Raw genomic sequence first — 71,718 nt, forward strand, 5'->3', positions numbered from 1 at the left:
GCTTGGCTCGTGACTGGTTTCCGGTTTATTTTTTTGTCAGATGTATTTATAATCTGAAGCCTGTCAAACATTGAGCCCTGTATCGGAGTACCATTACGATTCGGAAGCTGACATTTCCTTTTTCTTTATCCACGCAGAATCTAAGTGTGGAACTCTACGGAGCGCGCGCAGCCAGGCACACTTTGGCATGACGTCTCTGCAAAGGGAGCGCGAGTGTATCGGAGTAGGTCTCGCGGGTTAGAGAGGAGAGGAGAGGAGGAGAGACGGAGAGGAGCTGCGGCGCGCTATAAACTACTCCACCAGCCGGCTGTGTCTTCATTCCTCTGTCCCTTTGTCCGCAGACAGCAGCGCGCGCCATGGCGCCCCGCCGGTACGCGCCGAGCGGCTCGGCCGCCGTTCAGAGCGAGACGGACGCTGGAGCTGCACTGCCGGGTCCCTACTACGGTGAGTACCCGGATTATAATGAGTAGTTTAATTAAGCAAATAGGTGGACATTATTGTCTGCATTAGCTGACTAAATGAAAACATATCAGAAACCACAACCTTATGGTAATGTAGGCTATTGAGATGGGTTAGGGTTACCTGGTTTTATACTTTTGTTGTTTCTTTGACTAAACTAGATTCATAACGTTACCTATAACTACCCGGATCTTGCAGCGATCTTCTGCATCCATTGTGCCCAAAGAGCAAGGACAATAACTCTGGATTCAAACTGTTGGACACTTTGCTTTAACTAAGAGTTATTCAAGGATTCGTACTGGGAAGTTGATTTACCTCAAAATAAATCATCTGCTGAGTTACAGACGTCTCTTTCCAAATGTATACGTCTAAGGGAAAAAGTCTTTTTGGGACCAATGGCATCACGTGATGGACCTGGAAGTTATAATTCCTCCGCTTGGTCACTACGTCAATTTTTCTATTCTAGATGAAATAGTAGGAATATTGATTTTGCATTCATCAAAACAATATAGACAGATTCATAATAGGTAGGTCTATTACAAAATAAATACAATCTTTTTGGACAATTATTAAAATTCATTAAAGGTTTAAAACATCCAATTAATATGCTCTCCTCAAAGCTACCAGACTCCATTGATAGAAACAGTCATTTTATCTCGCCGACTGTAAAACACACTTCATTCAAACTTGACAGGAACAAAAGAAAAGGCATCAAAACTGTGGTGTTGGTGCTTTGTACTGAGCAGACTGTGGCTATTTCGGTCAGCAGCGGATAAAGATTAGCCGAGTATTACTGTGCACTAATGCCATCAGCTGACCTCAGGTATGTTTATTTCAACCAGGATGTTTCTTACTCATCCTGTCCTGTCTTGTTGTGCATTAACTGCCTACTGTACACTGGTTTATAAAAAATGATTTCAAAAGATGTTGAGCAATAGAATAGATCCTTGTGTGTGTGTGTGTGTGTGTGTGTGTGTGTGTGTGTGTGTGTGTGTGTGTGTGTGTGTGTGTGTGTGTATGTGTGTGTGTTGGTGGGAGGATCTATAAGAGCGTAACAGATAAGTCCTTTATGATGAGACCAGGCTAAACTAACACTGTCAATTAGGTGTCTGTGTGTGTGTGTGTGTGTGTGTGTGTGTGTGTGTGTGTGCATTCAGATGAACTCAATGCACTTGATGTTTGTGTAATTATACAAAGAAACTATAGAGCTACTCACAGCTTGAAAAATGTGCGCTCAGTGGTGAAACAACTCCACATAATGTACGTTGAGATTTATTTATAGAGAAATTATGGAAAAAACCTGTCAGTTTTCATAGCTTTTTTGATCAGTATATTCACAAACAGTAAGATAAAAATGTTCTGACAGATTTGATGAACGGCTGCTTTATGCCATAACATTCATTTGATAGGCATATTCTAGCCTATCTGGATGGACAATATGGTCAACATCTTCTATCACCTCTAAGGATAAGTGGTAATAGATAATGATACATGGATGGACTGATGGATGGATGAATGCATGGATGGATGGATGGATGGACTGATGGATGGATGGACAGATGAATGGATGGATGGACTGATGGATGGACGGATGAATGGATGGATGGACTGATGGATGGACTGATGGATGGACTGATGGATGGACTGATGGATGGACGGATGAATGGATGGATGGACTGATGGATGATAGATAGATAGATGGATGGATGGTTGGATTGATGGATGAATGCATAGATGGCTGGATGGATGGATGGACGAATGGATAGATGGATGAATGAATGGATGGATGGACTGATGGATGGATGGATGCATGGATGGATAGATGAATGGATGGATGGATAGATGGATGGATGGACGGATGGATGAATGGATGGATAGATAAATGGATGGATAGATGAATGGATGGATAGATGGATGGACTGATGGATGGATGCATGGATGGATAGATGAATGGATGGATCGATGGATTGACTGATGGATGGATAGATATATTGATGGATGGCTGGACAAATGAATGAATGCATGGATGGATGGATGGATGAATGAATGCAATGATGGATGGATGGACAAATGAATGCATGGATGGATGGATGGACGGATGAATGCATGGATGGATGGATGAATGCATGGATGGATTGATAGATGGGTGGATGATGGACTGATAGAAAGATGGATGGATGCATGACAGCATAGATGGATGGATGGATGGACTGATGGATGACTGCATGGATGGATAAATAGATGGACTGATGGATGGATGAATGGATGGACTGATGGATGGATGGACTGGTGGATAGATGAATGGACTGATGGACAAATGAATGCATGGATGGATGGATGGACGGATGAAAGCATGGATGGAGGGATGAATGAATGCAATAATGGATGGATGGATGGATGGTGGACTGACAGTCCAGTAGATTCGTCCAGCGAATATAAAACTGTTTAAACCCAGGATTTTCTTTTTAAAGACAGCAAAGTTGTGTTGTGCTTCCTTGCCCGACGGAGGTCGAGGGATAAACGATGCGTTCAAGCACGCTCAGTAGTTTTGTAAGCGAGTCGCTTCCGGCCGTGAAGCCGGAAGTCCCGCCTCAGCATCCCTGGTCTTGTCTAATTAGATCGCAGTTTTGTATTTGGGTGAAGAGTTCACACCTTGATGTGAACTTCTTTCTAGTGGGGGTTTGAATGCTTATCAAACCCAAATGTGGCTCCAGGTAGAAAGGAAGGCCTGATTTCTTTGTCTCAAAGCACATGGCGAGGCCAAACACATGGGCCCAACATTTAATAGTTAAACATTTCTTCTCACACCAAGTCGGAAGGAAAATAAACAACACAGTACACTGCCAATGGGACCAGCACTTCGAATATATGAACATCACAGTCTTTCTAGTCTGGTTCCCTTGATGTTTGAATTTGAAAAGTAGCAAATGAAATATAGAAGAAAGGAGTTTCGAGAAGTAGAGAAAGTCAGTGCAGAGGTAAGAGTTGATGTACAAGTAAAATGCACTGCTGTGTATAACAGAGGACACTCGTGAAACAGATTGAAAATGTTGTTTCATCAAACCAATTTATACTAAGTTATGGAGAAAGAGACAAAACTATTCATTTTGGATTGTAGAATGAATGGCAAATTGTACAATAAAGCAGAAGAGTAGGGAACAATAGAGAGACCGTATAGGCCCAAAGCAGTAGGTCACATCAGCTGTGACTGTAATCTCTGTTTGTGTGCTCTCTGCAGGGCGCTGTCTCTATCAGGTACAAGAGAAGTCTCACTGTTTAGCTCCACTGGACAACAATAAGTGGACTGAGTGGTCTTACAGTCCCAAGAACTTCCACAAAGTGATAGGTCCTCCACTGACACCACTTTCACATTATCTAGTTCCACTTTCATTCACATCGTATCAACAATTCAAAATATGAGATGTTAAAGGGGTATCTGTAATATACAAAAATGACCTTTTCCTAAAATACTGCTGGTGTTGGCATTTCAGATCTGACTCCTGCAGTGTGTCATAGGAGCATCAAATGAGGCACTCATCGCTTTCAGAGCGCTTTTGGGCCTTTTAAGAAAAAGAAACAGAAGAACATAGACCATAGAAACAGATCGTTTTCACATTTCTGGACAAATTTGATGCCATTTCATGATTGGAGTTATTCTCGTTTTGGCGCAAAAGGGATTTGGATCGTAAATAATACAAATTAACTTTCTTTATTAAGCACAATTCATGCATAGAAATTCGACACAAAGTCCTTTATATGAAAGCAAATATTCATAACATTTACAATAAAACAAGGATAAATATAATAAGTGTCATGGTGTTCATTTTCTGTTGGTACTAATTCTGGTTTTCCCTCACATAATCATCACTTACTTGATGTCATATTTGTGTCCAAATGTAAACTCAATATTTACTCACTTTTAGCTCCGTTTTGGTCTCCACCCACTCATATCTTTATATTTAGCTGCTAAATGCTCCAGAGCTAGTTTCTAACTGAGTCTGTCTGCTGTGCGGTGCAGAGGAGGAACTGTGCAGCGGCCTTCTAGAGCTTCTATGAGAGCGGTGACATAGGGGATGGCGATATATCAAATATACTCAAATATACTCAAATATACTCGATGTACAGCATGTTCCACGTGGAATGTAGTGGCGTATTAGCAAGGATGTGCTGTATGAGGTGTATTATTTTGTATCTGGAGGGAAAGAGTCTGGAGGGAGCGAAAGAAGTGACGCGCCAAAGCAAGTGATGAATGATGGAAAAAGACCCGGGAGGTTGAAATGAGATATGAGTTCATAAAACGTTACATTTCTGCATAAAACCTGGAGCTAACGTTAGCAGAGTACATTAAGACATCAATAACTAGCATTAGCAATTCTATGCTATGCTAGCTACTAGTGCTGGGCGGTATACCGGTTCATCCCGTCATTGGCTGCGCCTCCTTCATAAGAGGAGGTCGATGCCCGGGAAGACAGGGTGGGCTGATGTTACATAACAAAGCATGACTTTGATTGCTGACAGGAAGCAGGGAAGATGAAATGTTTTTCTCGCTCTAAATATTTCCTGTCAGCCCTGAGATGTGAATTTTAAAGGAAGTGTATGTGCGTATTTCTCTTTCCTTATGTGTGTGTGTGTGCCTGTGTTGTCTGTTAGTGTGTGTGTGTAGCTATGAAGTATGATGCAGCTGATGTTTAAATCTTGACAAGCATCGTCTCATTTCCATATCTTCATCTTCAAGAACACTCAGCGTCTCTGTGAAGGAGGTGGAAAAAAGGTTGTGAAAGAGAGAAGAGAGAGAATAAATTACAATCTCATCTACATGTTCAGCTGTAAACCTCAGCTGTCCAAAGAAAGTCTCATAGCGCCACACGTCACATTATGCAAGGTGTTTGCACGTCCACAAAGGCTGCTGGTGTCACCAATTATCCTGCATTATACACATAGATGCAGCATATAACTTTCATTTAACTTCAGCTTTTGACTAAGTGTAAGTCTTGAGTCGTTAATATTATTTAGTTTTAATACAGACGGCAGACAACAAAAGCATGCATATCATTTTACATAATGAACCCCCAAATGTTCAACATTGAATGAATATAAAACACAAATAAACTCTCACATGAATGAACTGTTTTAACCATGAATAAACCAACATATTGTGAGAGAATTAAAGAAATGATTGAAACTCATTATCATGAAACGTTATTTCATCATTGCATTTCATTATAACTGAATTATAGGCTACATCATTTTTGTGACAGACATTTTATTTGAAAGTGCCCCTTTTCTCTGTTTATGTCATCATAATAAACAGTGTTAGCATTGTTAGTCAGCTCTCATTGACTTGAGCATTCATAAAGTCTGTCTGTTTTGTTGATCTTTAACGCTATAAAGGTAACTCTGATTTACTCTCTCTACTCTCACAATGTGAAATAAAAAACAATATTAATGATGTATTTAATATTCAACACGTTAGTGCTCCATGGATGTGCAAGTCTGCCTCTCCTTCCTTATTTCCTGTCTGTCCTCTGCGGTCACAACCATCTAGTAAAGGTGAAAAATGCTCAAAACACAATCAACAGGCTTTTCACAGCCTTTATGATAAAGGAAATGCTCTCAACTTGTGTTTTATATCTCAAGGACACACACATACCACAGCAATACAATGTGCTTTGATGAACAACTGGATGCCAACATGAAACTCCAAAGGGCAACTCTAAATGGCAATCGCTTTGTTTTTTCGATTAGCTTTGACCCTCTTCTCTGTCCGTAAGCTAACTTTTTCACCTCAACTAATGTAAACTTTTCTCCAATTATTATTATTATGTTACGGTTTTATTTATGCTCAATTACAATTACAAGCACAAGTACCCTACAGCTGTATGGTGTTCCACATTCATTTACTCACACAATGCACACAGTCAGGACGAAGACAACTCATTTCACAGTGAGGAGAAGTAGACTGAGCCCTTCCTTATGGTTGTCAGAGGGTTGCCATAGCAACATCACATTGATTTGCTGGCAGCAGGATTGGAGGTGTAACTGGTGGGATTTTCAGGGTTCCTAATGGAGGGATTAACAACAGGAGAAAGGTGCACACAGTAAGGTGCATATCTTTGCCAGGTGTGTCATGTGGCCATAAATGAGGACCCAAAACATTTTGCAGCAGTATGTGAGATTAGCCTTGGACAGACAGAGATGCACGCACACCCCCTCTCACGCACACTACATGACCGATCTCATTATCTCCATGCGGAGATAGTAATAAGGAATAGGTATAATGTTGCTGAAGAGTCATTTTGAGAAATTCCTACAGAATACAAGTGCTTACAATCATGACAAAAGCCTCACATTTAGAAAGAAAAGTTGCATTTGAGTTAATTGTGGCGTCCTTTTGAGAACTCCTGGTTAAATATCCAGTGAAATATAGGTGAACACATGCAAAATATGCTCTGTATCACAGAAGCTGTTGTAAGAAAACCAATTGTGTGTCTGAGACTATTGAATAAGACACGAGGGACCTCCAGTGTGCCCTAGATCCCCGTTCCACAAACCAGCCGCAAACCGGCTCCCAGACAAAGACAAACATGAGCTGTCTGAATCAGACCTGTCATGATAACTACTTCTGTTGGACGATATATTGTCCCAGAAATCATTGCGATAAACAATATTATTGTTATTTTGAGACCAATTTATTCCAGTGATATGATTATAACATAATCTAATATTATATATATGATAATTCCAGTTAACCCATTCAAAGAGCAATGAGCTTTAAATTCTTACAAATATGCAGGCATTCAAATTAGATTGTGAAGACAATTTAAATATTCTAAACAAATTAAACGTGAATTAAATAAAATTCCAAAACAATATCAAAGTCAATAAAAAAGGACATGTGCATATATCGTACCATAAGTTCGAAACATAAACAGTTTAATTATAAATTAAAGCTGCAAGCAGCATTGATCGGGCCCTCGCATATTCACGCACGTCGATGGTACTGGCAGGACTCTGGGTGATGCGGTCATGCATTTCTGTGACCATCATACACTGCGTGCTCGAGTTAAACGATATTTCCTGTGTCGACCAATGGCGTAGCCAGGTCATTTTGCCAGGTCTTAAGCCTTGAATCTTTCGAGTGATATATTCGAATGATATATTTTGATTCAAAACGGCGAATTTGAGCCGAAAAGCGACAAGTTTGCAGGTATGAATACAATTCTGCATTTCCTCCCGCACCCCACCTGCAATACCGCTGCGCCCCACTAGAGGGGCGCGCCCCACAGTTTGAGAACCACTGGTTTAGAGCATGGACCCCTTCTTTAAGTCTACATGTGATAAATCTGGGGGCACAGAGCAAACACACCCGTTTGCTGGGTGGGCTGAATTGGATCTCATATTTCATGGAATTTATGTTTGTTTTGTTATTGATAGTTTGATTCGGTTTGTAACTGTTTTTATGTTTCTATGGATAATAAATCCATTGAGATTTTGACTTAAACCTGCTGTTGTGTTTTGGAGGCGGCTGAGGAGCACATGGCCGCAGGGAGCGGGGTGTTCAAAAGTTTGGTCCTAACACTTCGTCGAAATTTTGTAGGGGGCGCTATCCAGCCGACTTGCCACTCTGAAGCATTATAATCACATCAGATAACTACATTCAGAATTTTAAATGTGTGGGCCATCTTTGGTTATGTTTTGAGCATCTTTAGCCGCTCAAAAGCACCTTTGTATTTAATGCCGAAGAATGCGTCGCCACAGCAACGGCCTTTCACGAAATGACAAACTTTGAGTAACTTTTCATAATAATAAACATACAAACACGTCGGTGCTCGGGCCCTAATTATAAAAATAATGAATAGTAAACAGTCATTTAATTTGCCACTTCATATTTATTTTCTATTTCTGTCTGTAAAGGTTGCATTTTATAATCGGAGTCGCAAAGTTAATGTTAAAAAGTTCTTCACTTTTTGAACTCCTCCAGTGCCTGTATTGATATTGTAATGTCATTTTTTGGAGTATCTCCAAATGCTTCATATCCCTAAAATCTGTCAAATGTAAGCTAAAAGGTTATGATAATACACCACAATAATTGATACAAAAGTCTTGAGTGTGTCATAACTAAAATAAATAAAGAAATGTCTTTTCATCAAATTTTACTAAATAAACACACAAAACATATTGACCCAAAAGATTTCTAAACAAAGACACATGAACAAAATATTTCATAACACTCCCTAAGTTATTTGAACTGTGCACTTTTTTTTGTTTTTGAGATTTAGCTCAGGATTACGTTTTATCAAGTGCACAGGCATTTTGATAGTTTGGTTCTGTTGAGCATGTGGCATCATCATCATCATCATCATCACATTGTATGTTCGTCCAAAAGCTGCAAACAGAACGAATGCTCTAGCTGTTCTGGTTTTTAGTTTAGATCAATTTAAACAGGATCATGCGGTCAACGGTCCATTTTTAATGGGCTAACTGTTCATTTACTTATGCGTCTGCCAATTATGTTTTCATTTCTGCTTTTATATTTACAGTCTCCATTATCACATTGATTGAAACACAACTTCACATACATAGAGATCAACCCACAGAGCAGCAGGAACAGAGACTGATTGTTTAGCAAAGCTAACGGTATTTCTACTATTCCTTTTCTACTTTTATAGTGCACTATTTCACTGCAAATCCAAATTCAAGAGCCAGTCTTTTAGCAGCTGACAGAGTGTGATGCCTGCTCCATTATAGTGCTCCCAGACACACTGCCGGTCCAGTTTCCTGTTAGGGTCTGAACATTTGCAGTGACTGTGTTGCTCTGATTCCTCAAATGACTGAATTTTGGACCGACCCGTCGGGTGCAGGTTCATTTTCAGTGAAACAGAAGAGTTCTACTGTAGGTGGTCTTCTGTCCGACAAACAACATGCGTATGCAGCAGGCTTGAGATGTTTGAACAACAGAGCTGAAAATACTTTCATTAAAGTCTCAGCACCTGTTCACTATTTTGCTCTCCCTTTTTTCTTCTTCCAGGAGAACCACACAAGTTTGATCCTTCCTTCAGAGGTCCAGTCCACAGGAGGTAACTCCATACTTCCATCTTTACATGCAAAGCAGAAGCGATGCATTATTCCTTATATTCTGTCCTAAAGTATGTATGTATATATGAGTATACCAGTGGCGGGCCATGCATTTTATACCTGGGCCTTCAGTGCTGTACTGCAGCTGAAACATCACCTAATAACCTCATGATGGCGCCAAAATTGTGGGTAATATAATGTTTTCGGTGGACTGCGCTCACGTACGAGACACCGGGCTGTGACCTCTCAACCCGGAACAAAAAAAAACACAACAAAAAACAGCTGAGGCCCCGCACTTCTAGGAGGCTAGGCTAAACTAGCTTAACAAACAATAACTCTGCGCATGACGGTATACTTCGTAATTAATGGACAATGCATACAGTCCAAATCTATATAATTAACACAATAACAACAAACTCACAAGAAGCAGTCACATATATTCATATGACAACAGAGCACCAAATCAATCCAGCAACACTGCAGCGGAACATGCATTCTGCTACACACTCGAGGGCCATTCAGATATTAGATGTAAAAAAACAAACGCAGTTGACTTACCAAATGCCGTTCACTTAAAGACAAACTCCATCCTCCTTTCTTTGTTGACAAAGAGTTTAATCCCACGTATAATATAATACATGTAGTGTATTTAAGAAAAATTATTAAATTATAAAATAGCTATAACTTTGTGATTCTGTTTAGGCCAGCTGAGAAGGCCTTGCTGGCCCTGACGGCCCACCACTGGAATATACAGTATATGCCCACACTAAGCCATCCAATATTATAACACTGTGTCTTCACTAGTATTTCCAGGATACTCCAAGATAAAGCTAAACAATGGCAAAACAGCTAAATATCTTCTTCCTGGTCCTCTTTTCAGTCAGTAAATAACTAAATTGTGCATAACAACCAGGCGGCAATGGCCTTAAAGCTGCATTCTCTCTAATGTCCATCAGGGGGCGACTCTTCTGGTTGAAGTCTATGAGAAAATGACTTTTTTTTGGCGTAGATTTCACCTTTGGCGTAGATTTCACCGTTGGTGAGCTCTCAATTTCTATATCACCTCAGCAGGTGTCACTCGCCTGCATTCACACATGTGTGGCCCTATCAGGCCTTGTTCTGAATGTAGCATCTTCGGGGTCGGGTGCAATGCAGACCAGGCGGTGGGTCAGGCCGGAGGCCTGGGCGAGCTGATCGCCGGCAGCATAGACTAGCGTCACCTCGCTGGTGGGGAAAGAGCTGGAGCTGGTGCAGGAGGTGGAGCGATACCAGCTAGATATAGTTGGACTCACCTCCACACACAGCACTGGCTCTGGAACCAAGCTCCTGGAGAGGGGTTGGACTTTGTCCTTTTCTGGAGTTGCCCAAGGTGAGAGGCGGGAGTGGGGATACTCACGAGCCCCCGGCTGAGCGCCGCTGTGTTGGAGTTCTCCCCAGAGAACGAGAGGGTCACCTCCATGCTCCTATGGGTTGCGGGGAGCAAGGCTCTGACTGTGGTTTGTGCTTATGCACCAAACAGCAGTTCGGAGTATCCGGCCTTCTTGGAGTCGGTGGGAGGGGTCCTGGAAAGGGCGCCGCCTGCCGACTCCATAGTTCTCCTGGGGGACTTCAACGCTCACGTGGGCAATGACGGAGAAACCTGGCGGTCTGCCCGATCTGAACCCGAGTGGTGCCTCGTTATTGGACTTCTGTGCTAGCCATGGTTTGGCCATAACGAACACCATGTTCAAACATAAGGTGGCTCATAAGTGTACCTGGTACCAGAACACCTTAGGCCAGAGATCAATGATCGACTTTGTAATCGTATCATCTGCAGTTAACTTATTGCTTTTCTTCAAACCATGTGCATGTCCAGTGCCACATTATTCTACATTATGGGCATTATGGGCTGTACTTTCATTTTTAGGTTTAAGGACTTTTAAGGACTCTTTTTTTTAAATGATAAAGCAGGTCTAGGTGCTATATAGATACTGTGAAAGTATCCAAACCCTCAGCGTATACGGAGAAAAGCACCCAGCCCATATTCAGAACCTGCCCTTTTAATTAAATGAGCCCTCAGGACTTGGTTGAGGTGGTGTCACAGCTATACTGTCACCGGTGGAAGTGACGCTACACACTGAGTCCGTGGCTGCAGGTACGATGTGAAGACGACTACAACGAAGATATGGAAAACGCTGACTAATCAGAGCAAACTGGGCTTCTGCGGTAGGGGATCTTAAAGAGACAGGCGCTAAAATAAAGCGTTTCAGACAGAAGAACTCTAACAATGATGATGACACCAGAATATTTGAAAATGTCCGTTACACATCGTGTTTGGAGTCTCAATCAATTAATCAATCTGTAGCGGAATGAAACTAGTTTTCCCCACATCAACCAGAAATCTGACTTCAGTCCTCGCAGTAATTAGCTTTCACACACACATTCTCACAAACACACACACACGTGTAATTTTGATCTATAATTGCATCTTTTCAGCCATGCGACTGGGAGGAAATCCGCAGTTGTTCCCTGATGCTCCATCTATAACTTCTCCCTCGCTCCTTTCCTAAAGAGGAATAACCTCTTCTTCATTAAACTCTGAGCTCTCGTGCTTCGTTTCCCTTTGTTTCTTTATCTTGCCCTCACCAGAGCCAGAGGCACAAATAATTCAAGAATAGAGAAACACTTTCCTCACAGTAGCAGCATATGTATCTTATCTAAACACTACGTTTGCCTCATGATGATTTTCAACGAGAGTCAAAGTTGTATCAAAATCCATATAGTATATCGTCTGAAGAATATTATTCCAGAAGTTACAGTAGTAGAAGCTGTTTTGTGAATATGGCTGCCGTGGTTGACGCTGTATTTTCTGTCTTTTCAGAAGCTGCACAGATATCTTATGTTGTTTGATCTTCATCATTGTTATCCTCTCATATGTGGCCCTGGGGATAGTGGGTGAGTCAGTCTACACGCACACACACATACACACTCACACACACACACACACACACACACACACACACAGAGTGTGGGAAAAAGCGTGTTTGATCAGTCTCTTCTTGCAGTGCATCCTCTGGTGAATATACACACATACCGACAACCTCTATTGGTTCTTGATCTCTCAAAATATTAGCCACACACACCACGATGCTGTGTTTGTATGTGTGTGTGTGTGTGTGTGTGTTTGTGTGTTTGCATGCAGCGAAAAACAACAACTCCCTATTCAGTCACGTAGGACAGTCTGGTGCTCTGCGGACCTCTATAGGTGAGACGTTCTCTAAGTGATTCACTCACACACGGCTAGAGCGGGAGCTCATTATTCAACTATTGGGATATTCCTTTGTTGGGGAGCTATTTGGTGTTTAACTTTGGAGGGGTCTCTTGGTAATGTGTTTGTGTTTGTCTACACTAGTTGCCTGCTCATTTCTTCCTTCTTATGTTCAACGTCCGGCCGCTACTAGTCCACAAGTTAATCGATCGCGAATGTCGTTGTTCGGTCCTTTTTGTTAATGAGAACAAAAACAAAACAAAAATTGTTTGTTTTGCATAAAATACGCTTCACAGGAAGTTAGGTTGAGCCAACAAAACCACTTAGTTAGATTTAGGAATGACATTCATTTCTCAGGCTTCTTTAGTTTGACACGGGACACAAACAGCGGCCTGTTTGTTTGACCATCTACATCTCTTACAAGAACAAACCCTTCATCCAAAACTATATTTACTCTTCAAAATAATGCGTTTTCTTTTTATCACAACACAAAGACACAAAATGAAGAGCTATGTGCACCTGCCGACTGAACACTGATGTGCTAGTATAAAACACTTTTATGGAGAGAGGCTTTTTCATTTGTAGCATGCAGTGACTATGAACACAAAGGAAGTGTGTTGATCTTCAAAACTCATAACAGTATCAGATACAGTTCAATACAAAGATGATATGAACATATTACTGTATTGTACTCTGGTGTTCCGTAGTAATGAACCCATAGAGAATCATCACCAAGCTTTTTAGCCTATTTTGGACCACTGTTTAAGTTTGCTAGCTTGCAAACTCTGTCCTCATATTAAATATTCTAATGCAGTGCCTCTGAAGTTATGGACCAGATGATTGTTGCTTCATGTAGAATTTCTCCGTTTCTGTCATTATCTCTGTCTTCCCGATCAATTTGGTTTTCAAGTGTTTCCCTGACTTATGTCCTCTATGTCCGTGCCCTGATCACATTGATTGTTTAACTGGCCGTTGGTTCAGAGGAGGACATGAAAGGAGAGACATTTGGAAAAGAGAGGAGAGAAAGAAAGAGAGAACGTGTAGAGGGAGAGACAGCACACTGCTGGGAGGCTTATCTGAGAGGCAGAGCGAGGTGTGAGAAACCAAGGCTGTGGAGGAGACAATAAGCCAGCAGAAATCACTACAGAAATCTCTTTGTTGCCAAATGTTCAGCAGCCCCAGAAGTCACAGCAGGACGTCGAGGGGGAAGCTGAATTAAAGCATTTGATGTTCTGGAGCACAGCTCCATATGAAGCACAGTCTTTGCTTACTCTGATACTGTTCATTCACTTCTAAAGCTACAGTAGCTTACATTATCCAAGGTGTTCATGTTGAAACTACGGTTGTCCTGAAAGCTCAAATTTAAAAAACACATGCATTCAAAAGAAAACACAACCAAATACAGAAATACATCTTTAAATACAGAAAACACATTGTCGAACCCGTATTAAACAAATTACAAACAAATACAGAAACACTCTTTAAATACAGAAAACGACAAACTCAACCTCTACGATGTTAAGCCACTTCAGAAGCTGCTGCTGCAGTGAAGCAGCAGGCAGAGCTTCTGCTTCAGCAGTGGAGTATGACATCATCTGTGTCCCAACAGGCAGCCCTTAAACCCCATTTACTAGTATGATATCACCCAATGGTGAGATCACTGGGAGCTTTCACATCCTGTTCATTTCTTACTTTATTTTATGTTTATGTGCAAAAACTATTAAATGATTCAGTGGAATTTGTCTTTTCAATATGTAAAGTATCTGAAACAGCTGATGTAAACCATCACGGACAGGACTGATGGCATACATTTAGATGTTTAATAACCAGACAGCAATCTCTGAAAAGTGAAGCCAATATTGAAGTGTTTTACAGCTGCATTCTCTCTACTGACCACCAGGGGGCGACTCCTCTGGTTGTATAGAAGTCTATGAGAAAATGACTCTACTTCTCTCTTGATTTATTACCTCAGTAAACATTGTAAACATGAGTTTATGGTCTCAATCTCTAGTTTCAAGTCTTCTTCAATACAGCATGATGTTCATTTAGTAAATGATGGTCCATTTAGAGTCAAACAGACCATAAAGCAGGGGATGCTTTAGGGCGGGGCTACCTTGTGATTGACAGGTCTCTACCACGGTGTTGTCCTTTCACAGTGTGCTTTCAGTTCATTAAAAGTCAGTTGTAACATTTTGGTCCACCCTGTAGTGTCCCTACTGATTGCAAACAACAAGATGGCGACGGCCAAAATAACAAACTCCATGATTCAAAACTTCAGTCCACAAACCAATGGGTCCCGTTGTAACAATTCACCTAATTATATGAACCTAAAAAGGGAAAAGTGCATACGCTAAAATGAAAGGGCATGGGTGGATCTGAATTGGTCAGGTATACAGACACTACATCTGACTGCGTAACAGTTGAAGGTACAAAAAACTGAAAGGTCTTCTCTATTATTCACTATAAGGACAGACCACATCAGACACAAAAGAAACCACACAGCCAGTTAAATATAACACAATATAATATAAATCAAATTCATTCGGCATACGGGATGCAGCTAAACAAAATAATCGGGTGATACATACGTGCTAGTACTATTTCAACCTATAGATGCTTTTGCTTGAGCTGCGAGTGCTATTCCTACTAGCACTCCTATTCCTGCTCGTATGGATGGGGCTCTTATTGCCACTACCTCAAATGTGTGTGTGTGTGTGTGTGTGTGTGTGTGTGTGTGTGTGTGTGAGTGTGTTACTGGGGGCTACTGGCTATAGGTGACATCACCCTATAAGGAGGACATGAATCCACAAATCCCATTGTACAAAGACTTGCATGCAATAACCACACGAGCCGTCACACCATACCACACCATAGCGTGTGTGCACACACTCTTACACAAAGAATCACTCCACTCCACTCTGCTACTACCAAACACTGATGACATCATTGCCGATGACATCACCCTCTCTCTCTCTCTCTTTCTCTCTTTCTCTCACATGCACCGTCTGCACCTTGTACTTAGCCTCCATCTGTTTTTTGTCTCATCCATCCTTATTTTCAGAGCCACACACACAGACTCTCTCTCTCTCTCTCTCACACACACACACACACACACAGTATAAACATAATCTCCTTTCTCTTCACTCTCTTCATTGTCATTAATTACACCAACCACTGCGCTGTAGATATATGAATGTCACAATGATGAGACGGTTTACTAGTGAGGAAAGGCAGGTGATCAGAAGCCAGTGTTTCAACACAAGCTAATTCCTTTGTGTAGAGAGGACAGTCAACTTCTCCACCAGTAGCATAGAAAAAACACAAAACCGGGCTGTCAAACGATATGCATCTGTTCATTTATTTGAATACTTCTTCCTTTCCAAAAATATGAAAAAAAAAGGATTTGAAACAGTTAGTATGAGGCACAGGAGCAAATGCCGACCAGTATCTGCACAAAAGAGAACGGTCGTATCTCTTTAAAGGTACAATGTGTCAAATCTGGCCAGAATTTCAGTTTCAAACATTCATAAAACGAAGGCTGTTCACTCGTATCAGCCTGTCCCAAATAAAGGCCGACTGTAGTTCTCTGCAACTGAGGGACAAAAAGACCCCGGCCTTTATTTGAGAATAACTTTGGAGCACCACTTGTCACCACAATATCAAATTACATTAGATTGGTATATACATGATGGATAAATACATAAAAAGTACAATGTGAAAGATGTGGCTGGAATTTTAATAGTAAAACAATTAAAAAGACGTCTATATGTGTTGCGGAGATATCTACTGAAATGAGCAGCTCGCCCGTCCTGTCTTGTAGTACCACTTGTTCCCAGAGAGGCGATAGTGAGTCACTTTAGCGTCCACTCTGTCCTCAGTCTGGTCCAGTAGTCTCCTGGTGACGGCTAGGATGAAACTAAAATAGGAGTCATTTTCTCGATTTCTTGCCCTCTGCTGCTAGTTAGTAGTTGTTTTTTTTTTTTATAACTTATGACTGTAGATTTAGTTTGTATCGTAGTAGAGGTGAGTTGCCGCCCCCTGGTGGCCAGACATTACACATTGCACCTTTAAAATCACTTTGTATTACATATTTATTTAACATTTTACATTGATTTCATGTTTCAAACGAGTCATGATGCAATGCTTACGGACAACATACAGATTATGTTGTAATGTACTGTAGTAATGAGGTTCATACGAGCATACTAGTACAAACTAGAAGATAACAGTAATACGAATGACTTTGGCAAAGACAAACCAAGTGCAGGAACTCAAAACCTAGTACAGTAAATCACAGTATTGAGATTTATTTTTTCTAATTTTATGCAACGGCACTGTTTTGGCACAGAGGGATGACGGATGGTTGAAAATAAGCAAACACACACACACACACACACACACACACACACACACACACACACACAGATTCCTCCCATGGTTACTGGATGTCTTAGTGCCTCTCTGTTGTGTTGTACATCAGGGTTAGATGGATTGCGATAGTTAAAAAATATATTTTTTTTTTAAGTTTAAGGTCTTTTAGTAGCTTTAATACCTCTCTATATATACGTATATCCACACTGTTTCTCTGCTACAATGAATGATCTGTCCGTCTTGTCTGTCTGTGGTCCCCAGCCTGGTTACATGGGGACCCCAGGAAGGTGCTCCATCCAACAGACAGCTATGGCCAGTTCTGTGGTCAGACGGGGACTTCCAACGCGTAAGTCACTGTAACCCTCTACACACAGATCCCTTTACACCCTACAGTCTCCCACATGTTCACATGGAACTCAAATCATCTTAGTTCAGTGTTTATTTATGTTGCATATTTGCCTGAAAACATTGGAACATATTGGTTCATTATAATTTATTTGATCTGTTGACAGCATTTTTATGGGAAAAATATGGACCATTTTTTAAACCTAATTATTCTGTGTAAGATAAACTTGGAAAGTTACTGCAGCTAAAGAACTTCCTAACAAACTAGAAAAGAATAAAACACGCATGTACCTTGCATCATGTGATGATATCAATGTGGGACAGTGCTGATGGGACAGACACTGATTTGTCTCATCAGTGAGAAACTGTTTGGAGAACTTTTGAAAGTTTCCAGACACTGAATTAGGACACAGTACATATTTACTAACTCTCTCTGGGATGAAAACAAAATGCTACTTACAAGCACTAGGCGGTCTTCAAACTCTGTGTCTTTTAAATTGATAAATCATGCTAAGAATTGTGTGTGACTACTCCAAAAAATAACTTGGTGCGACCATAGAGGTGAGGGAAGTGAGCAGGCTGCAGGAGAATGATAAGAGGATGTGTCTGTCAGTCTCAGAGGATTCAGTGGGATGAGTGGCTGAGACCAACGCAGTATGTTTTTCTTGTGTGTGCTGCCATCTACTGGTCATTCATTGTTGCTACATGCTGACGAGTTCTGTCACTCCACATATGGATGTCTACTACACTATTACTGGATTACTTTGACACTGAAGAAAAATAGAAAATGTGATGATTCTCAGTCAAATTCTGGAATCTTAAGGAGAAATGTGCACTATCTGTGTGATTTTTAATTAATTTTTTTGCAGGAAGAAACCCATCCTATTCTATTTCAACATCTTGAAATGTGCCAACCCAGCTATACTCATCAACCTGCAGTGCCCCACAACGCAGGTACTCCATTTACTACTACTGATGCATATCTGCTGCAGTAACACAGCACCACTTCATCTTACACCTGCTGCTACGGATTTATCGTGTCAGTTTAGAACAACACTGAGATATATTGAATTAAATACATTCTCACTTCCAACTTGTCAAATGCAGATGCTTGCTCAGAGGTCCTACGCTTCAAAATGTGACGCTCTATGTTCCCCTCTAGCCTTTGAGAACAGATTGTGATTGGGGTAAAAATAAGTTTGTTAAGTAAAATAAGTAGGCTGGTTGCTTGAAATAAGTATACTTGTTACGTAACTTAAATATGCGATGTTAATTAAGTATGTAAGTTACATAACAAAAGTAAAAGAAGCAAACATTGGCTAAGTTTCACAGCGATCTCCTGGGTGAATGTCCTGTGTTTGTTTGACTCATCCATTTGCCCATCCTTACACTGACTCTCTCGCTTATTATACTGTCATTGCTCTCAGCATCGAATAATTCTCTACGTCATAACAGATGGGTTTACATTGGAGTTAGGTAAAAGCAGTGGTGGGCCGTCAGGGCCAGCAAAGCCTTCTCTGCTGGCCCTGACAAAATCACAAAATTATAGCTATTTTATTATTCTATTATTTTTCATAAATACACTACATGCATGCTAAATATTTTTCCCATTAGCTTATTATCTCATTGCATAGCTACTACTTCCTCAGTTGCGCTTTTAAGTAGAGCTTTTATCCAATCAGATTTCACCCCTATGCTGTCTCTTAAGTAAACAAATCCTTAAAAAAAAAGAATCCTTCAGATTCACAAGTGCCTCCATGTGCAGTTTAAGTGAATGGGGACGATATTGTTGATTGTCATAGTGTTCAACCAATCAGATCTTTAGTTTGACATGTTGGGCGTATTCTTTGACGTGTCAGAGCTTCTAGCTGGCCTACAAGTACGTCAGCATCAACGTGCAGCTTGATTGGTCAGTGGGCTAGCGTGACTGTTGTGAAACTAGCTAGCAGAACTTTGTAGTAGTAAGAGTTAAAGTTTAAAGATATGTAAGACTTTACGTGACATTACATTTTTAGTATTTAGGCATGTTGGGCGGTGACAATCCCAATATCTGCTGCCTCTGTGGAGCGGACATTTTCAGCCTCAAACGCATTAAAACGTATTCAAGAAATACAACTGGGGAGGCTCGACTGTCTTCACTGGCGTCCATGAATCCAGAAGGACTTCTTACTGGAACTGAACCGCACCGATGTAACGTTACTGTACAACCGCGTCATTAAACTGTGTTAACAAAGAAAGGAGGATGGACTTTGTCTTTAAGTGAACAGCAGCTTTGGTAAGTGAAGTGATTTTTGTGTTTTTACATCTGCAGTAGTGTTACTACTGTGTTCATTTTTCTATGGTGTTGTTTTTATCACATGGTTAATATTGTTCCTCTGATGTGAATAATATTTGAATGGTGCTCTTCAGTGTGCAGCGGAATGCGTGTTTTAGCGCCGCAGTTTTGCTGAAATGTGCAGAGGCCTGTTGAATCCTGTTATTTGGGTTTTATGTTATTCTACCTGCTTTGTTGTCATATAAATATATGTGACTGGTTGTTGTGAGTTTGTTCTTGTCATTGTGATAATTACATTGATTTTGACGATATGCATTGTCCGTTAATGACGAAGCATCCCGTCATGCTGGCGTCATAATGAGGTTATTAGGAGGTGGTTCAACTGTAGTAGGACAGCACTGAAGGCACAGGTATACAATGAACGGGTGAAAGTCTGGTTGATATCAGACGACGAGGGGCACTGACCAATCGTTGGTATTTGACGAGTTGGAAGTGAGAGCACGGTGGTCATAGCGTACGGGTTAGGGTTGCAAAAAGTGCCACATATTGTATAGTGCTTATTAACTTAGACAAGATTGCAGTTGTTAATTAAAAAAAAGTACTTGTTACTGAGATTGATGTTTACTAGCTAACTGCAACTTTGTGTTGGCATTGATGAAGGTTAGATCCACATGTCCATTAACAGTAGTCTATCAAATCACAAACGTAATGTCTGTGTGCATTTTCTTCCAGATGTGTGTGTCAAAGTGCCCGGACAAGTTTGCCACCTACACTGAGATGCAGCTGCAACACAAACTCAGCAGGAGTTACTGGGAATATTACAGACAGTTCTGCAAGCCTGGCTTTAATAACCCTAACAAGGTACCAACACTGACGCATTGTATGCGTTCATCATTACTTGATGTGGTTTGATAAGCTGTGATTAGGTGAAGACCAGTATTGTGAGGGTCAAAGAGGATCCTGCTTGAAACTTTAATAGACAGAATCTTAAGGTATTGCCAAGGGGCTAAAAGGTGAAGCCAAACGCCTAATGACCCTTTTAAAGCCGGCGTCTTTAAACATTTGTATGTATGTCGGTAACAGAAGTGGGGTTTTGCCTCAGCCATCCAGACGTCTAACCGAGCTTTAAACATTGAATTAAAAGGTTTACCAGCATCAGAATGTCTGGTTGTTAAGTGTTCGCTTGTCAGAATCAGCGGACCCAAGTTCTACAGAATTCTAAAAAGGATCACAACCGTTTCAGAGTAACAGGTGTTTCAGTGTCATGAGTGACCATGTTATCTGGTGACTTTCAGCCAAATGCTTCCATTGTGGCTCGTAGTAACTTACGTAATGGCTGTCGTAGATAATAAATACATACGAGTATGTATTTTAAATTGATGGAAGACCAAGATGGCAACGTCTAAAATGCTGAACTTAAGGCTTCAAAATCATAGTCCACACACCAATGGGGGACTACATCCACTTCTCATATACAGTCCATGGGTGCAGTCCAGTATCGGACTTTCAAATACATCTCGAATACATCTTGATGAAACCTGAATTCTCCCTTTTCCAAAGTTCGAACTAACTTTGTGTGTGCTGACCAAAATTCTTCACCAAGAACCAGAACTCTCATACATGCTGTCATTGTAACCCTCCTGTCTCTCCGCTGTTTCTTCCAGCCAGTATCTCAGGTTCTACGAGATGAGGACTGTCCCTCCATGATTGTACCCAGTCGACCATGTAAGGATGAGATCCCCCCCCCTCCCTACCTAAAATTAACTAGTTTTGTTAATGCTTCAATTTTAAAGTAGGTTGTATAAGTCAAATTAGATGTTTTTTTCACAGACCAAAGTCATAAAAAAAAAAACGTGTCAATGGGCTCATCACATAAATCACATTTTATTTACATAATAGATGGGAGTGGATAATCAATTGAAATGTGGATATTAGCTCACAATGTGTGTGTGTGTGTGTGTGTGTGTGTGTGTGTATGTGTGTGTGTGGCAGTTCTCCAGAGATGTCTACCAGACTTCATCACTCAGAATGGGACTGTGACTGTAGCGAACAGAACCAGCTTTAAAGACGCTCTGGAAATGGCTCGTAGTGTAACTGAACTCCAACATGCTGCCAAGTACTGTAACTTCCACTACTTCTTGTTTTACATGTCTGTCTTCTGCTGTGTCCACTTATCACTCAACAGCACTAACGAGCTAACTGCACTTCGTCCAACCGACACGTTTCCCTCCCCTCCACCGTAGCTGTGCCTACGGTGTGTGAATGAGTTAGTCCGATAGGCAGGTGGCACTTAGCCTGCCATCAGTGTGTGAATGGGTGAATGATGACAAGTAGTGTGAAAGCGCTTTGAGTATACAAGTACAGTCCATTTACCATTACAAGACCCTGCAGGGTGACTTACCTTCTTATGCTTCACTAGTTTCTATTTTAACTTCTACATGTTTAAATATTATCTGCAAAAATGAATGTCAGACTTTGAGTGTGGCAGTGAGAGGATATTTCATACGATGGCGTGTAGGGCAATAGAAATAACAAAAAAAATTGTTTCCGACATTATAGCTGTACATTTACAAGAAAAAACTTGCATTTTCTCTGAGATTGCAGTCATACATTTTAAAGAAAAAAACGAGACTGAATATAGGAGGTGCTATAGGAAAGGCATTGCATATCTCTAAATCAATGCACGCTTGGTTTTCTGTCTGTATATATTTACAGATGCTCGCACTCCCTTTCAGCTCGATCTAGGCAGTTTGAATGCATTTACCATAAATGTCAGTGTGGTGTCAGCTGATGTGACCACGGAAATGCAGGTGGCGGCTTGAATAAAAGTTTTCTTTCTTGTAAATTTGTCCGTTTTTTCTTGTAAATGTATGACTTTGTTTTTTCTCTGAATATTCCCCCCTTCCCCTGCTGCCTAATTTTGATTATGTATTACATTTCTTTCTACATTTGCCCTAATAGGCCGTTTTCTTTTTTTTAAATTTAAGCTATATACAGTATATTGCTGAACAATAGCTCATCAAGACCTGGGATTGAAATGTGTACAGTCAAGTGTTAGCATCTGGCTGATGGACAAAGATCCTACAAACCTGGCATTTCTCTGTAGCCTAGTGTCTTTGTCTCTGATGTAACATTGAAAGAACCGGCCTCTGTTTTCTTTCTCTGCTTCACTTTTGCTCAAATAACTCCTCCTCCCCCTCTCCTCCATGCAGGGGTATAACAGGACTAGTGGACACTAAGGAGCTGGGCATGAAGATCGTGGAGGATTACGTCAAGTCATGGCCGTGGATACTCATGTAACTACACAAACAGCACACACAGAAAAGCCACAACACCTAAACGTGTCTCAAAGATATTTAGCTACCGTTGAGCCTCACAGCTGGTTGTGTCGACATGAACAAGCATCAGTAGCAGCTAAGTTTTGAAAACGTTTCTGATCAGCAGTTTGTTGTTGTCACCATCACTTACCTTCTAAATAACATGCACATTTACTTGATTCATTATTATTTGACGGTTACCACTCCAGTAAAATTCACCTAAAACGCCTCTCCAAGGCATACCCAAAGTAAATTGAAAGCTGGGTTGTGTTGGTCTTAGTCGAAGATATCTTAGTGGATTAGTCATTTTCAAATGCTTTTTCATACACACGTTAAACATAAGATTTAGAGCGGTGCTTTTGAATGATTCTTCGTGGAGAATCTCAGTTTTACACACCTGTCGATGACTAATCGATGAGCCGACTCAGAACGTCTTCGGTCCAGGACGGCCCTATTTACAACTCTTCTCTGCTTGTGTTGCTATCACACTACATCTTAGCATCCATCCTGTAGCAGCTACTAGTGATTACAGAATGTGATGTCATAGTTCTTTTCTCTGCGCTTTTAATCACTGTGACAAACCTCAAATAATTTAGTTTTAGAACCAGTGAGACAAGATCCGGGTGATCTATGTGTTACCATATTGTTGTGAACTCTCATGTCTGTGACAGAGGCCTGCTGATGTCCTTGGCTGTCAGTCTGATCTTCATCCTGCTGCTGAGGTTCACAGCTGGGTGGCTGCTGTGGACTACCATCATCACCGTCATACTGCTGCTGGCATACGGTGCGTTGTGTCGGGATGATTCACATCTTAGCTCGTCCTTTACTGCTGCCTTGAGGAGAACAACTTCTTATTTCATGAAGTGTCCGTGTGTGTGTGTGTGCAGGTATGTGGTTCTGCTCCGTGGAGTTGTCCCGGCTGAGACACAGGCCAGGCTCTGATGTCACCATTGTAGAGGTGGGGCTACAGACTGACCTGCAGGTCTATCTGCAACTCACACAGATTTGGATCATACTATGTAAGTCCGTCTGCTTTGGGAGATTTCACAGGAAGTCATTAGAACACAGATTCTGACTTTTGAATATATTCCAGAGTTTTCTTCTCCTAAATGTATCACTTTAATCTGAGAGAATAGCAGATTTTTTTTCCCCTAAATGTACGACTTTCCTCTCATGAATATGTTTTTTCTCAGAATATTACCCCTTTACACCGGCTCCTTGATTCATTTTGTATTTATTGTTTTCATACAATGTTCCTAATACATATAGTGGGTCTAATTCAACCAAGTGGTCAAATAATGTGTGCTTGTGTACTTTATAAGGGAACTTAATGTTGTATTAATATCATTGTGTACTTTTTTATTTTGATGATTTGGCAACATTGTTGTTGTTTTTTTACTTTCATGCCAATAAAGCCACATTGAATTGAATTGAATAGTAATTCAGACGAAGAGAATCAGAAATAATTTCTATACATTTCCAAACAGTAATCTTTGGGGGGGATTAAGAAAGCAAAAAGGTAAAAAGTTGAACATATAACGAGCATGACCTCCTGTTTGTGTTTGTCAGTGGCGTCTCTGGGGGTGACAGAAGCTTCCATCTTGCTGATGTTGATCTTCTTGAGAAGAAGAGTGCGAGTGGCCATCGCCATGCTCAGAGAGGCCAGCAAGTACGAACTCTAAAGACATCTGCAGAAATCAGATCATAAGAAGAAAAAACAAAGAATTGTATGATGACAGGTCTCTCTGTTGTTGCAGAGCCATCGGTCACATCATGTCCACGCTTTTCTTTCCAGTCATCACCTTTCTCCTGTTGACTGTTTGCTTCTCCTACTGGGCGGTGACTGCCGTGTATCCTTCACTGTGACGAGAAACAACAATGTTAACTTCTTGTAGAGCAGAGAGTTAAAATATGTATTTGTAAAACTCTTCAGTGTCCAGAGGATAGGAAATGTCATTTCTAGTTCATCAACCAGCTTGTTAGTTGTGTCTTTAACCAGCACTCTGTGGCACCAGTTACCTCGCGTCCTCAGGGGAAGCTGTCTACAAAGTCATGTCTCCTGATGTCAGCTGTCCCCATGCCAACAGTACTTGCAACCCACAGGTACAGTCAGACAGTAGTATTGCCGTAGTAGTAGGTGTATTGACTTAGGTTTTAGGGCATTGTGGGGTACTAATCAGTCAGCTGTTAGCTCTGTTAGCCAAACACACTCTGCTGCTAACTAGCTCTCCTTCTACTGACATAAGACGGGCTTCGTTGTAGTTGCGCTCATCATTTGCTAAGCAGAGATAACAACCCTCCTCTGTTCTCGCCCCTCACTTCTCTGTCAAGACCTTCAACAGAACCAACATCTCCAAGTCAGCGTTGTGTCTGGGCTCTCAGTGTCTGTTCGCCTTCTACGGTGGGGAGACGTCCTACCACCGCTACCTCTTCCTGCTGCAGCTGTCCAACCTGCTGGTCTTCCTCTGGCTGGTCAACTTCAGCCTGGCCCTGGAGCAGTGCACCCTGGCCGGGACGTTTGCCAGCTACTACTGGGCCAGGAGGAAGCCTCAGGACATCCCGCCGTGTCCACTCTTTTCATCGTTCAGCAGGGCCATCAGGTCAAGACCGAGCCTGGGATTCATCATGTGGCACATTGTATGCAAAACGACACAGACAAGCCTTGTGCGTAGCAACGTATTGAGCTCTTCCTCTGTCCTTCTTCAGGTATCACACGGGGTCTTTGGCATTTGGAGCTCTAATTCTTTCAGTTGCCCAACTGGTCCGGATCATACTAGAATACCTGGAGCAGAAACTAAGAGGCAAGCGCACTAACACGTATACACAATGTGACTCACTACTACTATAATTACTACCACTATCACTGTACCAATCTTGTACATGTGTATCCGTGTAGGTGTTGACAACAGCCTGTCCAGGTTCATCATGCACTGTCTGCAATGTTGTTTTTGGTGTTTGGAGAAATTCATACGCTACATGAACCGTAATGCTTACATCATGGTGAGTCGATTAAAGGTGCAATGTGTAAGATGTGGCCAGAGGTATCTACTGAATTGAGCATGTTAACCAGCTAACCCCGGGCCTGTCCTGTCTTGTAGTACCACTGGTACCTCCGGAGGCGATAGTGAGTCACTATAGCGTCCAATCTGTCCTCAGTCCACCACGAGAGGACCAAGAAGTAGAGCTGCCCCGAGGGCTTGTCAATCACATTTAACGTTTTAATAGCTTGTTTATTCGATTAAAAATCCAATTCCTCTGCTTGTTCCTCCCTGCCACCACGAGGCAAGTGAGGAGAGTGTGTGATGGCTCTGGGAGACGGACCCACAGTCATCAGTAAGTTTGGATTCAGCCAGTGAAAACCCCAGCTCTGGTTTTGATCACATGGGACTGCCCCCGACTCCCTGCCGCAAACTTGCTGTTGCTGAGGTCACACAGCCCAGACCCAGCGTTCCACCAGCCCGCTGTGATCCCCGGTGCTGGTTTTTTTATGCCGAATCCGAGCCGCCACAGCCACCAACTGAAGCTCCGTCCCCCGGTGCTGCCACACGTTCCCTGGGGAGATCAAAATGAAAACATGGGACGTTCGCCTCGTCTCAGCTACCCTAAACCCACGGCAAGAAACACACTATCAAAGCGTACACGGACCGTTCAGTGTCACAGTAAACACACAGATGGCTTACTGAACCACAGGCCGACACCACATGTGAAAACTATAAGATGGCAGAGTTTTATTGACTGTCTCTCAGAGTTTGAGCAGTTTGGTTGAATTTTGCGTGGTAGCTTTTTTTTTTTAACTGATGACTGTACTAGAGGTGAGACTGCTGCCCCCTATTTGATTGAAGCATGTGGCCACAACTTACACATTGCTCCTTATATAAAGTGTTTTAATGTCTAACCAGAGTCATATGAATATCACTGTTCATTTTGTCAACAACAACAACCCTGTGTCGTTATGAGAGCTGTGTTCTGTCTCTTCTCCACTAGGTGGCGATCTATGGTAAGAACTTCTGTACCTCGGCCAGAGAAGCCTTCTTCCTGCTGATGAGGAATGTGGTCAGGTGAGGCTTTTTTTCCAAAGGTTTATAGTTTGGATACATGTTTGTGATGTTATTATGGTCTTCATAAGAGAGGCTGATCATTAAACCCTGTGAACACACTCTACTGTGTCTCCACAGGGTTGCCGTTCTGGACAAAGTGACGGACTTCCTGTTGTTTCTGGGCAAAGTTCTGATAGCAGGAGGAGTTGGTAAGTGATAGTACAAGGCTCAAGTCTGACGGCCTTTACAAACGTAGAAGGGCGTGACGAATAAATTACATGAAAATGTGAAACACTCACCAACATATATTTTGCATCAAAACTATTCATACCAGCTGCGATGCGAATCAGCAGGGATCCCGTTGACCCAGAGCAGCTTCTTTATCGAGTTTCCTTTCAGTGGAATGCTCTGAGTGAGTTTGAGTTCCCTGGTTAACAGTTAAACAGTGTACATGTCAATGGCTTTTATTGTGAAAGGTAAGAGCAGAAGGAGTGGATCTGGTCTGCAATGAGTTATACATTTTGCCTTCTTGCCTCCATATTGTTGTACACGTTTGTGTACATTTTGATTATGTCCCTTCCACACAACGGTATTGTTTGATGTCCTTATTCGAGTGAAATCTCAGGAAAAACACCTTTTTCAGAAAGAATTGTTTTTGGTGTGTAAAAAGCTTTCATGTTAAATGTATCACATTACACATTTCAAGCAACCTGCAACTTATTTCTGAATATAATGATATGGTTCAGAAAAATAGTATAGAGATCAGAGAAGACAGCAAGAAGATGTGTCACTCTGTGTGTGTGTGTGTGTGTGTGTGTGTGTGTGTGTGTGTGTGTGTGTGTGTGTGTGTGTGTGTGTGTGTGTGTGTGTGTGTGTGTGTTTCAGGTGTGATTGCATACCTCTTCTTCACGAGGAGGATCCCTGTTATCCAGGACGAAGTACCCAATCTCAACTACTACTGGGTCCCCCTGCTGGTCAGTCTCTCTCTCTCACACATACACACGCACACACACGCACACACACGGACATGTATGATGTCTTTTGGCATTATTGTTAAAAAACAACGTGTAATTCTCGAAGCACCTCAAAGGGTGAAATGCACCTCTAACTTTGCTGCCAAGCAAATACCATCTTGGTGCTCCTTTTTTTAAATTCACACATATTTAAATTATGTAATTGGCAAAAAATATCATCAGTGCAATATCTTTAGTGAGTGGGACTTTGAGACGGGGCAGATAGTGGTTGCAAATGATGCGCAAGTCATGGTGCTATCAGCGGCTGCATGCTAACCATTTATTGTGAACTCAGCCCTGATTTGGGGACAACTTATTAGCTGCAACTTGTGTCAGGGAGACACCCTAAATCTGAACAGTAATCAACAGGAAAATAAATGATACCAACAAGCAATGAAAATACAAAGAATGCATTTATAAAAAATCAGCCCTGTCTCCTAAAAATAACTTTCCCCCAAAACTAAAATTCATTCTCAATGACGTTTGACTAAAAATGTATTTTCTCCCTTTTCTCCCTGATAACGTTTGTGTTTGACATATTACAAATACGTTTCTAATCGACATTTTAACACTTTAAACCTTTTTTCCCTCTTCACCACCGCCTCTCCTTCGCACTAATTGCGGTCAGAATACTACCGCAACACGCCGCCTGTCTCCGGCAGAAACGCGCTCATCCAGGCCGAGCAATGAGGAACATTATGCGGCTACAATACCTCCACAAAGACCCGCGGGTAAAATCCGGGAGTAACCGTGACTCTCTTAAGGGTTAGGTTTGGGTGGGGACGTGGCTTCCTGGTGGAGGTTAGGGTTAGGGCAGGGTTAGGGTTAGATGGATACAAATAAATAAAACATACCTCCACAACACCCCGCCACTCTCGGCTCATTCCTCCCCAGCAACGAGGCACATCACCCGGCCACAATACCTCTAGAACGTCCCCCGGGTGAAATCCGGGTCTTGGTTGTATGGTTCCGAGTGGCGGGCGCTCACCCGTTGGCGCCGGACGCGCAGCCTCCACCGCCCCCGTCGTCAGGTCCGTCAGCCCTCGGAACAGGCCGCGGGGCAACAACTCGTGGGTGGCGGGGGAAGAGGCGAGGCAGATCACAGAACAAATAGACTAGAGCAGCGGTTCCCAAATGTTTTAGGCCACGCACCCCCTTCTACATCCCGACCGGGTTCATGCACCTCCAATCCCCCACACCTTAAAAAAAGCAGCAGAGCCTATTTATAGCTGCATAAAAATCGGACCAATGAGAGAACAGTTTGCTCGCGCGTGGCGTTTGTGTACAAGATGTTAAATGTTGCAGAGTGAACACAAACCGAACAAAGGGGCAACTGCAACATTGTATCATATTAATCCCTGAATCGGAACAAAGCAAACGAACTACAGGTGTGAAAACACCCTGAAACACTGCGACAAAGTTTCAATACATTTCAGCTACACAAGGCGTCACTTTAAAGAGCAGTAAGGATGGCGAGGACACGCGCACAGGCTCAGGCCCACTGTGGATTTGGGCAATCATTGCCAATCCAAGTGAAGCCCAGACCAGATCATTTTCATCATGTTTCCTCTTTTTCTTCCCAGTCTGATGCTCACTCTCGTTTCCTCTTTTTTCACCTTGACTCCGCGATGGGCCGATGTGCTCCCGATCTGTCTGTGCTATCCCTTCCTCCTCTTCGGTCTCCTCCGTCTCTCTCGCCTCCGATTCCTCCCTCTCTCTCTGTCCCTCTCTCTCTGTCCCTCTCTCTCTGTCCCTCTCCTCTTTTATGACTGATAGCTTCAGATGTCCCACAGACAGTTTCCCCGATTTCAGCCAGTTAAGCATATTTGCATGAATGTTGCTGAATTCTTCCTCTCGTGCACCCCCTAGAGGCAGCTCACTTTGGGAATCCCTGGACTAGAGTATGGCAAAGATATGTTGATTAGAAACGTATTTGTAATACGTCAAACACAAACGTAATCAAGGAGAAAATACGTTTATGGTCAAACGTAATTGAGAATGCATTTTAGTTTTGGGGGAACGTAATTTTTAAGAGACAGGGCTGTAAAACATATACAGTGTTAAGACAGTCCGTTTTTTACGTCATTCTTGCTGTAGTTGTCCAACACGTGTGTCTCTCTCGTCAGACGGTGGTGGTCGGTGCCTACCTGATCGCTCACAGTTTCTTCAGCGTCTATGCCATGTGTGTTGACACGCTCTTCCTCTGCTTCTGTAAGTAAACACGGCCATTACTGTGTTCAGGACTGGTGTTTTGTAAGACATCATAAAATAGTCCAGGTCAAGTCTACAAACCGTGGACAAACCCTGTGTCTGAGTTCGGCACACGGTATTATTCACACTAATCAAATGAACTGGACTTTGGGGTCAAGTGTACTTGGATCAGAACCCCGTCCCTTGATGTGAAAGCCTCGTCTGTCTCAGCTGGTTTTAAATTCTAGAAAATAATTCTAATTGCCACACTGTGTAGTGTGAATTCTGTGGTCACATGATGTTCATCTCGTCTGCATGTGTCTATTTCACAACACTAACTAACGTCTCTTTCTTTTTGTCTCTACTTCCCATCCACACATCTCCATTTGACCTTTGGCTTCAAACTTGGAACTCCATCATACCCATCCCTCCACACGTTCATCATCATCCATCCACCCATCATCCATCCATACCTACTTTTTCTCCCACACTTCCATTTGATCTGTCCCTCCATTTAATCGATCCAACCAGGTGATGACTTGGAGAGACATGATGGTAGTTCAGAGAAACCTTTCCTCATGTCCCCAGAGCTGCACAGAATTCTGGGAAAATCCAGTCAGTCGCGTTGATATCCGATCCTCCTACCCACTGTGTCAGCAGCCAGTCTGGTCGGTCTTCATCCAACAGTCCTGCACAGACGTCACCTGGCCAATGTCTCCACAATAGAAATATGAGACTAGAGAAGGACGACGGGTCTGCTCCTCTGTGGAGACCCTGTGTATACTAAGTTCAATAAACCTGTGTCGACACACAGGAGGGCAACTCCTCCTGAAATCTAAATGTGAACAATGTATTAAACCAGTACTTCAATCAGAAAGGAAGACTTTTTAAAACACAACGAAGTCAGAACCAGATGAAGGTTAACATGAGGCCTCTGCTGGATCCAGGAGGCTCTGCTGCAGCGGATCCCTGCTGCAGCAATGCGCTGACTTCCTGCCTGTGTTTTTAACTCTGTGCGTCTCATGTAATACTTAAACCCTGAGATGAGTAAGTGAGAAGAATGCCGTTTTGTATTCAGATTCAGGAGTGAATTCACGAAAGGATCGCTCTGCGAATACGACGTAAAGAAACTGTGTAGTTCTCAAAGCACCTCCAACTGTGCTGCCAAGCAATAGTGTCTCAGTGCTCCTTTTTTTATTTATTCAGACATATTTATTAGATTTTTATTTAATAGGGATAACGTAATTTAACAGTTGTAATACAAAGCATGACACTGATGTGCTACACAGAGAGTTTAACTCTATTTCATATTTTAAACTATTGTCCCTCGTTGGGTTTTCACATTCAAATGTAATTATAATATATATTCATACAATTGGAGCAAAATTTGGCCCTTTTTATGCAAATGAGCTTCAGTGCAAAAGCAGTCCAATTCACAAAGATCAGCACTGATAGACACACACAGTTACAGTGAAATTATTTGCGTCTTTAGAAAGTTGGTGATAATAGAAGCTCGGTTATGAAAGGCATCCCTTCAAACTCATTTATGTGTGGGATGCAGTGACAGTTGTATCATGAAAAGTGAATGAATAAAGCGAAAGACACATTTATGGTACCTCCTGCCATAAGTAAGTAATCTGTTTTCCTCGTTAATGGTGTTTTATTTCACCAACCAGCACATGTGTGAGAGGCGTATACAGGCACGATGGAAAGAAAAGAGTTAAATGAGCCCAGGTGCAACCCAAGCCCGGCTCATATCAGTCTCCTGGTGTGGCGTGGCCTGGACTGTAGATTCACCTGAGACCAAACACAGTACAGTGTGCAGCTGGAGCTTCAGCCAGCCATACTGAAGACCTCACAATACACACAGTCACAAACTATCACTGTAACGTTCCTCACTTGTGTGACATTAGTATTTAATCAGTATATACTGTATAAGAACATCTACATCTCTCTGAAAACCAAGAGTCAAACCCACCAGGTCTTTAGGATTAGTGCTTCCTTTTCAGTCCAGTCTTGATATATACGCTTTTTATGATGTAACAGAGGAAGTTCTGCAAACATGTTATTTTTATTTAAAAGGGACCATCATAGCTTTAAGCGTATTTGCATCTGTAGTCTCTTGGCAGGTAAACACAAGGAAAGCACAATAACAGTACAAGGTGAAGACATAATACAAAGATATACAAACAAATAACAACACACACATGTATGTTTGTCAGATAAAAGCAAGTCATAAAGTCCATAAGACTCAAGGTCAGTGACTACAGGGTGAGCAGCCTTTAACAGACTCAGATCTGCTGTATTATGAGGAAAACACTGTTCACAAGGAGTTCAAAATGATTAGCTTTTGCCACGTTAAACCACTCTTCATTTTTATAAGATGGATTCATTGTTGTATTTGCAATGCGTTTTTTTTATTTGTAATTTCGGACACAATGCAAATATTGATTTACAATACAAACAACGTTGGACCCAGCACTGAGCCTTGTGGAGCCCCATGTGGGAAGTCAGATTTATCATTGTTAATTTGCACATGCTGAGCTTTTCACTGCATTATATCTTTTGCTAATGTCGCAGTACAAGTTTCCGTTTTTGTTTCCTCAGGATTACAATGTACCACAGGAAAGAGGAAATAATCGATGTATGCGTATGATTTAAAAGTAACCTTTAATTCTAGTATATCAGAGCTGAAACTCTTTAAAGGATCACACAGGTTCAGATCATTTACGGATTAGTGCAATCAGATATCAGACATCTACCTTGTTTATCATGTGGTCCACCTAAAGGGGGCAGGTCTGTGAATCAGGATCATCACCCTTTGGCTTTTCTAAAGATCAACTCGTGTTTTTAAGGGGACAGAAAAGAGAATCGGTGCGCAGCCCATCATACCAAACTAGAATACCAGCAATAGCTACAGAACATCAACAAAGTCCTTAAAGTAGAAACGATACCTTTCATTAGTTCAAGTTAAGCGTTCACATCGTCTGGTGAGTCACTGACGAGCCAGCTAGGTTACCAGATCCTTGCCAAGCAATCCCACGCTTGAAGGGTCAGCGAACATGTGGGTTTCCCCTCGTGGTACCACCTTCATTTAGCAGTTTAGATGAATCGAGCTTCAGGGCTCGTTCATCTTCATCAAAGAGCTTCCTCTTCTCGTTGGGTTCTGTGGACAGGTCTTCTAACCTGGCTACCTGCATGACTCGGATCTTGTCTTGATTATCATGATTCGCAGAGCTGAGGCTTGCGGTGCACCCGGCGGTCTTTGAGACCTTTGAGACAATCAGCGGAGCAGGGAAGGTCTCCGGACCCAGGATGTCAGGCAGTCACTTTTCCAGCAAAGCAACTGAGTTGCCCTTTGGGATTCAAGAGTCACGAGCGTCAATTCCAGCTTTCCAGCTTGTTTGTTTTGGATGGGAGTTCAGACACCTGTTTCTATACCCTTTATCATCGTTTTATCGTCCTCTACGTCATCATCTGATTTTCTGCCTGCCCCAGTCTCTCTGTGATGTCCGATTTGACCCCATTAACTGGAGTCAGAACTATTTGGAGCCAAAGTTGTCCTTCAGGGCTGCGATTGCCTCTCCCTGCTGTTGCCTAAGTTTATGGTTCTTAGCATATTCTCCTGTTTACTGTCGGTTAGCCCCGTCCTGAGCAGTTTGAGACCATTGAGTCGACATCTCACTCATACTTATTTCATTTAGGAATTCAATCGCTTTTAGCACAGGAGAATTGTTCAATTTAGTAATTGTTCAACTGGCTGAGAGATTATGCAGCTGCTAGTTCCACCCCTCCTTCCCCTTTCTTCATCTTAAGCAGTAAGCCACACAAGAGGTTGTGAGCGGAGTGCCTAAAGCCCCCGTAGCCGTTTTAAAATCACTGCCTCATGTGGCTTATTGTTTTTTATAAAAACACTTACTACACACACCTGACAATAAACACTCAGCAACCAAAAATGCAACACTTTATTGATAGGAAATAGTCGTTCTTCCGCCAAATAATGTAGTTCTTTAGCGACACTTATCAGAATGATGCAGTGAAAAGCATGCTTAAAGATTGGTGCGATTATTAACATTTATCTGGATATCTCCATTAATTAGTACAATTATTGAAGTACTGTTCAGACATGTTAGCACTCTTCTTTGCTGTGTTGGACTCTGCTGTGTATTAATCACCTCATGGGCTCCAGTACACCCAAACACTGTTCTTTCTTTTTTATCTTCCTCCTCTTGTCTATCTCTTCCAAACACTTATCCACACTCAGGAAATGACAATTCACAACAAACTCTGACATTAATCGGAGTAATAAACTACACCTGTGTGGGGAAGATTAAGCATGAAGGACAATATGCCCTCCTGAGACCTGATCACTGGACCACACAGATTCACACAGCTCGTGCTCAGCGATCATTACGATGTGTGCACATTCTGTTTTATCTCAGTTGATGTGGACATGGTGCAATTATGCTGTGTTGGCATGAAGGGTATATGTTGGGAAAAAACTAAGAAGTGTCCTGCGTCTCCATAAGGCCTCATGTGAACTTCCTCTGACACTAAGTGTCTCAGCTGGTTTGTAGATTAGGTGTCACAGATGACTACTTGGTGAGCATTTCATCTGTTTGTCCTAAATAAGAGATAATAAACCTGTTGAACACGTCAATGTTTACGCAGGGCTGATTTGCAACCATGACGTTTCCTAATTAGGATAAGATGACCCTTTAACAGGGTCAAAGTGATGTGTCCAGAACTGATGTGTGTTATCCTCAGTATATATCTCAGAGACTCTGACAGACGTCTGAGCAGCCTTGATGCATAACCTGTTTGTGTTTCAACTCCGTGTCCTTCTTGCAAGAATAAACGTCCTGATTTGTGATTTTTACATCGGTCTCGAGTGAATTTTTCTAACAGTATACAAAACATATTGAAACAAATTAGTTTCTTCAAAGGTTCTCTTTACGGTATTCAGAGCATTAATATAGAATGATACAACTATTATCTATATGAACATATAGAGAGTAACGCCTCTCCCTCTGTGTGTTATCACAGCTTCTCTGTGCTAGCTTTACACAGCCGGACCAGCCGCGTGTGCTTTTTAGTGCATGAAGGTGCACGTGATCGTGCCCCAGATAAACACTGTCAGCACTGTTAGCGTTGCTTGCACAGTTAGCGCAGTTATCACCGTTAGCTGCTTGCCACCGGCTCAGCTGTCGCCATGTTGAGAGCTGTGTGGAGGCAAGAGATATTCTCTCATTTCTTAAGGAATATGCCCCACGTAGACATAATATCTTAAGTAATACTAAAAGTATTGAAACTCGTTTTTTGACACAGGGGCCCTCTACAAAACACAGCCTCCAGATCAGGTACAAACGCAGAAGATACCCAAGGCTCTTACTACTATTTCAGGGTTTTTGTGAAATTAAATGAACACAAAATCATATGCCACACTAACAACCCTGTGCCTTCAGCGCCTCTGAGGATTTCGGGCACCGGGGCAGTTGCCCGGTTCATAATCCAGCCTCAGTACAGAGAGACTCCACGGGGGATGCCGACAGCCTTAGTCTGGCTCGGTGCTGCTGCCGGGCGAGGCTGCAGGACAGAGCTGGGTGGAGTACTTCAGAGGGACGTCCAGACCCACCACAGGACCCACAACACTGAGCCACGACAGCACGTAGTTCACCGGTCTGCACAGACACACAGAGACAGATATCTGATAAACACTGTATGAGGTGAGGAACCCTCTGCAACCAGTTTCTTTCCTACCTGTGTTGGTCCTGAACCGCCTGCAGCACGGGCCTCATGAATTCCTCTGTCCTGCAGGGGTGGAGCATGAAGAAGGGCTGACCCAGCAGAGGATGCTCCTGACAGACACAGAGGGGAGAGGTCAGTGGAGCTCTGAGGAGGGGGAGGGGGGACACACAACAACAGCTGACCACCTGCGTCCTGGTTTTACCTGCAGAGTGATGGTATTCAGAGGGCTGCTCTGAAGCCGAAGCCTGAAGCTGGGATGGACGGAGCTCCACACCTCCTCCAACGACAGGCTCCTCCCCTCTGACGTGGTGACACGCGAAGAAGAAGACGAAGCACAGATATCACTGAGGGCATGCACAGAAAATACTGTACACGTGTTTTACAGAAGAAACCGATGAGAACTTTTGTAGCTGTGGCGTCATTATGACGGTTATTTGTTTCTAGGGGTGTAACAATACACGTATTCGTATTAAACCGTTCAGTACGAGGCTTACGAACCGAACAATACGTTTGAATACTAGTGCATTTGGAAAATGCAGAAGCTTAAATTGTGGGAAATATAATGTTTTCGGTGGACTGTGTGACCTTTTGAACCCGGAACAATAACAAAAAACAGCTGAGGCCCCGCGTGTGTCTTCAGGGAGGCTAAGCTAAACTAGCTTAGCAGGAAACAACAGCAGTTAGCTGTTCCCTACTGATTCAAACAGAATCAAATGTCCGAAATAACCCCGTGATGATGGGATGCTTCGTCATTAACGGACAGGTCAAATCAATGTAATTAACAAACTCACAAGAACCAGTCACATATATTTATATGACAACACAAAATGTCAAGCATGACAAATCAATCCAGCAACACTGCAGCGCTAAAGCACGAGCCATTCATATTATTCATAAAAACGACACGATAGACAAATGAACACAGTAGTAACGCTTCTGCAGATGTAAAAAAACAAAAACAGTTGACTTGCTGTTGGGGAAAATCTAAATGACTAATTATAAGGTGTGCTTTAAAAGCTTGGTGTCCTTATGTGTCCTTGTTGTGTGAACTGCCTCACCACAGTTGTTTAGTCTATGCGAAAGAACACTCAGCAGCATGTCCTGGATTGAAATGATAATAAGGACTGTGGGAGCGTTAAGATGGGTACAGAGCTATGTTATGAGAACATAGCCTCCTGACTACTACATGGCGTGGAAGCCATTTTGTGTGTGTGTTATGCTTTCGTGACGTATTGCCTGTGACACTGTATTGTTTACTTGGTATAAATATCCGAGGCTCAGAGTCAGACCTCTGAGCAGCCTTGATCCATGTATACTGTATGTGAATCAACTCTGTCTCCTTCTTGCAAGAATAAATGGCCAATTGATTAATGATTTTCCATCGGTCTTGCGTGAATTTTTCTAACACTTGCCAAAGCTGCCTTCACTTAAAGACAAAGTCCATCCTCCTTTCTTTGTTAACAGAAGTCAGACGGAGGCTGTCGGTACCACGGTTTTACACTCTTACCGCAGTTTAACGAGCGCGTAGAGAACAACATAAAACTTAGAAATCTGTAAGGCTCTCTCTAGAGCAGGGGTCTCAAACTCATTTTCACTCTGGGCCACATCAGCATCATGGTTGCACCGGGGCGGAACTCCGCCGTGCGCGATACAGAGGGCAGAGGATACACCATAAACTTCATGTCACACAGTCAGAGTAGCAGTGTGTGTGTGTGTGTGTGTGCAGTGACTGTCTCACCCTGAGTGGAGGCTCTGAAGTAGAGCACAGGAGCAGCGTAGCTGCAGGAGTGCAGGATGTGATACTCGTACTGAAGCACCTGGCTGCTGCCTCCAGACACCGTACAGACCCCGTCATCTTCATCATCTTCATCATCATCTATGGCACCGCTAACGCGGTCAGTATCCACTGAGGCAACAAGACCAGACTGGAGGAGGTGGTGAATGGAACAAAGTTAATGATTGTGCATGTTATTAGTTTAACATTTTAGTTAAAGGTTCATCTTAATACCACTGAAGGATATAATTCAGTCATATTTAGTCAAGGCAAAGATGGAAACAAGATAAATGTTGGCATGTTTCACCTCTTCCTTCTCCCGTCCCTGCTGATCGGGACAGGACTGACAGGAAGTGCGTGGCTCCGAGTCCGGACCGGATCCTTCCTGGTCACGAGCTGGGCTCGGGTCGATGACGACCGACCTGAGAGCGGTCTTCCTCAGGTAGCCCTCCTCCGAACCCTGCAGCCCCGGATCAGAAAGCACCGTTAACCACGTTCAGGGGGGCCCACGGCAGGCTGTCGGGGGCCTCTGTCTATGACATGTGACAAGTCCAGACCTCCTCACCTGGACGGCCTTCCAGCTCCAGCCGTCGCTCAGCTGCTCCGACCGCTGCAGGAGCAGCCTGCAGCAGAGACGGAAGCTCTCCTCATCCAGCATGTGTCTGTCTTTGTGTGTGTCTGTAACAAGATATACCTCGTCTCTTCCTAATAGGAGTACATTACATTTTGAGACATCTCTTTGAAATCTGGCATTACAGAGTTGAATTTGTCAGAATAGGTGTTCCCTACTTCATTGAACATGTTATTTCACTGAGCCTGTCCTCGGTGAGGCTCTGTCCCGGCTTTCTATCTCGAACAGCAAAGAGACATTCTGATGATTCATCATCTTTTTCGTAGGCCCAGGTATATAAACAGTATATATTATATATGATCTATTTCTAGATCCGCTGACCTGCTGCGTGACAGTAGAAGCTTTTACTTGTTTTGCTCCAGTGAAAGTAGTCATTGTGCAGAATGTTATATTAACATTGCTGACGCATTCAAGTACAGGCAGCACTTTAGTATTGTTGCTGGCGGAAGTGTAGCTTCTTTAAAATACTTTAAACACTGTTGCGTATTTGTAGAATTAAAAATATATATATTTTATAAACTGTTCATTTTGTCTATGTGCATTAATCTGAATAGTAAGCAGTACTGTGCTGTCAGATAACTGTAGTGCAGTATGAAGTACAATATTTCCCTCGGAACTGTGGTGAAGCAGAAGTATAAAGTAGCAAAAATACTGCAGTACAAGTACCTCAGAATGCAGTTCAGTACTTGAACAATGCACCTTAATCTCTGCTACCGACGAGAGAATGTGTGTGTACCGATGAACCCTTAATGTTACACGAAGTCATCAGCGCATGCGTAGAACGTGACGCCGCGTGACGTTACCGTGTGGCCGACGGGAGGTTCCGACCCAAACGAAGCTCTTCAAACACTCAAACGCAGAGCTACAGACACCGGGCAGTTTGTATTCCACTCGTACTGCTGGACGAGTCGCACTAAGGCACAGCAGCTGCAGAACCAACGTTTCACTTCCGGGTCGGGAGATCACGTGACTACTACCGTCACCCTTTAAAATGATTATACAGATCTGTCAAATAACAGATTCATTAGGGAAGGATTGTCCAAATTGCCCAAATGTTTAGAAACCTCTTTATATAATATAGATTGAATTCAATATATCTTGTGTCATTTGTTGGTCTTCGAACTGTCGTTTGTCTTGTTGTTTGTCGGTACAACCGCTAGATGGCAGCAAATAGCGCATCAGCGCTGCGGCTCTACTGTAGCAACATGTCAGCGCCAGAATGTGTCGTCACTTCACAAGATGGATTTACAAACAATAAGGCAATCATTTCAATGACGTTATCTAACTGAGCAGATACCACATTATCACACTCACACACACAATAACACAATTTAAAAAATGATTATATGAGCATAATAAATCCTAAAAAAAACAAGTAAAAGATAAAGATGCATAATAATGAAAAAACGTATTGTTCAGTGATTGTTAGTGTCAGATAATGTTCTTGTAATGTATAGAACCGTTTGGCATATTTGGATTTCATTCATTTCAAGGACTATATAGAGTTGAGTTTCATAGGAGCACATGCAGAAGACTTGCCTTATGAATAAAGAATTCAGCTAAAATTGGTCGATTTGTTTTCTTCACTTAAAAATAAATGCTACTATGATCAGTATTTCTGTGAATCATTCCTATCATTTTTTCCCAGAATAACTGGGTTTTGGAGCATGCAACAAAGAGAAGCTGTTTCAATATCACCTTTACACAAAATAAACTCTTTACTCTCAAAACCGAAACCTGAATCTGAAAGATTCATTGGAAGGGTAAAACTCATTGATTATCTTGTAATGACCTTCTGTTTTGGGTGGAACATGGTGTTTGAAGAACTTTGTTCTCAGTTAAGATACTGTTAGTTGGTCAAAGGGTGTAAAGTGTTTGTTATTACAGACCCGGTGAATCTGTCGGGGAAGCTTTTATTACAAAAAATGAAATCTATAAATGGTGTGGGGATACGAGATGCGGACTGAGAGCACAATGATATTTAGGCAGAATAATTGTTCATCTTCAGTGGATCTCAATGCACATCTAATCATGCGGGTAAGGTACCAAAATGTCATTTTGAATATTTAATACAAAACACCTGACCTATTCCTTTAATACTCACTACGGCCATCAAGTCTCACATTATACTACACATAATACAAAACAAGTCTTATTTAATATGTGACGTCCTAATTTGATACAAAACGTTTCCATAGGTTTGTTGAGAAGCACAATGGATTTCTGCTCAAAACCGTCCTGGTTATGACCAGAAGTAGTTTCACTGTAAATTGAATTACTGGAAAGTCACCTCAAAATGGATTGGAACCCATTATGGATTTGCCCATATTTCAACTTCTTTATGAGGTTTGTTTCAGATAGTTTGACAGCTCAGACATGAGGAAATCAAAATGTGCTGCTGAGCTTTTTGAGGTGACTTTCCCTTCAATTTGACATGGTCATAGAGTCATTTTATTTGATGACAGTTCAAATATGACAACATTATGAATGTGTTCCAATGCATTTTGAGGTGACTTTCCAGTAATCTAGTGAAATGACTTATGGTCATAATCAATAACATTTTGAGTCAAAATCCACTGCAAGCCAAAGGGTCAGCAGGTTTTTGGTTCAATTCCTGAAATAATCTATTTCTTGTTTTGTTCTACGATATAAATACCTCAGTAGACACGCCTCTCATTCATTTTGAAGCTTTTAAGTGTCTTAAACAAATGGCTAGATGAGACTACAGATCCTACAGCGTTAAGCTTTTTGCTGCTGCTCATTGTGTTAAAAAATAAAAGAAGTGGTGATCATTCGTGAAAATGATCTTGCTGAACTAATGATCAAAAATCAGATGGAAAAATCCAATTAGCTCTTTGTTGTGGGAACTAGTGCGATGTTAACTTCTGGGGTTGGCCTTCATAAAGAAGTCATCCCTGCACCTCTGTATTGGGCAGAGGAAGAGCATCAGCACCGCTAAGTGTATGTGTGACTTCAAACATACATTGAAAACTCTTCAGAACCCATGACCTGGTTACTCAAGACCAAACCACGGATCTGTCTGCCTGTCTCACTCACTCACTCCACCTAACTGTCTGCCTGTCTCTGTGTCTATCTCTCTGTCTCACTCACTCAGTACATAAAATTGTCTGTCTGCCTGTCTCACTCACTTACTCACTCCTCTAACTGTCTGCCTGTCTCACACATCACAAATGTGACAGTTATATTTTGCTCACTCAGTACAAATGACTGTCTGTCTGCCAGTCTCACTCACTCACTCCACCTAACTGTCTGCCTGTCTCACTCACTCACTCACTCAGTACAAATGACAGTCTGCCTGTCTCACTCACTCACTCCATCTAACTGTCTCTCTGCGTGTCTCACTCACTCGATCAGTACAAATGACCATCTGTCTGCCTGTCTCACTCACTCACTCCACCTAACTGTCTGCCTGTCTCACTCACTCAGTACAAATGACAGTCTGCCTGTCTCACTCATCACATATGTGACAGTTATATTTCACAAACTCACTCCACCTAACTGTCTGCCTGTCTAACTCACTCAGTACAAATGACCGTATGTCTGCCTGTCTCACTCACTCACTCCACCTAACTGTCTGCCTGTCTCACGCACTCACTCAGTACAAATGACAGTCTGTCTGCCTGTCTCACTCATCACATATGTGACAGTTGTATTTCACTCACTCACTCAGCACAAATGACTGTCTGTCTGCCTGTCTCACTCATCACATATGTGACAGTTGTATTTCACTCACTCACTCAGTACAAATGACTATGTCTGCCTGTCTCACTCATCACATATGTGACAGTTGTATTTGACTCACTCACTCAGTACATATAACTGTCTGTCTGCTTGTCTCAAGCACTCACTCAGTACAAATAACTGTCTGTCTGCCTGTCTCACGCACTCACTCATCACATATGTGACAGTTATATTTCACTCACTCAGTACAAATGACTGTCTGTCTGCCTGTCTCACTCACTCACTCAGTACAAATGACAGTCTGTCTGCCTGTCTCACTCATCACATGTGACAGTTATATTTCACTCACTCACTCAGTACTTATAACTGTCTGCGTGTCTCACTCAATCACTCCACCTAACTGTCTGCCTGTCTCACGCACTCACTCAGTACAAATGACAGTCTGTCTGCCTGTCTCACTCATCACATATGTGACAGTTGTATTTCACTCACTCACTCAGTACATATAACTGTCCGTCTGCCTGTCTCACGCTCTCAACAGTACAAATAACTGTCTGTCTGCCTGTCTCACGCACTCACTCATCACATATGTGACAGTTATATTTCATTCACTCACTCACGCCATCTAAGTGTCTCTCAGCCTGTCTCAATCACTCGATCAGACACAAATATGTCTGTCTGCCTGTCTCACTCATCACATGTGCGACAGTTATATTTGTCTCACTCACTTACTCCATCTAACTGTCTGCCTGTCTCACTCATCACATATTTGACAGTTGTATTTCCCTCACTCATTCAGTACAAATGACTGTCTGTCTGCCTGTCTCACTCATCACATATGTGACAGTTATATTTCCCTCACTCACTCAGTATATATAACCTGCCTGTCTCATTCACTCACTCCACCTAACTGTCTGGCTGTCTCTGTGTCTATCTCTCTGTCTCACTCACTCAGTACATAAAACTGTCTTTATGCCTGTCTCACTCACTCACTCCATCTAACTGTCTGCCTGTCTCACTCACTCACTCAGTACAAATGACAGTCTGCCTGTCTCACTCAACACATATGTGACAGTTATATTTCACAAACTCACTCCACCTAACTGTCTGCCTGTCTAACTCACTCAGTACAAATGACCGTATGTCTGCCTGTCTCACTCACTCACTCCACCTAACTGTCTGCCTGTCTCACGCACTCACTCAGTACAAATGACAGTCTGTCTGCCTGTCTCACTCATCACATATGTGACAGTTGTATTTCACTCACTCACTCAGTACAAATGACTGTCTGTCTGCCTGTCTCACTCATCACATATGTGACAGTTGTATTTCACTCACTCACTCAGTACAAATGACTGTGTCTGCCTGTCTCACTCATCACATATGTGACAGTTGTATTTGACTCACTCACTCAGTACATATAACTGTCTGTCTGCTTGTCTCAAGCACTCACTCAGTACACATAACTGTCTGTCTGCCTGTCTCACGCACTCACTCATCACATATGTGACAGTTATATTTCACTCACTCAGTACAAATGACTGTCTGTCTGCCTGTCTCACTCACTCACTCAGTACAAATGACAGTCTGTCTGCCTGTCTCACTCATCACATGTGACAGTTATATTTCACTCACTCACTCAGTACTTATAACTGTCTGCGTGTCTCACTCAATCACTCCACCTAACTGTCTGCCTGTCTCACGCACTCACTCAGTACAAATGACAGTCTGTCTGCCTGTCTCACTCATCACATATGTGACAGTTTTATTTCACTCACTCACTCAGTACATATAACTGTCCGTCTGCCTGTCTCACGCTCTCAACAGTACAAATAACTGTCTGTCTGCCTGTCTCACGCACTCACTCATCACATATGTGACAGTTATATTTCATTCACTCAGTCACGCCATCTAAGTGTCTCTCAGCCTGTCTCAATCACTCGATCAGACACAAATATGTCTGTCTGCCTGTCTCACTCATCACATGTGCGACAGTTATATTTGTCTCACTCACTTACTCCATCTAACTGTCTGCCTGTCTCACTCATCACATATTTGACAGTTGTATTTCCCTCACTCATTCAGTACAAATGACTGTCTGTCTGCCTGTCTCACTCATCACATATGTGACAGTTATATTTCCCTCACTCACTCAGTATATATAACCTGCCTGTCTCATTCACTCACTCCACCTAACTGTCTTGCTGTCTCTGTGTCTATCCCTCTGTCTCACTCACTCAGTACATAAAACTGTCTTTATGCCTGTCTCACTCACTCACTCACTCCATCTAACTGTCTGCCTGTCTCACTCACTCACTCAGTACAAATGACAGTCTGCCTGTCTCACTCATCACATATGTGACAGTTATATTTCACAAACTCACTCCACCTAACTGTCTGCCTGTCTAACTCACTCAGTACAAATGACCGTATGTCTGCCTGTCTCACTCACTCACTCCACCTAACTGTCTGCCTGTCTCACGCACTCACTCAGTACAAATGACAGTCTGTCTGCCTGTCTCACTCATCACATATGTGACAGTTGTATTTCACTCACTCACTCAGTACAAATGACTGTCTGTCTGCCTGTCTCACTCATCACATGTGTGACAGTTGTATTTCACTCACTCACTCAGTACAAATGACTGTCTGTCTGCCTGTCTCACTCATCACATATGTGACAGTTGTATTTGACTCACTCACTCAGTAAATATAACTGTCTGTCTGCCTGTCTCATGCACTCACTCATCACATATGTGACAGTTATATTTCACTCACTCAGTACAAATGACTGTCTGTTTGCCTGTCTCACTCATCACATATGTGACAGTTATAATTCACTCAATTACTCAGTACAAATGACTGTCTTTCTGCCTGTCTCACTCATCACATATGCGACAGTTATATTTGACTCTCTCACTCACTCCACCTAACTGTCTGCCTGTCTCTGTGTCTATCTCTCTGTCTCACTCACTCAGTACATAAAACTGTCTTTATGCCTGTCTCACTCACTCACTCACTCCATCTAACTGTCTCTCTGCCTGTCTCACTCACTCGATCAGTCCAAATGACCTAACGGTCTAACTAACGTCTGCCTGTCTGACTCACTCACTCCACCTAACTGTCTGCCTTTCTCACTCACTCACTCCATCTAACTGTCTCTCTGTCTGTCGCACTCACTCACTTCATCAAACTGTTTCTCATCTTGTCTTGCTCTTAAAACATGTTTCAGGCTGAGAGGAGGCCAAACGTGGATTGTGTGAAAGTATACATAGTTTTAAAGATTTTCTTAAATAAAGTCGATCAGGACTGTGTATTTCACAGTTTCATCACATTTTCATCAATATCTGCTGTTTTCAGCACCTTACTGCCTAAAGATGCATTTTACATTTTTTATGCCCTCAAAAGACGTTTCAGGCTGAAAGGAGGCCAAAAGTGGATTTTGTGAAAGTATACATAGTTTCAAAGATTTTCTTAAATAAAGTCGATCAGGACTGTGTATTTCACAGTTTCATGACATTTTCATCAATATCTGCTGTTTTCAGCACCTTACTGCCTAAAGATGCATTTTTCATTTTTTATGCCCTCAAAAGACGTTTCAGGCTGAGAGGAGGCCAAACGTGGATTTTGTGAAAGTATACATAGTTTTAAAGATTTTCTTAAATAAAGTCGATCAGGACTGTGTATTTCACAGTTTCATGACATTTTCATCAATATCTGCTGTTTTCAGCACCTTACTGCCTAAAGATGCATTTTTCATTTTGTATGCCCTCAAAAGACGTTTCAGGCTGAAAGGAGGCCAAAAGTGGATTTTGTGAAAGTATACATAGTTTCAAAGATTTTCTTAAATAAAGTCGATCAGGACTGTGTATTTCACAGTTTCATGACATTTTCATCAATATCTGCTGTTTTCAGCACCTTACTGCCTCAAGATGCATTTTTGATTTTTTATGCCCTCAAAAGACGTTTCAGGCTGAGAGAGGGCCACACTTGGATTTTGTGAAAGTATACATAGTTTTAAAGATTTTCTTCAAAAAAGTGCCTCAGGACAGTGTATTTCACAGCTTCATGATGTTTTCATCAATATCTGCAGTTTTCAGCAATTTACTGCCTAAAGATGCACTTTTCATTTTTTATGCTCTTAAAACACGTTTCAGGCTGAGAGAGGGCCAAACGTGGATTTTGTGAAAGTATACATAGTTTTAAAGATTTTCTTCAAAAAAGTGCCTCAGGACAGTGTATTTCACAGCTTCATGATGTTTTCATCAATATCTGCAGTTTTCAACAACTTGCTGCCTAAAGATGCACTTTTCATTTTTTATGCTCTTAAAACACGTTTCAGGCTGAGAGAGGGCCAAACGTGGATTTTGTGAAAGTATACATAGTTTTAAAGATTTTCTTAAATAAAGTCGATCAGGACTGTGTATTTCACAGTTTCATCACATTTTCATCAATATCTGCTGTTTTCAGCACCTCACTGCCTAAAGATGCATTTTTCATTTTTTATGCCCTCAAAAGACGTTTCAGGCTGAAAGGAGGCCAAAAGTGGATTTTGTGAAAGTATACATAGTTTCAAAGATTTTCTTAAATAAAGTCGATCAGGACTGTGTATTTCACAGTTTCATGACATTTTCATCAATATCTGCTGTTTTCAGCACCTTACTGCCTAAAGATGCATTTTTCATTTTTTATGCCCTCAAAAGACGTTTCAGGCTGAGAGGAGTCCAAACGTGGATTTTGTGAAAGTATACATAGTTTTAAAGATTTTCTTCAAAAAAGTGCCTCAGGACAGTGTATTTCACAGCTTCATGATGTTTTCATCAATATCTGCAGTTTTCAGCAATTTACTGCCTAAAGATGCACTTTTCATTTTTTATGCTCTTAAGGCTTTCCTGCCAACATTTGAGAGGGATCTGATTAATCTGTGAGGAGCAGGATGTCAAAGTACAAAACGTACAACTTCCAGTTACCAATAGGTGGCGCTCTTACTATGATTCAAAATTGTCATATAGATGTGTTCTCAGTCAGGATGTTATGACATATGAGAGATTTGGAGCAGATTAGACAATGTACGGCCGAGTTACAACAACTTCCTTTTTCGTGGCGAATGGTGTTTTTTTGCCGCCACGCCACGGATACATAGTACGATAACTTTTTGATCTTTGAGTAACATTTCACTGTCAAGGTCTCAAGAGCATACTGACCAAGTCTGATGTCGATCGGGTTCAATCTCTAGGAGAAGTTCGTTAAAGTATGATGCCTTGAAACGGTCCAAAAACGTCATACACTTCAAAATGGCCGACTTCCTGTTTGGTTTAGTGAAAAATTCCAAGAGGATTTTTTGTACGCCCCATCACGTTCTACATACCTACCAAATTTCATACAGCTAGGTGAAACCAAGCACCTCTTTTTAGCACTAATAAGTGTAAAATAAGAATAATAATAATAAACATAGCGATTACAATAGGTCCTCCGCTCCGACTACGTCGGTGCTCGGGCCCTAATAAACATTACGATTACAATAGGTCGTCCGCTCCGACTACGTCGGTGCTCGGGCCCTAATAAACATTACGATTACAATAGGTCCTCCGCTCCGACTATGTCGGTGCTCGGGCCCTAATAAACATTACGATTACAATAGGTCCTCCGCTCCGACTACGTCGGTGCTCGGGCCCTAATTACGATTACAATAGGTCCTCCGCTCCGACTACGTCGGTGCTCGGGCCCTAATAATAATAAACATTACGATTACAATAGGTCCTCCGCTCCGACTACGTCGGTGCTCGGGCCCTAATAAACATAGCGATTACAATAGGTCCTCCGCTCCGACTACGTCGGTGCTCGGGCCCTAATAATAATAAACATTACGATTACAATAGGTCCTCCGCTCCGACTACGTCGGTGCTCGGGCCCTAATAATAAACATTACGATTACAATAGGTCCTCCGCTCCGACTACGTCGGTGCTCGGGCCCTAATAAACATTACGATTACAATAGGTCCTCCGCTCCGACTATGTCGGTGCTCGGGCCCTAATAAACATTACGATTACAATAGGTCCTCCGCTCCGACTACGTCGGTGCTCGGGCCCTAATAAACATTACGATTACAATAGGTCGTCCGCTCCGACTACGTCGGTGCTCGGGCCCTAATAAACATTACGATTACAATAGGTCCTCCGCTCCGACTACGTCGGTGCTCGGGCCCTAATAATAATAAACATTACGATTACAATAGGTCCTCCGCTCCGACTACGTCGGTGCTCGGGCCCTAATAAACATAGCGATTACAATAGGTCCTCCGCTCCGACTACGTCGGTGCTCGGGCCCTAATAATAATAAACATTACGATTACAATAGGTCCTCCGCTCCGACTACGTCGGTGCTCGGGCCCTAATAATAAACATTACGATTACAATAGGTCCTCCGCTCCGACTACGTCGGTGCTCGGGCCCTAATAATTCCTACAGATACAATAGGGACCTCGCGGACCCGACGTTGTCGGTGCTCGGGCCCTAATTAAAGCTGCAAGCAGCGATGTACGGGCCCTCGCATCCTCCCGCACGTCGGGGGTACTGGCGGGATGCCAGCAGAAGCGGCCATAAATATCTGCGAGCATCAGACAGCGAGCCCACAAGTTAAGACGTATTTTTAATGCTTGTGACACTGGAAATTATGTAGTGCAAATATTTCACCAGTTCCTGTATCCACTATGTGGCGCTAGAGAACACGCGCAACAATGCATTATGTTGCTCTATATCAAGTATAGACAACATTGTGTAAATCCAATTCAGTGTGTCACATAACTCTGTCTTCCTGTTGGGGGAAAATTCACACAAAAATCAAAATGGCCGACTTCCCGTTAATTTTAGAGCATGGTCCCAAGATACTTTTTTTAAGTCTTCATGTGATACATGTGCCTACCAAATTTCATACATGTAGGTCAAACGTAGAGCTGGCGCTGTGTTTTTGAATATTTGTAGGGGGCGCTATCGAGGCAATTTGAAAGTGTCAAGCCAAAAAGCCATATGAAATATTTATTTCCATCACCTATGACACCTGTGCAAAGTTCCAAGGCTTGATGAGCATCCTAAGCCACAGAAACATAAGCTTTATTTTTCATGGCGAATGACGCGTTGCCACGGCAACAGCGTTTAACGACAACTCACAATATTCATGATGAAGCATCATCATTGTCTTACAAATTACCTTACCATATTTGAGAGTGATCTGGGCAACTTCCTAGTCGAAGTACATCAAAGTATAAAACTTGTCATTTCCTTGTGCCAGTAGGTGGCGCTATGACTTAAAAACAATAGGTCCTCCGCTCCGACTACGTCGGTGCTCGGGCCCTAATAACAAACATTACGATTACAATAGGTCCTCCGCTCCGACTACGTCGGTGCTCGGTCCCTAATAAACATTACGAATACAATAGGTCCTCCGCTCCGACTACGTCGGTGCTCGGGCCCTAATAAGAATCCTTACAATTTCAATAGGGCCTTCGCTGGCCCGACGTTGTCGGTGGCTCGGGCCCTAATAATAATACCCCTTACAATTTCAATAGGGCCTTCGCTGGCCCAACGTTGTCGGTGGCTCGGGCCCTAATAATAAGAATAACCCCTACAATCTCAATAGGGCCTTCGCTGGCCCGACGTTGTCGGTGGCTCGGGCCCTAATCATAAGAATAAAAACCCTTACAATTTCAATAGGGCCTTCGCTGGCCCGACGTTGTCGGTGGCTCTGGCCCTAATAAAAACACAATGTTCTGATTTTCTGGAAAGTTCTATGACATCCAGGATAAACAAACTTAAAAGAAGCTTTGGGTGTGATACTGTGGGTTTGCATGTGCCTCACATATGTTAACATATCAGTGCAAGTCTTTGCAAAAAGCTAATACAACAAGACCATACAGTTTAAATGAACAGACTGATGCAAATTTACTGTGTTCAGTTCAGTATAGTCAGTTTGATTCATCTCTTTAAAAAACTGTTTTTGTAGTGCAGCATAAGAGGTGCATAAAAACAGCAATAACTAACAATAAGTGGAAGTTCATGAAGTCCTCTGACTGCACAGAGAGGTTGAACCGGATCTGAGAGAGTAGAGCCACACAATAAACACTCAGATAGTTAGTTTATACTTATCCTGTTTACACTGCAGTCATTTCATAAAGAGGAGGATTTGCTCCGGCCATGCATCCCTCATTGTCAATATATTCTTTTTCCATTGTGTAGAACTTTGTTGCTGTACTGTGACCGATGTGGAAGAAGGTGCACGAGTGAAGATCAAGATGTTGATCTCCATATCTATCCATCTATCTATCTTATCTATAGATCTTATCTATCTATCTATCTAAATATATATGTGTATATAAATACTGTATATACACGTGTGTGTGTGTGTGTGTGTGTGTGTGTGTGTGTGTGTGTGTGTGTGTGTGTGTTTTTTTTGTTGCTGCTGTTTACATTCCTTATGATGCAATTTTAAATAAAGAAAAGAAAAGAAATAATATTTATAATAAGTACGGTAACTTTAGAAAAGGCAAGCTACATATATTTGTATCCCCATGTAATAGCTTCTTCTGCTCTTAATTCAATATTCGTTGTAAATAGGCAAATAGTAAATAGTAGGTATAAAGATTAATGAATACAAAACAAAAAAAATGATGACGACACCAGCGATAACCCGGAAGAGAAGCGGGCCACTCGTGACCTCTTAGCTGTGTACGTAACGAGAGGAGAGATGACCGAACAGAGGTGCGATTGTTCGGCTTGGCCCTCGACACCAGCGAGTTAACGGAGAATACGGAGCGCAGTCAAGCTGTCCCACTAACTGAATGTCGTTACAGACAGAAACGACGCTCGGTTATTCGGGGAATTTCGTCAGACAGACGTCGGACGTTGCTAAACGGGCAGACAGCTAATCTAAATTAGCCCGTGTGTTGGTTCTTTGACAGCTCCAGCTGTTCGCTACATGACAGTCGACGTGTTAATCAGGAACGTGAACGCCAGGTGTGAAGCAGCTCGTTAGCTGCATTCGTTGACAGCCACGTCAGCCAACGTTAGCTTAGCGCTATAGCCCTCCGGTCTGTCATTTTGAGAGCACTGCTGTGCTGGTTCGGTGTTGTGAGTCATATTATCCATCAAAAAGCTTCAACGGACAATGGCTCCGATGGGTATCCGGCTGTCTCCGCTCGGCGTGGCGATGTTCTGCCTCCTTGGAGTCGGCGTCATCTACCACCTGTACGCGGGGGTCATCTCCAACCGCTGGGCTGCTTTCAGGTCGGACTCCTCTCTCTCTCATTTCCATACACGATGATGATATAACGTTTTCTCTCACTGCAGGTAACGTTAGAAACAGTGTCCAGTCCCTTGTATGAGAGATGTAACTACAGTTCATGTTAATATCATGTTCAATCAAGCACCTGCTTCTTGAACCTATATATATTTGTTAAAGTACAGAATTTAATGTGTCTGCATTACAATCATCTGGAAAATATTAGATTAGTCTCTGCAATTGTCTCATTGTGAAATAGTGAATGAGCACATTTCAGCATCACCTAAAAAGAATACCAGCGGGAAATGTTAAATAAGTTTCGTCTCATTTACTTTCCAAGAGCCGATATGGCTGACACAGTTTCATCAGGTAAAAGTTATAAATTTTTCCAGTAATTTCTAACATTGTTTTTGTGTCCCTTCGTCTCTGCAGACAGAGGAGCAAAGTGGATCTGAGGGACCTGCTGGCTGTCTCTGTGGAGGCTGCTGTGCTCGGTGGCACAGAGGTAAAAAGACATATTTAACTACACAGCTCAATGGACAAAGGTTGAGTAGGCTTTTATAATATATATGTTTAACTAAGATCAATTACACATAGTTTTTTGGTTTTGTTTGATCAGGCTTTTGAGCTGGAAGTAGGGGTGTAACAATACACTATTCGTATGGAACCGTTCGGTACGAGGCTCCCGGTTCGGACGCATTACAAACCGAACAATATGTTTACTAGATGATGTCGGCGGAAATTTTGACAGTGTGGCTGCCCGAAGACGTCGCAATATATATATACATGCCAATATTACCGGTAGTATCATTGAGGTTCAATTGAGATATCGCTTCTCTCTTTTCTGCATTTTAGATTCATACTCTTGGATTGATTCTTGTATTCATGATGGACAGTCCACAAATCGCTCCCGGCATTTCTGTATTTGAGATACAAGATAGATTTGTTTGAGAAGCCTTTGGAAATGATGGGATCTAACGCTCCCATTTCAGTATACAATATATATATATATATATATATATATATACAGTATATGAGATACACACACACACACACACACACACACACACACACACACACACACACACACACACACACACACACACATACCTTTTGGAAATTACATTGATGGAAAGACTTGAACTTAACATTTCTTAACATGAACCTCATTCTGAGCTTCATGTTAAGATACAGTTACGACATGGGGCTTTTATTTTGAAAGGGTGGGACTAGGTGGGTGAGAGAGGGGGAGAGGAGACAGAATCATAATGTAACTGAATATCTCCAAGTCGTGTGTCAGTGTCTCTGACAACCTCCACGGCGATTGTTCAATTTACAGCCGTGGATATGACACCCTACTCTGGAGTGGAAACCCAGGCTGTACTATCATGCTTAATGCTATTGAGCCCTGTGACACTACTCCTTCGCCAGACCACAATTCCTGCTTAGTAAAAGAAAAGAAAAGCCCAAACAGAGAATCAAATGTCCAAAGCACCCGCTCTTTCTCGGACAACAGACGGCCGGACGTCACGGACTACACAAAGCTACCTGACTAACGACACATTACCTCACTACTGAATGGAGATGAAGAGCCATGTTCTTCAGACACGCCCCCTTGACAGTCTCATCAGCGAGGATTTGGCATTTCTGCTTTTTTGCTATATTGAATACGTACCGAACCGAGAATTTTGTGAACCGTTGCACCCCTAGCTGGAAGTATTACATTATCTGACAGTAGCCACGGATACTTAGCAAGTTAGTTACTTTTGAAATCTGTATTTGTCAAAAAACATTTTTAAATCTTTTATTTTTACCTAATGTCATAAGAGTACCAAGGACGTGACCTCTTTAGCTCCACACCTTACGGAGTAGTAGCCTGTATATTTTAAGGGTGTCCCTTATCACCCGTAGGACCAGTATACTAAGCATGAGACTGGTCCTATGGGACCAATCTCATGCTTAGTATACTTTATAATATTTAGGATTTTCCAGTGCAGATTTAGGATGAGTGTGCTGTCCCCCACATGTTTGACCGGTTCATTGTTGGATGACTGTTGGTGACGTTCAAAAACACAATTTCTCACTTCTTTGACCCTACCGTCTACTTAAGGAATAGGTGACTTACTCAAACTTAAAAGTGTCCCCCCCCCCCCCCCCAAGGTGAAGAAGGTGCGCGATGAAAATGGCCTGCAGGAGAAGTCTAAGGGCAAGACGCAGGAGGGAGCCACTGAGCTTCTGACCATGGGAGACCTGCAGTCTCATAGAAAGATGTTTAACCTCATAAGCAACACCTTCCCTGATGTCACGGTGAGCGCAAATCGTATGGTAAAGGTAAAGAATACCTGTAGTTGTTTGGCAGATCTCAAACATAACCAGTTCCACTTGTCTAGACTGTTAATATCACAAACTGGAGACTATTATGAACCAGCAACCAGGCTGTAAATCACAGAACCGAGGCTTTGATGTGATGTGATGTGATGTGATGTTGGGGGAGGACCTTTTTAGGGAAACTTCATTTAAACATAAGCCAAAGGCACATGACTCATACTTGTGCCTGCATGTGTTCAGGTGAACAGCGAGGAGCATGACAACATGGTGGACAAGGCTGCATCCTGGAACCGGGACATTCCTGCCGACATACTAGACAAGATAGAGGGAGGCAAGGACGTCCCCGCTGAGAGCGTCACAGTGTGGATCGACCCTCTGGATGCTACTCAGGAATACACAGGTGGGCATTGTTTGTCTTTGCAGAACAAGCTCATGGGATTCACAGTGAAGGGTACATTGCAAAATGTTGAGGTTCAAAAACATCATAAATTATTATATAAGGTTTGGTGGGCACACTTGTTTGTCTTGGGTATGTGTTTTCTTTCGACCATTATCTATGGGAAGTTGACCTAACGTTCATGGCCCTTTTGTAGCAGAGTCCTCTTTTAAGGGACAGTTCACCCCAACATATAAAAGAACACATTTCTCCTCTTCCCTGTAGTTCTAGTTATCAATCTAGATAGATTCGGTGTGAGTTGTTGAGTGTTGGAGATATCGGCGGTAGAGATGTATTTCTTCTCTCTGCTTGTGGTGCTCAAAGTGCCATAAAAATACATTTGAAAATCTCAACGGCAACGTTTCTGCCTACAAATCATGACCCCGGTCACTCGGGATACATCCGCAGACCTCGTTGTGAGTAGTTTCATTTTCTTTGTGCCGAGGTACACCTGCTTACCATATCACTACGCAGAAGGAAGCGGGCATCTGCTCATGGACGAGAGGCTCAGGCTTTTGACAGTGAAATCATTAATGGCGTCTCTCCTCGGGCTGAGCTGTAATGTTAGCTAGCTCGGTGGTGCTAGCAATATCGAGTATCGATGCGTACATTGACGCAGTTGGCGGGTGTAGTTCGGTAGAAAGAAAACTGTTGGCTGCCTGTGTGACTCAGTCGAAAATGTTCAGTGGCCTTTGGTGCTCAGGGTTAGGAACCACTATCTTAGGGTCATTTCACACCTACTTTGTTAGTCCGGACTTTTGGACTTTTCTGCTTGATCTGAACAAAAATCACACGTGTGAAACCAAACAGCCGAACCTTGGTCGAATGAAAAGAGGCGGTCTCTGTCGGGTTTGCTTTGTTTCTAGTGTGAACTCCTTTTTGTGGATGGTTCGGACTTTCTGACCAATCACAGGAAGTTCTGGCAGGCCAGCGTTGTGTTGTAAGAGTAGTGTAGCTCCTTTTTGAGGAGTGCACTGAGAGAGAACAGTGGTCTCTGTTTCTGTTATCACACGTGAGGCTTCCCTGGCATCAGGTCCAGCTGGACATCCTGGATCTACATCATGTTAATGGAATGTGCATAATTACAATGAAGAGGGGCAGTGTCCACTGTCGGCCTAGTTAACGTGTACGTGAAACATGAATTAAATGTGTTCTTTCAAACACCACTGCAGTCTTTTTGTTATTAATAAGAACAAAAAGGTTTACAAGACACACATCTGCACAAATATGGATTTTTCGGCTTGTGAGAGACACGCTGACACTTACCTCTGTATCTGGTCTCCTCTATTCATCCATCTTTGTCCTTCGTCACTCCATGATCCTGTTACCTCTTTCCACCTCTCTTCTCTCCCGTGTCCTCCGGCTGTCTCTCCTATCTATCTCTCCATCTTTCCTCTCAACTCCCACTCTCTTTATCTGCTCATCTCTCTCCCCGTAGAGAATCTGGTGAAGTATGTGACCACAATGGTGTGCGTGGCCGTAGATGGTAAACCAGTCATCGGGGTCATACACCAGCCGTTCACTGATTTCACTGGTAAGTGTGTGTGTGTGTGTGTGTGTGTGTGTGTGTGTGTGTGTGTGTGTGTGTGTGTGTGTGTGTGTGTGTGTGTGTCCCCACAACTTTACTTGTGTGTGTGTGTTACGCATGCTCCCTCCATGCCATTTAGGGGAAGAACCTGTCAAATTTGCATTCTAGAGCCGTAATAGTTAAGACGATGGTCAACAAAATAACATGTATTGAACTTCTTCTTCCCCCTGTCTAACCCCCCCCTCAGCCTGGGCGTTTGTAGGTCAGGGGTCAAATATGAGACCCCGTCCGTCCTACAGTGTCAGCCCTCCGAAGGCGATCGTATCACGTTCCCACTCTGGAAAAGTAAAAAGCTTTGTTCAGGATGCTTTTGGAAACGGCACAATGATCATAGGAGCAGGTGGAGCAGGTGAGAACAGAATTATTATTATTTTTTAAAGTACTGCATGTGCAGACGAAGCTCAAAGGAGATATCTATGATCACTATGATTTCAAGTAGAAACGACCCACAGGGAGATGTGCAAATTAACGCTTAGATTGCTTATTTTTCTTAACTGTTAAAAACAATACTGTCAATTTGATTGTTATTATTTTTATGTCTTTTTTTTTTTTTCATTAGCTTGCTAAATGTTGCAACTCACATGTAGCTATGGGCTTCTACAGGCTATGTATAAGATACATTTGGCTGGTCCACAGTATCTCAGCGCTTTTCTTACAGTTGATATTTTTTTCTACAATACATTTTTGTCAAACACTGGTTTTATTAATAACTGTAGGAAAGTCTGCAATCCACTCAGATGCACTAGTATTATGGCTCGCTGGGACTCCTAGATGGAACACGTGTCTCTCTGTCTCGCTCACTCTGTCTCTTTCTGTCTCAGGATATAAGGTCCTGTCACTTCTGGCGATGCCTTCCAGTGAAACAGGTTCTATGGACCAGGCAGACGTTTACATCCACGTCACTTTTATTAAGAAATGGGACATTTGCGCTGGTGCAGCACTACTGAATGCACTGGGTAATTTATTTTTTAAATACATTTCATACAAATATTACTGGAACCCTTTTTGTTTAGTGGACTACGTTTCAGCACATTCTGATCCGAATGTTGGTAAATCCAGATTGGTGGATGAAAGTACGTGACGATTTTCCATCTGAGCCTCACCGACTTCACTCTGCTAAGTGCTTGTGCAGCATTTATGTTACCTATGAAAATGAGATACCTTGCACCACACATAAAGAGCAGGATATCACTTCAACTTGAAAGGAGATCACATACTAAAAGGCCTGTCTTGCACTAGGGACTTATTGTACCATATTTGGACATGACCTCGATCATTTTTACATTATCGACCTACCTTACGATATTTGGACATGACCTCGATCTTTTCAGCCGACCTGATGCCAGAATACACAGCAGGATTTTCCTGACCATTAGAAGACTTGGACATTGCGCAGACACATTTTTGTTAACAGAGTCCATTTTATTTATTGTTTTGGTTGTGTGGTTTAATTTTATTTATTTAAGTTATTTTAATATTCCAGTTTCTGAATATTCTCAATAATTAAAAGTTCATTGCTCTTTGAACTGGTGCACTTGCATTGTCATGCTATTATATTATCATTATATCAGTGGCATAAAAATGGTCTTAAAAATGACTAATATTTTATTTCTGGGAGTGTGTATATATCATCCAACAGAAGTAATTACGGTTACAGGCCTACAAACTAAGCCCTATTGTATTGTTATGTTAACGAATGTGTCGTTTTCATCTCTTAAATGGATGTTTAATGGGGGAAGTGCACTGAACCAATGACCTATAAACTCCATGATTGTAGGTGGCCACATGACGACGCTAAAGGGAGAGGACATCGACTACAGTGGAACGCCGCTCAACAAAGGAGGACTGGTGGCCAGTGTTGGAGTGGACCATAAGGCCTTACTGGAGAGACTACCAAACTGGGAACCTGAAAAGCACTGAAGACAGAGCCATTGGTAGTTCGGTCATGTTGTGGCAGCGATTTTCTATAAGACCGGCCTGTAACCAGGCCCGCGCCATTTCATCGCCATGTGACACCAAACATCCGCCGATCGGATGGATGGGAGTCACCGTCACGGGCCACCGAGCAGGACTGTGCAGGAACCAACATGGCTGCCGCTGGATACTGCAATGGCTGACACAATGGCTCTGAACTCGCACTCCTGAACATGCACACATACTTGCAGCTAGGAGAAACGGTACACACAAACACATGCTCACAGCGAGCACTGGAGTTCCTTCATTTTCAGAGGACAACGTGATCACGACTCTGTCAAACTGAGGAGCACAATGGGGAACCTAAGGAGGGACTGATATGATATTAAGACCCATCTACATCACATGAGATTCCAATGAAAACACATTTCAGACGGGCACGGTAGCATTAACGTCACCATCAGCTTCGTTCAGTTAGTGAACCGACAAGCTATCATGTTTTGAGACTGGGTAGAAATATGGAATACGATCAACAAACCCTCTGTTCACTAGCATCAGTATGATGTGGTCCGTTGCTTCAAAGTTGTCATCTGAGACATTGGATTGACCTTCGCTTCAAGAAAATCAATTTAATGAAAACTTATTTAGGACTGGGCACTATGGAGGAAATGAAATATCACTATTTTTGACCAAATACTTATCTTTAGTAACCACCAAAAGTTTGGATGTTAGTAAGTTGACATACACCTGGGGGTGTTTACAAAAAGGTCAACTACTAAAGTTGTCTGAATTAGGCCAACTCAAAACAATAGGAAATGAATTAGATTAGATTAGAAGTTACCATTGAAATGACTAAAGGGAAAAGGGGAGGGGTGGGGGAATTTAAAGGACATGTTTATTGTCTTATCTTTTGTCTGAGTAAACCTATTCTCAGGTATGTTGTGATTTTTGTTTGCATATATAACAAAAGAGTAAGGAAACACCCTCTTACTCTCCTGTTACTTGCATACATACACACATATACATATATATAGCTAGCACAATAGGATAACCGCAAAGTGTCTACTAAGAGAAGCAAAATAACCTTCCTAGTCTACCAGGAGCAGGAGGGGCAAAGTTGAAGGGGTGCTGTGTCTGGCAGTGTGTGCAGGGACAGGGATGTATTTAAAGTGGACATATCATGGCTCCCCTTCCTAATTAACATGCAGTCTCATAATATTCATGTAATATGCATGTAATGAATTGGACTGAACTGAAATCATAAAGCACCGTTACTCTCCGTTTCGCCACCTCTCCGGTACCAACTGTGTTGGTCATTTTTTTACATTTTATTTAAAGACAGGATGGGAGCGTTGACTGTTGAGGACAAAATCAAGTCCCGTCCGATATGCACAGTCTCATTCAGGACTGGCAGTCTGCCACATGGGCGGTACTGAAGGAAAGCAGTTGGGTGGTGGTCTTTCACACAGAACTCCTTCCTCCTCCCTGTTTGGAAACCATTTCTGCTACTGAACGATCAGCTGTGCGCTCTCCAAACCTGAAAAGTGACACCTCGGTACTACTCCTATGTTGATGGAGACTGAACTGTACACTGTGTAAGACCTGTGTACTTGCATGGTTTTGTATTTTGAGTAACTCTTTTAAACCTTACTGAAAATGTCTTTCTGTGCCGTCTGCCAACATCTGCATTGTGTCAACAAGCACTGACACGAAGTTGGACTTGAATTTTTGCAGTGAAACGTGACCTCATGTGTCTTGAGAAAGAAACACTAGTGACCTGTCTAATGATCTGTTTGTATAATTGATAACCTTGTATAGACCCAACATGTGTATGGAGGTTACGAGTTAGACGTTCATTCAACTTGTTTGGCTGCAGACTGAAGATAATAGACTACGAGGAGACGCTCTCAGCAGGTTAAAGGCTTCATCCTGATGGTGTGATGCTGACAATAAAAAGGGACAAAGAGATGACAGAAGACAGCCTTCAGTGTGGAACCAGAGCTGTGACATCTACAGGAGGTCGGCGCCTTTGTGTGCTAAAGTATCAGTTTTATGATCTGAGTGCCTTTGATCTAGAAAGAAGTAGATAAGCGGGTGTGAGTCAGACGTATTAATGAAAGGAGAAGGGTCTATCTGCACTTTACTACAAGACACCAACTTCACTACACGACATCCCCCCGAGATAACTTCCGGGGTTAACTCATTTCAACCCAAACTATGATGTTTTCCTAAACCTGACCTAACTGCCACGGTTTTGAGGGGCGTGTCCTGTGGTACAGTGCACCCACAGGTCGACCTACATGGATTAAAGGGAAATTCCACAGGTTTGGCATTATATGGAGTCATAGTGCATTTAAAGGTGTATATGTATATGTGGGGGAAAAGTTAAAGCCTTTGGTGAGCTCCAGAGGGAGCTGCGTGGAATCTGATGAATGGCCTCAAGTGATGTCACTTAAGTCGGTCTCAGTTGGGTCTGAAGACTACCAGTTTAAAAATGAGTACTCCATCAACAGAGATGCTGCTGGAGGCTACATTAGCCGCTACTAGCATAAAACAACGGTTTGTCCAGTTGCAATGTGGGTAATGTAGGAAGACGAGGATTGTGTGGAATAAAAAAATATCTGGTTCTGATCCATCTTAATTGTAAAAGGGGCACCATGTGTTTACCACTACACACCTGAAAGCTATGGTTCAAAAAGTTCAATAATTACCAGTTCATTAAACATTTATGAACACAGTGGAGCCAACAAAGGAGCTGGAGAGACTCTGGTTTTGACTTTAGATCCAATCAACAGTAACCACTGACAACAAAACTAGAGAGTGTGGATTGTTAGGTGACCTGACAGAGTATAGCAGCTGCTTTAGGTGCAGGAAATCATGTTGATTCCTCAAGTTCAGATTTGGAAAAACATGTTAATGTCCACAACACTTGCGTGCTGTTGAAATTTGAAATTTGAAATACCCGAAGGAGATATCGTAAGTTTTTATTGTTTTTTTTCTGCATGGGTTTAGTACTTAGGACTAAAAAAATGACCCTTTTAGACACCTCATTACATCCCTGTCCTCAAGAGCAGCCTTAATGTATTTCAGCCTGTGGATTTCATTTTTATTCATATATTTCAAAACATTTGGCTTATATAAATAAGAATCAACAAAAGAAAATGAATTGCAGTGTTGTGATTTCAACTGGAAGTTCAGAAGTTTAGGATGGGTAATGTTCCATTCCCTAAAACCCTAACTGCTCATGTATTTACAGTCCGTCTGGATGCTAATCCCACCCTGTAACATGCTGTCCTATGTTCTGTGTGGACTGTCCGTCATCTGAGTGTTGATCTCTGTGAGTCTCGCTCGTCCTGTTTCTGCTGTGTATTTCCAATAAAACCTCAGTGTGCATGATGGTGACGTGCCACGTCTCCTCTGGTCTCATTGCAGCAGGCGGAGGAAGTGACTTCACAAGGTCCTGTGGAGCAGGACATTAAAGTAGTGAGTAACCATTCATGAAGGCAACAAAGATAATCTCCCTGAGGTTTAGGTCTGGAAAACAGCGTCCATACTTTTAAATAGGAATGAATTTCCATTTTTAACTAATTAGACACAGAACCAACTGCCCATTTTCTCAGACATTTATTAACACTTGCATTGCACAGAACTACTTCTGCTTTAGAACTTTCCTGCTGGTTTGATGGGCACACAGAGATAAGATCATCTATTAGTAACAAAAAAAACTATGAAAAACATGAAAACATGCCATAAAACTTCATAAACCATACTGAGATGGTAAAATCTGAAAGACTGTTTTGTGTACGTCCAAGGATGGAAGCCCTGAGAGGCAAGTGACCAAACAGAAACGGACAAGTCTGAACAAAGAGAAAACTATAATATTGGACACATATGTAGAAGTTAAACACTTAATTCAGGCTGAAAGTAACACAGTTTAAACTGACAAACGCAGGAAGGATGGCTGGCTGTGTGAAGGTGTAAATGAACAGATTAATAATATCACAGCTTCGGGCCTCAGGTGGCTTTTAGTCCCTCCATGCACCCTAAACACAAGGTACAAATCTTGTGTGTTAGCAAGTTATGAAGCATTACTGCCATGGCTATCTTTTGGGCTTCAAATGTATTTTAATCTGAAGGTAAGAAAAACGTGAATGCTTTTTGTTCTATAGAACATTGGTTAGTGGTGCACTTCAGCCTCTTGTGGCTGAAATGAAGATTACAACAACAAACACTTACATAAAATGGTCCTGAAAAACCTTTGTAACCAGTTTTACAAAAAAAAGTTTTTTTTTCTCCACCTGTTGTTAAGTCATAGACTTCATAAAAATGGATTTTCTCTCATGGCTTCTTTAAAAGGAAAATTAACTGCAGTCGTAAAAATTCAAAGCAGAAACTGCAGCCTCTGTGGCAGGGGGATTTATGGACAAAAAAACTAACATTTGAAAACTCAAAATCAGTCAGTAGTTAAGACGGCTCCTACTCCGGAGAGAGTCACTGCGGTGCAATAATGTTAGCAATACTTACACTAAGCTGACAGCTTGTCGAGAACAGGCCGAAGAGTGTCCTCGATGTCTCTCCTTTGGGCTGTGAAGTCTGAGACCGTTGGGTTGTTGACACCCTGGATCCAGTCCGTCTTGGCAGAGCATGCACGCATACAGATGTTCTGTGCAGAGATTCACACGAGAGACGGGAGAAAGGAAAGACCTGCTAGCACTGTTGCTATTTTCATTTTATATCATTATTAATATAATTCCATCCACTAAGGAGATTATGTTTTTGCTCAGGTTTGTTTGTTTGTCGACAGAAGTCTTATTTTTATGAAACTTGGTGGATGGGTGTAGCTAGAGCCAAAGTCGAACCCGTTCAATTTGAATCACTTGGCAGAGTTCTGCGCTCTCTAGAGGGCCCCAGGACCAATTAGCTGTTCATGGAAAGTGGGACATACGCACAGCAAATACAAAACAAAACCTTTGGAGAAACGTGTTTCATGCTATATGCACGTACCCATTAGATACCATCCATCTGGCAGAGGTCTTTTTCTCCAAAGACTTACATTTGGGGAGCAATTTAGGGATCAGTGCTCACAAGTTTTTTAAACGGATACTCCTGCAATTAGGAATTTTGCAGAATACAAATATCCACTGTGTCTTAAAATAGTCGTATAGAAAATACCTCGGGCATGGCAAATGAAAGCTTGATGCATGTAGTGAAGTGGGAATATGGAAGATGCTTAGTGAAGCTGAGAAAATGTAAAATGTTGAAACAATTCATGAAATGTCAGCGGTAAAGGCCCGACTCCCCTCATCCCTGCTAATACTAGACACACTATATTTATTCATAATATACAGTTAGTAATAACCAATATCAAAGCTATACACATACATGTTTTTGAAAATCCTGATGTAGAGAAAATGTGTCACCTTTTCCTGCTTTGTAAGGCTCCTCCCTGGGTCAGAAACAAGGTCCTTAACAAAGTCTACATATGACGTCAGGTCCTGTTTAGCTTCTGCACAGAAATACACACAAAGACAGGTTATGAATTATAAACATCATTACTAATCAACACACACACACACACGCATACATACACACACCGGCCAGGATGAGACAGTCAGCGCAGTCCGTCCTGGAGTAGGTCCTGGCCAGGTCCACAGGCCGCTCCCCTCTGAAGGTGTTGGCCTGCGTGTCAGCTCCCAGGTCGAGCAGAGTCCTCACGGTCTCCAGGTGGCCCCAGCAAGCAGCGAGGTGCAGCGAGGAGTAACCTGCGGGACAAAGAGCATCCCTTATGGGGCCAGCAGCGGGAGCGGCTCACATGGGTGAAGAAAACATACTAACCCAGCTGCTTTTAGAGTGTGTTTTTAGGCCAGCTGAGAAACACTCAACAGGACTGTTGGTGATTGTCACTGTAAAGTGAAATGTTCATTCAGTAGAATAGAACAGAGATAAATACACAGTAGTCTACACATGTGACACATTTATGTCTAAGATATGTTTCATTTTTAGAAACACATTTTACTTGTTTTTTTAGGCTCACATTGGCAAATTTAATAAACTTTTAATACAACAAATGTGCCAAATTTAAAGTTTGATCTGTGTAATTATTCATAAAAACGCAGTTGTCGCACCCACTTTTCGGCCTGCTTACCTCTGACCGTCTGCTCGTCCACCCGGGCCCCGTGTCCGACCAGCTCTCGGACGATGGCGCTCCTCCCCAACATGGAAGCGGTTAACAGGGCATTCCTCCCGGCCTCGTCCTTCATTCCGCACGGATCCATTTCCTGCGACTCATTGCGTTCAAAATGCTCCTTAATGCTCTCCAAGTCCCCAGACAACACGCATTGAAAGACGTCTCTCTGTATCGATGTCATTTTTTAACGCGCGTATTTGCTAGCTACCTGTACTGTTTCCATGGTTACAGCGTCACGGGGGTTCTCACGGGGGTTCCATGGTGTAATGGTTAGCACTCTGGACTCTGAATCCAGCGATCCGAGTTCAAATCTCGGTGGAACCTAATGTTATATAGGACTATGCAGCATTTTCGAACGTACTATAAATTACAAGTTACATGAACGTAACAGTTCAATTAAACTTCATCACTAAGAAAACACAAATGTACATTCACATAGAGGTAATTGATATGCGTTTTGTGTTCAACCAGTTTCTGAACTTTGTTGCTGAAGCGGCTGCGTCCAGACACCTTTTCTAGTAGCCTACTTTCTGTAAAACCTCAGATTCTTGTTCCTACTACCTTCTCCTCTACTGTACAACTGTAGGCTGCTTTGAGAGAAATAGTGTAACATGATCACCGACATAGTGAAAATACTTTAAACAGGTCAATACATCATCTATGGCACTTTTCACTGCAGTTGGCAGCGATAATCGGCAATGCATACTGCTCTGCCCGCGATCCCGCCGGAAGTGTGACAGCATTCGCTTGAAACGGAAGCGGAACCACGTTTCGGTTTGTTTAGCGTGAACGTGTGGATAACTTTTAACGTTGTAAAATTCCGCTTTGTTTTGCTCCCCAGCATACACCAACGAACAGCTCTACCATTTCATCTCCGGTCCAATTCACGATGTTTAACCGACAGACGAGCCTGTGGATGGGTGATGTATGTTTGAAGTCTCTGTTTCTCTCAGTGTGGGAACGCTAACGCTAGCTTAGCCTAGCTACACGCGCTGGCTGCTAGCGCGGTTGTGTTAAGTTACCCCGGATATGTGACCCCTGTCGTGAAAGGTTAGGCTGAACTTCGCTCTATGCTACTTCGCTGGTGAAACTTATCGCGACACACTGCATTAACACGTATGGTAGCTAACAATGGTGATCAGATGATTCACCAAACACCGCTCATTTCCTCTCAACCATAGTGTTGGCTAATCAAGTGACTTGTTTCGAGCTAACCTCAAAGTTCACATGAAACCAAAAGCGGATAAGCAGAATTTGAATTTAAATAACGCCAGGCGAAATGAGAGCGTGCTCTAGAGAAGTCTCTCAACTCGAAAGGCTGATGTTTGAGTTTGTTTATTTCATTAACAATGGCGCCATTCCATTTATTGTTTTGGTGTGTAGAGGCCCTTGTGTTTTGTATTCCTACTCTCATGTAGGACTGTTTTGGGACACCAGGGGGGAACAGACCCACCATTAACGTTGTTAGCTACACCCGTATAACAATGTATCACTTATTACATTCCCCACATTCTAAAAGTAATGATCCCTCATATTTCCCAAGTAGTTTTACTTAATCACCTATTAACTGATTGTGTAGCATCATCTTAACTAGAGCGGTCTGTTAACAATGCTGGTTTTGTAATAATAATAGCGTTACACCGTTTTGACATTTTATAAACAAAGGTGTATACATACTTCTGCACTATTATTTGTTGTGTAAAAGTGTATGTGGTGATTGATGCATGTACAATGTCTTTCCATGTGTGTTTAGTTGGACCCATACATGGATGAGAACTTCATCAAGCAGGCGTTTAGTGCTATGGGAGAGTCGCCGTTTGGAGTCAAGATCATCACTCACAGGATAACAGGGTAGGATATACAGACACGTTATGCACACGCATCAGCCCCTGTGTTCAAGTGTTGAAGACGACTGTAACAGTATTAGTTGTACTGGGAGGAATGTGACAGCAGGGTTAATCTGCTGCTATGCTGTTGCCTTGCTTGTGTAAATTGTTCCCCTCTCTGTCCTTGTGCGCAGTGGTTCAGCAGGGTACTGCTTTGTGGAGCTGGCAGATGAAGCGAGCGTTGACCGTTGTGTCCAAAGGCTGAACGGGAAACTGGTTCCTGGATCAAACCCGGTTAGTTCTATGCTGTAATTTCAAAATACTTCTTCATATATCTTTTTTTAATGCAATCCTTACTGCAATATATACAATTATTGTTTCTTCGCAAATATACATATACTATTGACAATATAATACTGCCTTCCTTTTTTTCCCAGTATTGGACTTATGTTATCGAGCAGTATTTAATTGTTGATTTGACTGTGGATAGTGGAGCTCCACTAGTCTTGGTCCTCTTTTTGTTACAACAGTAACTCAATAGTATATAGTATATATAGTATGAGGTTTGCTCTGTAAACACCCGATTCTTGTTAATACAACAGATCTGTTTGATTTGCTGTTTCGCTACAGCTATTGTGCTCCCCAGTGAATTTAAACAAACAATGCTAAATACCCGTTACAGATGTTGTACTATGTGGAACTATATTCCATATCTGCTGCTGTGACAGCACGTCTTCTTAAGGGTCGGCTGATGTAAAACAAAAAAAGTGACGCCAGCTTGAAATTGTCCCAAGTCTCAAGTGGTGTGTCGAGTTGTGAGCTTTAGCCGCTTGCTACTGAATTTGAAGCGCTGCTGGCCCCTGTGAGCCGGCCAAGCTACTGGGCTCCCCTGTCCACCGGCCTGTACCTGTTGCTGAGAGGCTGCTTGTACACAAATGTACTTTGTTTGAAGCTGATGAATAGAGTCTCTGGTAGCAACTAACTGAGGAATGGGCTAAAGGCTGGTCTGGGTGGTGGAGGTATGTAAACCCAAATAACAACAACCATAATAACGCCACTCTCCATTTCCAGCAATATCAGTGCTATACTACACGTCGTTGGTGTTCGAGGTTTGGCTCATGCGTGTGTTTTCTCTCTCTCCCCCGTGCAGCCCCGGAAGTTTAAGCTAAACTATGCCACCTACGGAAAACGGCCAGAGGCGGGGTAAGATGTGATTCACACCAAACTTTCATGTTACTGTTTGATTTAAATAGAGAAATGCTGCAGGCTTCATGTAACTGGAGATCGAAATCAGCTGGTTTTCAGCTGATCTGCCATGACCAGAGACCAATCCGTCTCATATCTCAATCATTCACACGCATAATAATTTTACCTCGACACAGCATCACAGGCGGTAACATCACACTCTGTGAGTGAAGAACAACACGCAAATTGTCACAACTCAAAGATGAGCATAAACATTTGCAACAACGAACTTAATCAGCCTCTTATTATATTGTAATTCAGTAATCACAGAGAGATGAGCAGAAAGGTCAGCTTATAATAATGAATGTGTGTCATTGGGATCAAGTAGCAATTCTTCTCAGAATTGAGGAAATGCAGTTCCTTTGACGGTATAACACTGCATTGCTGAGTGTTTTTTATGCTATTAAAGAAATGAGAAGATATTAGTCTTCACACATCAGAAAAGCACTGATTCATTTGTCTGGTTTTAGGTAAACGGGGGAAAATAGCAACATTTCCCACAAAACCAGCTGCCCCTTTTAATGCTGGACAATCGGCACATAAAGAGGGAATATTTGATCAAAGTTTTCCCTCTCTCAGGCCAGAGTTCTCAGTGTTTGTGGGCGACTTGGCGTCCGAGGTGGACGACTTCCAACTGCACCAAGTTTTCAAGAAGTATCTTTCCTGCAAGGGAGCCAAAGTGGTCACGGACCAGTATGGATACTCCAGGTACGTCGGCTGACAGAGGCTGACAGCGACGTGGCTTTGTTTGAATATTATTGTAAGAAATACACAATAATATATAATGTTTCTGTGGTGTAATGATTATGTAAATGGCAGTTGACCACCAGTACATCTTCATCTATTTTCGAAACAAATGGCTGAAGAAATGTTCACTTGCCGTCTTTTATGCTAAAACTATTGTTTTCCCCATATAGGCTAAGCAAGAGCAACTCACAATTCAAGTGATGCTACCTCATGTATAAAGTAAAACAACAAGTTTCAGTTCTACCATAATAATACCCATTATATACTGTTTCTCATTATAAGTGGCTTATTGAATGCCAAGTATGGAGTGTGTGTCGGTGCGGAGAGGACGCCTGACTGTGGTTTCACCTGCAGAGGTTACGGCTTCGTCAAGTTCGGGGAGGAGGGCGAGCAGAAGAAGGCCATTGAGGAGTGCCAGGGCACCATGCTGGGGGGCAAGCCGCTCAGGCTCAGCATCGCTGTAGCAAAGAGGTAGGACGCCGACACGGACACATGCATAGCTAGACTGCACTCCTTCCAAGATTTAATGCACCTCGTGACGTAGATTTCAATAGTAATTGTAGTGCTGAGATTCTCACTAAGCAGCTTGTTGGTCATGAAGTGTCCTTATTAAAACACAAACGATATAATCTAAGTTCCATCAACTTTTATGTTCACACAATATTCCCATTCAACATGCGAAACCTGCGCAGCTATTTGTTTATATGGCTATTGATTGTATATAAAGCTGTTATTTCTGCACAGTTGCAGATAAAGATTAGGCAACACTAATATTGCTTGTAGCAATATTAGTGTTGTACTAGAGTATTTGTAGAGTTACATTCCATTGGTGGCTGCGTAAGATTGTTACTAGCTCATGCGATCCAGTAACTCTAGAGCGTTGTAAAGGCCAAACGTCCACATTTATTGAAACAATATAGATGTAATTATTTTTAAAGTTCACAACAAGTTTTTAATCTAACAAATATTCTGCTTTACTCCACATTTGTTAAGCTTTGCAAAAAGCACTTTTTCACTGCGGTTTGCTTTGCTTACACAAAGGGAAGCACTGAAGAGTTCTGCTCATTCAAGAAAATGGAAAAAACAACGAATCACTTCATTTAAAATTGAGAATTTTGTCCCTAAGCTTCTTGATTTTTTTATAAAATGAATATTTGTAATAAGTGACTTTTGAGTGAGAGATGGATCTGCTCCGTGAGCGAGGAGCTCACATGCTCTGGATGGTGCAGGCAGTCTTCCCCCGCTTTGTCCTGTCGGGATCGACCTCACTGAATCCCCTGATGACCGCTCCACACGTTGTGTGCTGTCAGCACCGCATCTCGCCGAGCATCCCATTGGGCTACTTAATATGAGTTTATTTAAATGGCATATTTCCCAATTAACATTTGGGCTGTTGATAATTTCATCTGCCGGACAACTACACGTAATGCCGGCAGAAACGTAAACTCTGATGCATCGGCCTCGAGGACAGCCGGAGTTATTTAAAGATTCAACAACGTGCTGACTGTGTTTTTGGTCCGTGAGATTCTTTTGACTTTAATGCAGCTGGCTTGATTTGATTGGTCAGGTTAATCAAGTGAGAATGTCGTCCGCTTCATCCTTTTTTGATATTAAGGGTTGGTGTCAAAGTGGATGTGAGTGGATTTTCAGCAGTGGTCGAATTTTTTTTTTTTTTAAGTTACACGAAATGAAAGTAGTCAGTGATAAGTACCTCAAAATTGTACTTGAGAACAGTCCTCCATCATGTCAGATACTGCATAGAGCAGAAAGTGTACGTGTCATTTCCTTGAAATCCACTTGGATTGTGACACGTACGCTTGACACTTGTGGTGAATTATAACTGGCTAACCTATGATGACTTTTAAAGAGATGAACAAGCTGTATTATCTTTTAAATTCCATCTTGAATCGAAGAACTGAGCTTATTCAAAGTGCCCCTCACCGAGTGTTAATGGAACCCTGTTTTATTTCTTGTTTTGCAGCCAGAAGATGAGCAACTACCACGGGGGCCAGGGCCAGAATTACCATAGCAACTACAACCAGTCCCAGTCCAGTTACTATGGCAACCAGGGCAACGGGGGTCAGGGGGGTTACTACTCTCAGTGGGGTGGCTATGACCAGTACAGCGGCTACAACAACGGTGGCTACGGCGGCGCCTATGGCAGTGGCTACAACTACAACTACGGGCCCTATGGGTACCCCCCACCAGGCCACGTGGTGCCACCACCTCCCGCGGGGATGCCACCCACTGACGTGTCGGGAGCTGTGGAGGTGAGGGAAATGCTTTGAGACCCATGCTTAAAGGAGTAGATTGACATGTTTCGTGCGGTCAGTAGAGAGATTGGTCCAGGATGTTGGCGAGGGGAGCCTAAAGAAATGAGTAACAATCTACCTGCCAGGTGGATTATGTCTTTGTTGGGCACAGAGTGTTCCTGGAGCCTCACAGTGACCAGAAGACTTGAGGACATAACTGGTCCCAGCCAAGGAATAGTCTGGCACATAGCCCCCATAAAACCACGGCACGCGCTTCACTCTCATTGAAAACAAAGGCTCGGTCTGATCGGGGCCCAATGGTGCCTCATTAGAGTGTGACAGTCATTCCTACTTTCTGGAAAGGAAAGTCCTTGGAAAGCAAAATTGGCCTTATTTCTACACACAAACAGTGTAACAACAGTCAGAAATGTTAGCTGTTTATTATGTTTCCAGACTTGGATATACATCAAAGTATACCTTTTTGTTCTTGTGGTATTGTGTGATACATGCACACATTCCGTGTTTAGAATGAATTCCCAGTGTTTCATGTCTTCCTCAGCAGAGTCACGAGGAGGGCGGTGATGTAGACGAGGATAATTCAGAAGGTACGACCCTTTTTTTTTGTCATGAAAAACATCATCAGTATCACATGGTTCCCTCAACTAAAAGCCAATAGGATTCTTCCATTGGCTTCTGGATTATTTCAGAGAATAAGCTCTGTGGCAAACACACGGTTATAATACGTACACATTTAGTTCAGCAAGATAATCTTCACAAACAAACACCACTGTTATGATTGTTGAAGCATAAATGCAATCAGCAGAGGTAAAAAGTTAAAGTTATGCTGTAAACAAACTACACCACGGTCGCATGACGTCACCGCCACTAAGCTAAAGGCTCACATGGTAGCAACCTCCTTTTTTAAGACATTTAAAAGCTTCAAGATTCACCAGTGGGTTAACAAAACCAAACGTTAGCGTCTCTTCTGCTTGGGTTAATCACAGACCTTATTTCAGACATCTAACCAAAAAAGACAAGGGGACAGGAAGTGCAAAAATGCTGAGTCATTCCCGGGTTTTGTGACAGTCTATCATACTGGATATGCTGGTAGCTTGAATCAGACATTTCCATATTTGACATAACTGGTTATGTCTATTGCATATCTAATGGTAGTTAGTCTTGTCTTTAGGAGTTCTCGTAAGCTACTAAGACGTGAAGTGTTAGACAGCATTTGTGGTGTTATTGCTTTTGACTTGTGACACCGTGCATGTGTAAATGTCATTGCTGTGGTATTTTACAGAGCCCATCCCCGACTGTGACGTGGAGCAATGGAACAAAGATTTCATGCAGCGGAGCGAGGAGCTCTACGATGCCATGATGGGCTGTCACTGGGAACCCCTGGACTCTGTTAGCTCCCCTATCCCTTCCCTCTCCTGATAAATCATCTTCTGATCCCTCTTTAAAGCTTAAATATTTCTTTTTTGGGAGCGATTTTGTACTTCCCATAATGTAGTACCACATGGACACCATCTTCAGTTCACTGTCTCAGTACACACAGATGTTCCTCTTCATATATTCGAAAGTACACAACTATTCACTTGATTTTAATGTTTACCATGTTGGTAATATTCAAGAGGTAATCAGTGACGTGTAGTGCACACTGTTTCGTATGAACTCTATAAACCAGAGCTCCAAGTTTTGGTAACGAGGTGCTAAAGTAGTCTTCACTATTTCCCC

The 71,718-nt window shown here is 42.3% G+C and overlaps 5 protein-coding genes across 7 annotated transcripts in view; 3 read left to right on the forward strand and 2 right to left on the reverse strand.

Annotated features, from left to right (window-relative positions):
* Positions 1–356: 356 nt before the first annotated feature.
* Positions 357–30,958, forward strand: slc44a5a (solute carrier family 44 member 5a; the record flags this gene model as incomplete). Its single annotated transcript, XM_079173828.1, has 22 exons — positions 357–444; positions 9,488–9,536; positions 12,395–12,468; positions 17,414–17,498; positions 18,367–18,451; positions 20,505–20,633; positions 21,437–21,497; positions 21,765–21,888; positions 22,985–23,068; positions 23,761–23,873; positions 23,977–24,108; positions 24,659–24,758; positions 24,847–24,939; positions 25,105–25,192; positions 25,421–25,689; positions 25,796–25,890; positions 25,986–26,089; positions 27,074–27,147; positions 27,265–27,335; positions 28,012–28,100; positions 30,266–30,350; positions 30,861–30,958. 22 exons carry the CDS (start codon positions 357–359, stop codon positions 30,956–30,958), a joined length of 2,190 nt encoding a protein of 729 aa, XP_079029954.1.
* A 3,357-nt stretch (positions 30,959–34,315) lies between these two features.
* On the reverse strand, positions 34,316–39,388 carry atg10 (ATG10 autophagy related 10 homolog). 2 transcript variants are annotated; one of them, XM_079173989.1, is made up of 7 exons: positions 39,286–39,388; positions 38,417–38,529; positions 38,159–38,311; positions 37,816–38,002; positions 36,280–36,377; positions 36,090–36,187; positions 34,316–36,010 (listed from the first exon to the last, which is right to left on the reverse strand). In XM_079173989.1, the coding sequence occupies exons 2-7, from the start codon at positions 38,507–38,509 to the stop codon at positions 35,884–35,886; spliced, it is 756 nt and encodes a 251-aa protein (XP_079030115.1). In that variant the 5' UTR covers positions 38,510–38,529; positions 39,286–39,388; the 3' UTR covers positions 34,316–35,883. The 2 variants fall into 2 exon arrangements, with proteins under 2 accessions (XP_079030115.1, XP_079030114.1); XM_079173988.1 differs by having other exon boundaries at positions 38,417–38,556; positions 39,286–39,367.
* Positions 39,389–50,916: 11,528 nt separating this feature from the next.
* Positions 50,917–58,568, forward strand: bpnt2 (3'(2'), 5'-bisphosphate nucleotidase 2). The gene is made up of 8 exons (XM_079173798.1): positions 50,917–51,463; positions 51,891–51,963; positions 53,619–53,765; positions 54,027–54,186; positions 55,661–55,756; positions 55,998–56,159; positions 56,632–56,766; positions 57,588–58,568. The coding sequence occupies exons 1-8, from the start codon at positions 51,345–51,347 to the stop codon at positions 57,728–57,730; spliced, it is 1,035 nt and encodes a 344-aa protein (XP_079029924.1). The 5' UTR covers positions 50,917–51,344; the 3' UTR covers positions 57,731–58,568.
* A 38-nt stretch (positions 58,569–58,606) lies between these two features.
* Positions 58,607–64,537, reverse strand: ankrd45 (ankyrin repeat domain 45). Its single transcript, XM_079172782.1, has 5 exons — positions 63,870–64,537; positions 63,319–63,486; positions 63,145–63,230; positions 62,249–62,387; positions 58,607–61,184 (listed from the first exon to the last, which is right to left on the reverse strand). Exons 1-4 carry the CDS (start codon positions 64,090–64,092, stop codon positions 62,250–62,252), a joined length of 615 nt encoding a protein of 204 aa, XP_079028908.1. The 5' UTR covers positions 64,093–64,537; the 3' UTR covers positions 58,607–61,184; position 62,249.
* Positions 64,538–64,675: 138 nt separating this feature from the next.
* Positions 64,676–71,718, forward strand: part of trnau1apb (tRNA selenocysteine 1 associated protein 1b) — a 7,535-nt gene continuing 492 nt past the window's right edge. Inside the window, exons 1-9 of one of the 2 annotated variants that reach the window (XM_079172623.1) lie at positions 64,676–64,836; positions 65,665–65,762; positions 65,932–66,031; positions 66,888–66,940; positions 67,562–67,690; positions 68,084–68,200; positions 69,711–69,999; positions 70,541–70,586; positions 71,282–71,718. The exon at positions 71,282–71,718 is cut by the window's right edge and continues 492 nt beyond it. In XM_079172623.1, the coding sequence (XP_079028749.1) occupies positions 64,801–64,836; positions 65,665–65,762; positions 65,932–66,031; positions 66,888–66,940; positions 67,562–67,690; positions 68,084–68,200; positions 69,711–69,999; positions 70,541–70,586; positions 71,282–71,418 (1,005 nt within the window). In that variant the 5' untranslated portion in view covers positions 64,676–64,800 and the 3' untranslated portion in view covers positions 71,419–71,718. The remainder of the gene's footprint in view (positions 64,837–65,664; positions 65,763–65,931; positions 66,032–66,887; positions 66,941–67,561; positions 67,691–68,083; positions 68,201–69,710; positions 70,000–70,540; positions 70,587–71,281) is intronic. The other variant, XM_079172624.1, reaches the window with a different exon arrangement.

This window comes from Pholis gunnellus (genome assembly GCF_910591455.1).
Source record: "Pholis gunnellus genome assembly, chromosome: 14".
Taxonomy (NCBI): domain Eukaryota; kingdom Metazoa; phylum Chordata; class Actinopteri; order Perciformes; family Pholidae; genus Pholis; species Pholis gunnellus.

Coding starts and splice junctions, on each gene's coding strand:
- bpnt2 (XM_079173798.1), top strand. CDS start 51,345: ATGGCTCCGATGGGTATCCGGCTGTCTCCGCTCGGCGTGGCGATGTTC. Junction 55,757..55,997: donor GCCGTTCACTGATTTCACTG/GTAAGTGTGTGT, acceptor CCCCCCCCTCAG/CCTGGGCGTTTGTAGGTCAG. Junction 56,767..57,587: donor AGCACTACTGAATGCACTGG/GTAATTTATTTT, acceptor CCATGATTGTAG/GTGGCCACATGACGACGCTA.
- ankrd45 (XM_079172782.1), bottom strand. CDS start 64,092: ATGACATCGATACAGAGAGACGTCTTTCAATGCGTGTTGTCTGGGGAC. Junction 63,487..63,869: donor GGACGAGCAGACGGTCAGAG/GTAAGCAGGCCG, acceptor TTTGTCCCGCAG/GTTACTCCTCGCTGCACCTC. Junction 62,388..63,144: donor GCCTTACAAAGCAGGAAAAG/GTGACACATTTT, acceptor ATCTCTGCACAG/AACATCTGTATGCGTGCATG.
- atg10 (XM_079173989.1), bottom strand. CDS start 38,509: ATGCTGGATGAGGAGAGCTTCCGTCTCTGCTGCAGGCTGCTCCTGCAG. Junction 38,003..38,158: donor AGGGACGGGAGAAGGAAGAG/GTGAAACATGCC, acceptor CACCTCCTCCAG/TCTGGTCTTGTTGCCTCAGT. Junction 36,188..36,279: donor TGAATACCATCACTCTGCAG/GTAAAACCAGGA, acceptor TGTGTCTGTCAG/GAGCATCCTCTGCTGGGTCA.